Source organism: Melitaea cinxia, chromosome 9 (genome assembly GCF_905220565.1).
Source record: "Melitaea cinxia chromosome 9, ilMelCinx1.1, whole genome shotgun sequence".
In the NCBI taxonomy this organism is placed as follows: Eukaryota; Metazoa; Arthropoda; class Insecta; order Lepidoptera; family Nymphalidae; genus Melitaea; species Melitaea cinxia.
In genome coordinates, this window is record NC_059402.1 from 8343807 (window position 1) to 8415895 (window position 72089).

The 72089-nt window shown below is 35.3% G+C and overlaps 3 protein-coding genes and 1 non-coding gene across 4 annotated transcripts; 2 read left to right on the forward strand and 2 right to left on the reverse strand.

Moving 5' to 3' along the window:
- Window positions 1-18648: 18648 nt before the first annotated feature.
- LOC123656792 lies at window positions 18649-18751 on the forward strand. The gene has a single exon (XR_006743600.1). It is a non-coding gene; the product is annotated as a U6 spliceosomal RNA (small nuclear RNA).
- Window positions 18752-24341: 5590 nt separating this feature from the next.
- Window positions 24342-25557, reverse strand: LOC123656338. Its single transcript, XM_045592035.1, has one exon. The coding sequence runs from the start codon at window positions 25386-25388 to the stop codon at window positions 24636-24638; it is 753 nt and encodes a 250-aa protein (XP_045447991.1). The 5' UTR covers window positions 25389-25557; the 3' UTR covers window positions 24342-24635.
- Window positions 25558-43720: 18163 nt separating this feature from the next.
- On the reverse strand, window positions 43721-45556 carry LOC123656621. Its single transcript, XM_045592288.1, has one exon. The coding sequence runs from the start codon at window positions 45554-45556 to the stop codon at window positions 43721-43723; it is 1836 nt and encodes a 611-aa protein (XP_045448244.1).
- A 3089-nt stretch (window positions 45557-48645) lies between these two features.
- Window positions 48646-49590, forward strand: LOC123656622. The gene has a single exon (XM_045592289.1). The coding sequence runs from the start codon at window positions 48646-48648 to the stop codon at window positions 49588-49590; it is 945 nt and encodes a 314-aa protein (XP_045448245.1).
- The last annotated feature ends 22499 nt before the right edge of the window (window positions 49591-72089 follow it).

Here is a 72089-nt window from a genome sequence, read left to right on the forward strand (position 1 = left end):
TGTCTTTGTCGGTCTCCCCCCAGTGCTTCGGATCATATATGTATGTACCTGAGAGTGATCGTTACTGAGAGTAGAAAAAGTAAGTCAAGACGAGGTGATGAATTTAGCTTCAGTCCACCATATCTTGTAATTAAGATAGGGCCCGTCTGGGGAAGTACCTCACCCTTGTAGTAGATGACAACTAAATAATACTGCACTCAGTGTTGTGTTCCTGTGGTAATGTGATAAGAGCTCTTGAGGTGGATCGGGTGTAGAGTAGAAAGTAGTAGTAGTAAGTAGAGTCGAAAACGCGCTTGTGATACATCTGGTGTTCCTGACATCTATAGGCTATGGTAACCTTAAAAGCTTAGTTGTATAAAAAAAAAGCCAAGGATCGGAGCCCTTACCCAGTAGTAGGATGTTAACAGACCAATACAGATATTAACAAACTTTTTTATCTATTGGCAAATGTCGCTACACATTTAAAACTCTGGATAATATCTTTTCGAATGCCCGTGTAGTGTCGTAGGAACGATGCGGTCGCGTAGAATTGAATCGCTTAGTGACAATATCGCCTGAGTTCGCCTCAAATTACACCAATGGATTTTCGATATACTGCCCATTTGTGAGTCCTCTCAGTTAGGTGAAATCGACTGCCTAAATTATATCTTCTGCTCCTAACATCGTACTTTACCTAATAGCAACCCCTTTTTGTCCTACAAATAGTTTACATAACCTTCGATCGAGTAATTATTACGTCGCATTAAAGGATATACTGCAGTCTTATTTGATAATACATTTTTTCGTTATACTAATTTATTCGTTTTTTATGGTTCGCCTACTGTAAACATTAATATAATCTCAATAACGTTATGAACTATCTATACCAATATTAAAAAGCTGAAAAGTTTGTTTATTTGATTTGACTAGCCCGTTTGCGCAGTTTGTAGTGGCCCTGGTTTCTGTTCCGCGGGTTGCGGTTTCGATTCCCGCCTGAGTGTAGGTGTAATATTTATATTTATATATTTGTATATGCATTATTTCTACGCACTAAGGCTATAGGCTATTTTTTTTTTCTTCAAATTAACTCAAGTGAATCCACGGAGCACAGCAAATTATTGCATAAGATGATTAATCTTCTCGTAACGGCCTCCTATTCACCGTGTACTTTTTTAACCGACTTCCAAAAAAGGAGGAGGTTCTCAATTCGACTGTATTTTTTTTTTTTTTTTTTTTTTATGTATGTTACATCAGAACTTTTGACCGGGTAGACCGATTTCGACAAATTTTGTTTTAATCGAAAGGTGGTGTGTGCCAATTGGTCCCATTTAAATTTATTTGAGATCTAACAACTACTTTTCGAGTTATATCTAATAATGCGTTTTTACTTGACGCTTTTTTCGTCGACCTACGTTGTATTATACCGCATAACTTTCTACTGGATCTACCGATTTCGATAATTCTTTTTTTGTTGGAAAGGGGATATCCCTAGTTTGGTACCGTGATAAGGAAACCAGGATCTGATGATGGGATCCCAGAGAAATCGAGGGAAACTCTCTAAAATCCGTAATAACTTTTTAGTGGGTGTACCGATTTTAATAATTTTTAATTTAATCGAAAGCTGATGTGTGTCATGTGGTCACATATAAATCTTATTGAGATCTGATAACTGCTTTTTGAGTAATCTTTGATAACGCGTAGTTACTTGACTATTTTTTCGTCGATCTACGTTGTATTACTCGTCGATGTAATTGAAGTCGGTTTTTTTTTCGTTTGCGAGCAAATACAATTATTATTTGTACAAAACTCCGATTCAAGTGTTTGAAGTTTTGCGTTTTCTCACCTCGTCTTGAGGATCACATAAAGCTGTTATGTCACAGTTCAGATAACGATACCAATTCTTGGCAAGGAAATTCGTCTCTCCACCATAGCGCAGCGTGGCAGGTAGAGCTCTAACCTTTCTCCTATAAAAATTTACTTTTATGAAAGTTGTTACACATTAATTTTACGTAATCATATCCTACGCAACATTTTATTTAAATAAAATACTTTAGACAATGTAATAACGTAAGTTTAGTCATTGTATAAGGAAGCTAGTCATTAAGTTACACTAAGGCTTATTATACAACATTTAATGTTTAGCTATCCTAATCCTACCAACGAGGAGCCTAGATATTAAGCAGTTTACTGAATACCTTAGCTTTTAAATAAAGTTACTATTTTAACATTCTGTTACCTTTACATATACACGTGTTAGAAATATAATCAAGTTGAGTTTGGAAATAATAACTATACTTCTGTACTTGTATACTAATACTTATAGAGATCTATATAAAGGACAAAAGATAAACTTATTTGTTGTTTTTGTTTATTTGTAAGTAATAGACAAATTAAAAAGCTACAAAACCGATTTTAAATTTTTTTCACAAGTGATGCATGATTGCTACGTTATGAAGGAATGCTGCGTGCAAAACCGCGAGCTGGTAACTAGTTATTAATAAAGAGCAATTGTTAGCATAGAGGTTTCTATGCTAAAAACTATTAAAAATAGGGAAGGCCTATGTCCAGCTGTGGACTACAATAGGCTGAACTGACTGACTGACTGGAGATTTTTATTCTATTAAATAAAAGATGTTCCAAGGAGCTTTGGAACAGTACGCTATGTATGTTTTGCAAAAAATAAATTGTTATAAAAGACATAGAAAGACTAAAGAATTTTGTTCAACTTTTTGTTTGCTGATATTGATTGCTAAGTAAATGCATAATATAATTTATGAACGTAGATGTACGAGTAGCTCTCGTTTATTCGCCGGTCTATACCTTTTTATACAATGCCCTCCTAATTACCTTTTTATACAGACGTACACCTTTCCTAAATATAATTATTTATATACAGCATGTTCGACTCCTAACTACGATCCTTCAAATGGGTAGGTATAAATACATTACGTTTCGCGTAAAAAAAACCTACCATATTTAATTTAATGTAGTTCGCTAGTTTATTAATTCGACTAATATCAGATATATAAGATTGAACAACGATAAATTTTATTCAGATGTATTATTAATTTTTAAAAGAACAATTATTTAATCTATTGATTCTCCTCAAAATGTCGTAAAAGTCGTCGAGGTCCTCCTCAAAATGTCGTAAAATAATACTTAAAACGCCCTTTTTTAAAAACCTACTGGAATAAATTTGGAGAAAACGAGTCGTTTTCTTGCTTCTCTATATTTAATAAATCATAAACATATATATATATATATTACAATACAGTATTTTCAACAAATTATTTACACCTATAATTATACTCTTAAAGCTATGGTTTTTTTTTATATCAGTTTAAAGAATTAATAACAGGTTTCGATTTGATGAGAACATTAAAAAACTATATAACCGTCGGATTTTATAATTTGTCGGGTGTTGAATTTTCGAATAATTTATTTTATTAACACACAAGTCTGAAAAAGTTTTACTCTTTTTATCATAAGTTCATCTTTTCTGTCATTTGTCATTCTTATTTGTTTTATAGTTAGTTGCTTATAATTTTGCAAAATTTTATTTCAATAACAAACAATAAATAAGTAAATAAAAGTTTCATACTCGAAGGCCCGCAGTAGAATTTTCTCCTGTATCGGGTGTCCGGAAACACACGCAATACATAAACACAAACGCCTAGACTGTGAAAAACATCTATATGGCCCGTACAAATATCTGTTGTGATCGGGATCGAACCAGCGACCGCCAGTGCAACAACCAGTACTGTGAACGCTGCGCTAACGCGTCGTAACATCTGTATTTGAAATCTGTATTTTAAAACTTATTGAGTATTTTAGGTTTGCACGATTTGTTAAAAACATAATTTTGATTTATTTGTAAACTGCCAACAAATGCCACTACCATAAAAGTAACAATATATAATTCATCACAATCACTCTCTTATCTTCTCATTTTTCATCTTTATCTTTGATGCGAAATATTACTAATTTTGTACTAAAACATAGTTTATATAATATTTTCAAAAGAGTAACTGCGGAATTTCTTGCCTATTCTTATCTACAGAATTTACATTCCGAATCGGTGGTACCTTTACTTTTACAAAATAATAATAATCATTTTTAAAGTTTTAATTCGTAAAATAACGATTCGAAAGTGCTCATGGGGCTATTTAAATATAATTGTTTTTGATTTTGATTTTATTTTGTTTTTGTTTTATTTTGACTGTATTGTTATGATTTTATTTTATTTTGATTTAATATTTATTTAAGGTATCGAGGTTATCAGATGGAAAAATTGTTTACCCACATTTTCTATCACCTTCCTGCAAAAGAAACTGCCAAATATTTTCAAAAGTACTCTACTCTAAAAGATGAGCACAAGCGGTCCCCCAATAAATTCCGCTTGACCGCTCTTCATTAATTTGGCTCCTTCAAGCCTCTATCTCAAATAGTTTATGTTTTGCGCATGTATAATTTATTAAACCAATCATTCGTAGCTTATGATTCTCGCTTTCACGTACGACGTACTACTTGCGTACTTATGCGGTAGGAACAAAATAAAAACCATTCTAATGTACCTTTTTTTTTTAAATGTAAGCTCGGTAATAGTTTTGTACTATGTAGTCATTAATAGTTTTCATGTTGTAATATGAAGAGAAAATAATTTCACATCACTATTATATTTATTATAATAAAGACCTTTCTCAAAGTTACATCCACGTTGACAGTTATTTTAGAGCTTACGTTAGACTTTTATTAAAATAGGCCAATGTAATACATATATACACTATAATACGTGTAATTTTGTAGTGAGTAACCAAAAACGACTAATAAAAGTGTACAGTTCTTTTAGGATTTATTGATTAAAAAAAAATTCAGGGCCGCGTTCTACGACAGCAAACGGAGCGACCGCTCCAGGCGCTGGGACCCTGCGGGACCACTCAGTGATAAATAAAATTAAGAAAAAAATACGCCTCTCGATATTTTAACTGCCTTCCTATTGCTAGTACGTGAATTAACCAGCTTAACCAGACATTTTATTAGAGCCGATATCGAAAAGCGATGACCCAGTAAATGGAATACGTGACTTAATACTAAATCGCAATTTCAGGCCTTTTGAACTTACTTAACAAGATTAACTAACGTAAATACTTACTGCACTTTCTGCAATTATAAATTTCAAAAATCTCTACACTATTAGAGGATAGAAGGAGAAAAAATCTGAAGCATTAGCCGCAACACGGCTTTTAGAAGATATAGCTTACCCTTACAATTTTTTTTCTGAACACTGGTCAATAATATAAGACTTAAACTGAAAATTATACATCACATATTCTATCACTGCGCCTTATTATCAAGTACTTAAGTTTGAAAAACTTGTTACGATCCAAGACCGAAACCCAAACCGTCGACAAATAGTGAAGTTACCATGAAAATATTTAATGTTGTAACAACTATATTATACAACGAATAATATTTTTCCGAATTTTCCCGCAGCTGCTTCCTGAACAAGTTTTCTTAACTTCCTCGCGATCATTCAATTTGTTTGCCGTCCACTCTCTACAGCGATATAAGTTAGATAGAACTTATTCTTTGCGGTAACACTTTGCTAAAATATTTCGCGGACTCACTTGAATTTACTGCATCGAGTGCCAAACTGCAGACGTGTTAATCGGACTGGAAAAACCTAATACACGTTTATATGTAAAATAATTTCAAATATTTTAGCTAATAACATAAAATTGATGTTATATTTACGCCTACGCGCTTCAGTCTGTAATATCCAACTACTGGCCATAGACCTCTTTCCCCATGTAGGAGAAAAATCAGAGCTTATTTCTTATATCTTTAGATGTATCGTATCTCAAACAAAAATGTCAAAAATAGGTCCAGACGACTTGTTGGGGAAGCTGAATGTCTGTGTAAATATTCTCAAACATTTATTTCCCCCAACGCAGAGTGAACTAAATTTAATTTTCTTTTTCTAACTCCTCAATACCAATAGAAAATTTAAATTGTATACCAGTCTGTAAATCTCTAAATATTTTGTAATGAGAGAAATGAAAACAATGTACTAATGTTTTAAATTTAATTTTTTGTATAATTTATATTTTAGAACACGTTATATTATACGTTTATTATTAAACATTTTATATAGTTTACGCAAGAAGACAAAAATTTCGCAAGAGAATAAAAATGATAAACTAATTTGGCATCCACATGTTGTCGCAAATTAACATTATGTTACTGTGATTAAGTTGAGTGCCCATCTGAACTGAATATTGGATCGCAAGTCTAGACAGATCACATTGAAATAACTTTCGTAGAAACAAATAAATAGATATTTGTTGAAATCACACAAATTTATAACAACAAAATTATTAATACACTAAAGGACGACTTAGGTAAACTGCAATAATTGTTTGAACTGAAATAAATTAAAACAGTTGTAGATTTCACAGATAAATAATGGCCTTGTCCAGAAGCGGCTTATCTTAAAGAGTACTGGTATAGTGCACCCCCAGGAAAATTAGATAGATAAATTTAAATCTATATTTCTTTATAATATATACTATCCTTTTATTACATTCTTTCCATTCTACTATGCCAATACAATAGTCTATTATCACATACTTACGCGTATTTGGCGTCAAGTTGAAACGAGTGAAGCGCCAGAGATTACTCTCCTATGAAACGAATTTTAGTACGATTCCTAGCACTGTATCACAAGTGCGAACAAGTGCGACAAGTGCGAAAGAGAAACATCGACACATGTTGATGTGTGAAACAAAATATTTCATTCGAGAAATCAGCTTAATCTGGAACACCGCTCACGCGCGACGTTGCCAAACTGCGGTTTCCACCGTGCCACGCCGCAGGAATAACCTGCCAATGCGCTGTTGTCGTTCTTATGTACAAACAAACGTGTCGGCTTTTTCAGTTATTTCGCAGTCTTAAATTAATAAATAACACTGTAACAATCAAACTTACAATGCTAAAATGTAATAACAAAAAAATAAACTAGGAAATTCAGGATGCTATCAACTTAAACCTATAATCTGAAAGCTAAGGGGCCACCACATTCTGAAATCGCACTTAAAAGGACAAAAACTAAATCTTTTACGCCTGTTTTAAAATCTGAACGATATTTCAAAACATCTTGATTTTGTGGATGTGAAGAACGCATAAACTATTTTGTTTCCCGTGTCTGGTGTTTGAAGCTGGTGCCGGCAGTGGCAATGAATCTGCATGGACGGAATGGATTTTATCTACAAATATAATAAATGGTAAGCTCTATTTTTCGTTTAATTTTTCGTCCCCCGCCCCCCTCCCCCATCAAAAAATGCCACTAGCCTCCTCTGGCCTTGTCTTCATACGGGAAAAGTATCTGTGTCCTAAACTCAATCCGATAAACTGTTCCAATGAACCATGTTAAATAATTTTCTTGCCAGCATTAAAATGCTTAGTTTAGGAACGGTAATTTTTGTAATCGTATTACAAATCGTAATCGTATCATGTGTAAACCTGAATAGTATTGAAGGGAAAATTAAATGCATTATTACAGATAATTTAACTCTCTTTATATATTAAAATATACATCTCATTAGATATAGATGCTGGCGTGGAAGTTATAAATCTGTCCTGGTAAAAAACATAAAGAGGAGTAAGTTTATCTGCAAAATCGTTAAGCCATACAGCTAGGTCATTGGATGTAGGATTTTAACAGTGTAGAGTGAAGGACCGATTAGACCAGACTAAATGTGCAGGATAGTTAGAACTAAGGAATTACAGAAACTAGTCCAGCCAAATTTTTTTTTTCTTAATGAACAACCTTTTTATTATTGCTTCAATCTGTTCAAGTGTGTATATTTGATAAAAAAAAATCACTTTTCATAGATAGTGTGTACGTTTTTTCTGCTTTCATTCTCTCTTTCATAAGAGAACTGCATTTCACGTCCCACCAAGGATTGTAAATGAAAGTTTCTTTGTAATTTGATTTTTTCTAAATATTTTTTTATGGGAGTAATGATTGTGTTATAAAAAATATTCATAGCTTAATAATTACATATTGCCACAATGTTCCATAGCGATCCACATATAGCCTAGGTTTTCTACAAAGCGGGCTTACAGTCGCAAAAATTTTTAAACTGAGCTGATAAAACCTGAAAGTAATCGTTCAACTAACAGAAACTTTTAGGATGTTAATGCAATTTTTACTGAAAAAGCAATTTATTTATTACGACAATAAAAATTACTTCACTTATTGCAATATTATAAATTATTGATATTTTTACGAAATTAGACAAAGTTCAAAATCGATTGAGATTTTTGAAAATTGAAAAAAAATGGTTTTATATAAATATTTAAAGTAAGAATAAGATATTTCTAGAAAGAAATCATGAAATAAATTTATTTATTCATTGCTATTCAATCTATTTACGCTAGACTCGCTGCAGCGAAGCTTTGATTATTTATTGAAATCTTTCTTTATTTTTTACATCCACGTCGTATACTTTGACTAAGATATTTATTTAAATTACTCACAATAAATTAAAAATCTATCTGTATAAATAAAAATCACCAAAATGTATGTATGATAGCTTTCGAACGACTGCACCAATTAAATAGTTTTTATTTTATTTTCGTTATTTATCAGGACAAGGTTTATATAATATATATTCTTATCGCATCCAGTTTATACATTAGTGAGATCTCAAGTTCTGTAAAGACTTTGACTATAATTATATTTTTACAGTAACTTTAACTGAAGTTTCTAAAGACAGAAAAGAAATCTAATGTGTGTTATTAAAGAAAATGAAAGGGAAGAAAATGAAAATGAAACAAGAACAGATAAGTCTTTTGAGCTTGATACTTATATGATCATCTGAGTGATAAAAATTGATGCGTACAGATGATAAATTTTCACATTTTATTTTTATGAATGTATCAATCAACCTTTACATTGGATATTAAAATTTTTATACAAAAAAAGTTAAAATCTTGTTTTGTGATTTCGAAATTTTCGTTTATTTAAATAAATAAAATTTATTAGAATTAAAAAAATCTATATTAAGTGATACAATGAAAATTAAGACTATTACTGAGTGTTATGCCAGCGAGACGAGAGGCGATGGCGGATTAAGTCGTTAAACGTAACGTCATTCTATTCTCTTCAAAGTATAATCGACGTGTCACTCAATAGCCCACTCTCAGTAATGCGAAGTCGATCGATCGAAATACAATTCAGTCTTCTTACAGTAATTCTACCGCTGCACTGTTAAGACTGTATTTTTATTTTCAACTAGAGATAATATTATAAATTTTAGCACTTTTAAGCTGCTAAAAGTCTGAACGAAATATAAGAAATTTAGAATTATTTATTGCCTAGCTATGCTTCGCTGTTTCATCCGCATTAATTTGAGAAAAAAAACGTATATACAAATACTTTCTCGGTATATCCAGCAAAAAAAATATTTTTTCCATAGAACCAATAATTCCAAAGATTAGCGCGCTCCATCAAACAAATAAATACAAACAAACTTTTCAGCTTTATTAAATTATATCATAGTATAAATTGAAAACAAACGACAATTATTTTTAATTTAATTATGGGTAAATAACAATAATAATAAAACGTTAAGTCTCACTCTCAACAACATCCTCTAGGAGGGGAATTATGTGTTGAGGGTCTGGAAGTACAACTCACAAGCACAAACGTTCAGAAATCTATACTTCTATACTAATTTTATAAAGAGGTAAAGTTTCTAACTTTGTTTTTAGGGAATAATCTTCGCAAATACTGATCCGATCATGAAAATTCTTTCACTACGAGCTGAGATGAAAACTTTACTATATATTTGCATTAAAAAAATAATTAATGCCCAACGAAGAAGCACGGGTCGGCTAATAACATAATAATTTTATAACTAAATGATATCAAAATATTATCCTACTAATAATACCTACATCATGGTTGCACTAAACATCTGTGCATCCTACTTCTCTTGTAAAGTTGATAAATTTTCTAGTAGATTTCTTTATTCAAACATTCACATCTCGTAGAAATTATTCACTTAGTACGAACGTCGAGTTCTCTGTTACGTAACTTAGATTCGCAATAATACTAAGATACCTAGTAAATCGCCTGAATAGAACTCCTGCAGCGACTGAAGGCGTTTATTTAGTATTCAAAGTTAGTCTAGACCCTATTCAAATGGATATACGCAGCTCGAAAAAGTTTTACACTAATTAAGTTGTACTAAGTACTGTTCGTTAAATATTACGTAAGAGAAATTAAAGTTATCCAAAAAAGACATGAAAATTCTTAAACACTATGTATTTATTTCCTAGAGAGTTCAATTTGTCCTAGTGTCGAAAAAACGTCAAGCATTAAATTAACAACACCACTGTGGAAAGGGTACCTACCACGTGTTAACTTCTCTTTTTTCTTCTTCTTTAGGTTAATGGATTTCAATTCCCTTTTTTTACTAAGCCATCTCCAAGGGACTAACCTTAATATTGACTACTGAACAATAAATACTTATTTATGTTATAGAAGCTAAATGTATGATTATTATTAAATCAATTTAAATTTCATTACAATATGTCAAAATTATTTTGCATTAAAATAATGAATCCAGAGTTTCTCTTATTTTGCTCGAAGCATTAAGCGTCCATCGATCGATTTACCTCTCGAGCACAAATCACGCCGCGCTGGGATTTTCAACTATCCATTGTAGTGCTATGAATCATAAAATGACCTTTGACAGTTATATTTTCTCGTAAGGCAGTGGAATTATCCTGTCTTTTTAATTTAATATTGACGCCGTTGTCAAAAATTTTCCCAAAGCTGAACACGAAACGAGTTTTCGTGACTTCCACGGTCATTCAATTTGTTGGCCACTTCACCGTCCACTCTCACGGCTCGGCTATAGAAGTTTCTAGAAAATTTATATTTTGTGAGCCACTCGCCCTTGTGACTTCGAATATTTTGAAGGCGCACTAGAGTTTTTGACGTGAATAGCAAGAAAATACCGTAACCATATTTTAAGTTATGAGTTTTGCGAAAATACTTGTAAAGCACGAAAATTTAGTCAATTTAAAAACTGACTAAACTACTAAACCTTTTACTCATCGTTAATAAAGATTTAGTAACTATCGCTTACATTACTTATGTAATCTTTCAACCAGGTATCTGGGTAGGTCTATGAATCGACTCGTAAAAGCTTTCGACGGACCGCCGTAAAAATGACAAAAGGACTCTATACAAAGATTCGTCTTTTATTTAGGTCGGCAGTCCGCTCGTAAAATGTGGACCCCACTAGGAAAGCGTGCGGAGAGTGTGGATTTCCAAGTAGTTGTTTTTTTAATGACAATTTTATTCGGACGCAATGAAACGTTACAATATTCTATTCTCGTCGTATATTTTCGTTGACTGAAAGCGAACTGACAACGGATACAAATCAAACATTGACTTCACCGTTATTCAATACTCTAATCATTCACATTCAACGCAATATATTTGCCCATCTCATAATGTTAAATAGTTTATCATAATAATGTATACGTCACACTTTTAAAACGTTATATAAGTTATTAAAAACAAGTCAAATTATAACGGTACGTATTACTAGAACGCTTTACAAGAACGTATTACTATTAAATAGTTTGGAATTTGTATATAAATGAGAAAACAATTCAAGCAGTACAGATACATTTTATTAATGCAATGAAATATACACAACGCTACATAAATTCTTTTGATAAGGCACTTGTTTTGCACATGTTTAAAGTTATAATACTCTCATTTATTTCTAACAAAAGTGAGGTACAACAAACTTAACAAATTAATCTATCCAAATGCGTAAATATACCCAACAACTCTCGCTTGCAAGTTGTAACATACACAAAATATCAGATCTCACCCCGTGGGATGACCGCTACAAATTCAGTAAAGTAACATCGTCATGTGGAGTAACTCGGTCAAATAAATAATTTAAATGGACTTAACCTTACGCGTAATTAGTTATTTAGATCATGTTGTATGTGTACAAACGATAAACTGCAGTAATGCTCGAATTACTCCTAGACTCGAGTGTCGACGAGATGAAACGATAAATCCTCGAGAGAGAATTATCACTATAAATAAAAAATAAATACTATTACATTTGTTGTACAAAATTTTTATTAAATATTTTTAAATATAAAAATCGAGTCGAACGTTTTATTGCGTTTACTTGAATGGTATGTTATTTTCGTAGCTATATTTAGTTACAGAATAGTTTGTAAAGATCCCATGGTTTTGTTGAAACATGCTACGCTACGCTGCTCCAAACTGACTTAGTGGTTGTACGTATATATCGAAGGATTTCTACCAGACCTTATTTATCACTATTTTTTCTTTCGTCTTTAAGTATAAAAATAATTCTAAATTAGTTATGCGCTCAAAAAATCGAATCGTGAACCGATTTTCAGACCGTTGTTAGTTTCGATATAAGTGTTGCAAGCTGGCCCATACCGACTTTACAGTTTTAATATTTTTTTGGCCATTTTATATTAACTCTATGTAGAGGATAGTGAAAACTATAATGTAAGATAACCGTTCCGTTGAATTAGCGGAAAAATTTCACGGTGTTCGAACAATGGCGTAGCGAGGGGGCATCATTACCCGGGCGCTACTCACAAAGGGGCCCAGTGGGCAAACGGTCAAAAACAAAAAATTGCTGGTCATATCATATGGTTTTCGAAGGGGGGGCACTAAAAAGGTATTGTGCCCCGGGCGCGAGTTAAGCTCGCTACGTCACTGTGTCAAAACAATAATAAGTAGGTAATGATTAAATAAACAAAGTCGTTACTTGTTTCCCAGTCCATACTAGAGTTAGTCTTGTAATTAAATTTTTGAGTAATCGTTTTTTTTTTTTTCGCTCTTAAACCAAAGAAAAAATCAAGATAAATTCCTAAAAGTACTTTAAGATTTTGGCCCGAAAAGGTTATTATATTGTACTATTTTATATAGCATCAATAAATTAAAATTATTTTTAAAATAAAACTTTTTAATGTACCTTACATTTACAATAAATAAATTATTTGATTAACGACCAATTAGAGAAAAAATTCAAAATTCACTAAACTCTTGACTACATCGAAGGCTACGGATTTAAGTATTTATAAGTACAGATTTTACAATATACGCATATGGTTTTGTACGCTTCACTTTGCTCATGTGAAGGACGCACTAACCTAAATTTATTAAAACGAAATATTAAAAAAAATCGGTATTTTGTAAGTTTAAAAAAATATTTGGGATTGGGATCCTTTTTAGTGCCAAAACAATTGTTCATATAAGCAGAAGATCCTATTCTTCCATTACATAAGTGTTTGTACTAATCAAAATATAAAGAGTAGTAAAAAATTGTACAATAAGCTAAGTAGGTACATTTTTTACTCTATACAACTATAAATATAAAAAAGGGTATTCTTAACCATTCGCGTAGCTTACAAAAAGTCATTTTTCGCCTTTTCTTTTTGAATCTAAAATTAGAGGTTGAATAAAACCGTAAACGTATTTTATAGTTATCATACGAATGCCGAAATATAACGCTCGGTAAGCGTCTGGTACAAACTAAATTTAATATTTGAGTGTCATAGCCAAGAAAGACGGAGTCATTTATTTATTTAATGTTGTCCAAGGACAATAACTAAAATAATATTTTTACCTGCAAAGGACAAATGATAATTCAATAAGAAAATGTCGATTATTTTTCTTTTGCGACATCTTTGAAGAATTCAACAAAATAAAATGTTAGTTACCTTGTGTTGACGAGTAATTTAATTAAGTGCGACAAACGCTTCATAAAAATTCTCAGGTTTGACTCCTGCTTCTAGTCTTTATATTTGTAATCTAACTTTAGTGTAGTAACGTTTTTAATCTATATATGGTAACTAGCTGTCCCCGCGACTTGGAAAGCGCGCGTGGAATTTAAATAAAATAGTTATTGTTCAGTTCGCAGAGTTATAAAATAAAAATTTCTGAAATAAAAGTAGGATAAGTTACTCCTTATTACATCAGCTATCTGCCAGTAAAAGTCCCGTCAAAATCGGTCCAGCCGCTTCAGAGATTAGCCGAAACAAACAGACAGACAGACATAAATTATAAAAAATGTTATTTTGGTATATGTACCTTGAACATATGAATTTAGTAAAAAGGTACATATGAATTTATTAAAAAGCGGTTATTTTAATATTACAATCAGACACTCCAGTTTTATTTTATTTGTATAGATTTAAATAAAAAATTATAACACAGTTTTAGCGTATTTGTTTGTAGCTACATACAGTACCTATAATATTGTTAAAGAATTTCACAGTTGTAAAGGCGGGATCATCACGTGACTGTTGTGACTATGAGAGCTGAGACGCATCTCTGAGCAATCTCACAAAAATGCGCTTAGATCTTCATACACTTCTCCGCAGTACTCAGAATACCAAGACCTGCACAAATATTATTAGAGATCGCATTAACACACGTAGGTAAAATAATTATATTATAAAATATAATAATGTCTGTGGAATGTGGTACAAAATTCCCGTGATATATGAAATAGAAGTGAATTTACTTCATACAAAATTAAATTAATCATGAATCGTATGAAATAAAATCGTTTTTAACCGACCTTCAAAGAAGGAGAAGGTTCTCAATTCGATTATATTTTTATTTTTATGTACCTGTGTTACCTCACATTTGACTTGGTGGATCGATTTTGATTATTTATTTATTTTTAATCAAAAGGTGTTGCGTGTCATGTGGTTTCATTTAAATTTAATTGAGATCTGACAAGTACTTTTATTATTATTATTTTTATTATTTCTTTTCGTATTACATCTAATAATGCGTATTTACCTGACTATTTTTCCGTCGACCTACGTTGTATTATACCGCATAACATTTTACAAAGTTTACCGATTTTGATGATTTTTACTTTATTCAAAAGCTAATTCTTGTCATGTCTCACTTAAATTTGATCGAGTTCTGATTTCTACTTTTTAAGTAATCTTTGATAACGTGTATTTGACTATTTTTTCGTCACCCTACGTTATACCTCACATCTTGTTACTGAGTGCACAGATTGCAAAAGCTAATAATTGTGATGTCGTCCCATGTAAATATCGTCGAGATATAATAAGTACTTTTTGAGTAATATTTGATGACGCGTATTCATGAGTATATAAGTGATAATCTATGGTGCGTACTTTCTCATAACCCCATCTATCGAAACCCAGTTAAACTACTTCGATGAATATCGATCAAATGATGTTACATGGCCACATCTACCATAACGTAGTGAGCTGTATTATTCACTAGGCTAACAGTTTATTCTTTATAAATAATTTTGATGATTCTTGTTTTCATCGTTTTCATTTAAATTTAATCAAGATCTGACTACTTTTTTACTAATATTTGATAAGTAGTCAGATATTGTACTTGTCAATGTAATTGAAGTCGGTTTTTTTTCGTTTTTGAACAAACACAATTTTAATAACTTTTCCAAAATTTGTTATATTGCCAAAATGAGTTGCAGAAAATCAATAAATATCTATAAACAAAATTTCTAGAAAATAATAATTATTATTATTATTAACAAATAATAATACTGCATTTAATATATGCATTATAGCACATTATGAAATTTTAAGAAGCCTACTTGAGCCATATTTACTGATGTAAGAGAGCATGGAGTTGTTATCCATTCTCTCTTACATCATTACATCCATTACCTGAAAGTACACAATTGTTTTTCAGATCCTCATGACTCTCTTAATTACGTCGACGACAGCTCAAGCATACTTAGCGTTGCATGATCCAGTAAACTGCAAAGTTTATTATTTATTTACAATTTCATTGAGTGAGCTGGAACATTGACAGTGCAAACTTGAAGTAGTGAAACGTTTTCTCTCCATTTAAGCTCTGTTTCCATCTCTTAGACAGAAGAAGTAGCCTTTTTATAACAGACATATTTTCACAGTAAAGTAAGTACTGAACTAGTTTGGAACTGGAATTTAAATCCTCACAATTAGGTTTCTTCGTGGTGCAATATCTTGAATATAGTGTCAATCTTTTCAACGAATTGATTTTATTTTAGGAATGTGAAAAACATACATGTTTTACTTTTCTAAATTAATGTAGTTATCGCTATATTTTAAACTTATTAACATTTGTATGAGGGTCAAAGGCTTCTAATACTTTGAAATAATATCGTCACAGTACATATTACAAAACTAACACTCCCAGAGAGCACTTGGTACTTGAGCATTTTTTGCAATATTTTTTATATGTTAAAATAAAATAACAATTCAATATTGCATCCTATATTTATAAACCCCATACAATTCGGCTAGCAAGAAAATTCAAGTGACAACCCAACCAATTTTGTAGGCACCAAAAGTTCTTTCACTTACTTTCTCATAACTTTGTTTGAACGTTCTTTTGTATATTTGTATTGTTTTATTCTATTGAAAACATGTTATAGTTATTTATATAGATATAAATTAACACACTAAAAATTTAACCAAATTTTGGATGTAATTCTTATTGTAGACTGTTTAATCAGTTCGGACTAGCTCTAATAAGTTTGTCTAGGACTGAGTTTAGCTGTTAATATATACTCTCTTCCCGTGGGTGTTGTAAGAGGCGACTAAGGGATAGTACAGTTTCACTACCATCTTGGAACTTAAAAAGCCGATCGATGGCGGGATAGCCATCCAACTGCTGGCTTTCAAAAGCACAGGCCGAAGACGGGCAGCAGCGTCTTCGGTGCGACAAATTCAGACCTACGGTCACCTACCAGCTTGCCCAGCGTGGTGACTATGGGCAAAACACATGAGTTCGCGCCATTTTTTGGCAGCTATTCTAATCTGCGGTTAAGTCTGGATAGGAATTTGTATTTCATTCTAAAAATGTTGTCCTTACAAATTAATGAATATCAGTTTTGATAATACACTATGACAGTCTGTGATTTTTTTCACTACAATTACTTCTTTATGCTACTACTAGCTTCTGCACGTGACTTCGTCCACGTAGAATTGTTACTTTGGGCTTGTGCTAACTTTAATCCGCACTTAAACTATTTACGCAGCGTACGCAGCGTAAGCTCTCAAAAGGAAAAAAAATACCCGATTTTGAACCTTTCTTCATTAGTGCTCCGCTCCTATTGATCTTAGCGTGATAATATATAGCCTGTAGCCTTCTTCGATAAATGGGCTATGTACCACTGCAAGAAGTTTTCAAATTGGACCGGTAGTTCCTGAGATTAGCGCGTTCAAACAAACAAACAAACAAACTCTTCAGCTTTTTAATGTTAGTATAGATAAAAGTTTGAGTATGTCATATGTCGCTTCACTGCCTATTTTGGCTGATGTACATATTTATAGTACACAAACCCCTATTTTTTCTTAAACATCCAAATAGTTTTCTTGATATATAAACTAGCATGTCGGATGTATTCTTGTGTGACCAATGAAAGGGTGTACCACTAGTTAACGCTTAGGTTATATTTAGAAGAAAAATAACAAACAGCTAATAGTCAATTGAATGTAAATTTTTATTACTTAATTCACAAATCTCAATCGTATAGATATTGCTTGGTATCGTTAGGTGATAAGTCAATCAAATAATCTTGCAACAACCTAGACTATTTGTGAATCTCGTGATACTAAACAAATAGAGCCTGGAGCTTGTTGGCCGACAGCGGGCTACAAACGACCCGAGTCTACGTTTACGCCTTGAATCAATTGCATACTCTATATAAAACATAGCTTAAACAAAAAACAACTAAAACTACGAATTAAAATTACAATATTGCAACAAACATTAGCAAAATCTGCCACATTTTTTTATATTTAAAAACAGAGGCTGTTCACGCCGCAGCAAAGAAATCAATCAAATCATTGATTTTTAAAATAGTTTATTGAGTGTTAAATTTTGAATATATGATTTATGTTGTAAATATATCAGTTTCTCTCAAATTTATTTCGTAGAATCAATAATTACTGTTTTGATCATGTCAGCAGTGCGGAAATAGCTACTTGACAATACAAACGAAATGAATGTTTCGACCGGATATATGGCTTGAATGGTAAAACACTTGACATATCGATAGAGAATATTCAATGCTCAATTCTATTCAAGCGTTAGCTTATTTGGATATATTTTAAGAAAATATAAGTGTTAAATTTCATTAAAAATATTGCCCTGAATAAATATGTTTTATAATGTGTTATAATTTGGCGGTCACTAACACCTTGATTAAAAAACATCACTCATCATCACTTCAGCTTAATATAGTCCACTGCTGGACATAGGCATCCACAAGTTCGCGCCAAAAATGGAGTGAACTCATGTGTTTTGGCCATAGTCACCACGCTGGGCAGGCAGATTAAAAAACGATGTGCTCGAATTACTATATCCGTTTGCGTGAATGGTGAAACGCTGCATTTTCTTACGTGCTTTTTAACTTTTCTTCAATGAATCCGAAAAAGGGTTTTTAGCAGTTTATTTCATATTTCAGTACGTTACAATTATTTTACTAACCATACTATATGTTGAAAATCAATTATAAAAGGTAAGAAATCGCATGCGAAGGACGATCAGAAAAGATATGGGTTTTATTTTGGTGTGTAGTCGCTTCAGTAATACATATATTCAATTCCGAATAAAACAGAGAAGATTAGCATTGCCCCTGCACAAGGATGACACGCAAAATCGTGGAGGGTTTATTTTGGTGTAAAATCCAAAAAAATGTATAAAATCCGTTCGTATGTACCCTTTTTTGTTTTAAAAATAAATTGGAAAAGTAATATAGTGTCGCATATACGTAATTGAGTGATTAAGTAAATTTACTAGACTCCCCTTCTCGTTAAAAATATTCAGTTTTCATATCCTTAAGGGAAATCAACCCAAATTTATTACGATAACTTAAAATGTTGGAAAAAATATTATCAATTAATTTCAAGATTTAATGAATTAATTTGGAATGCAGTACAAACGTAAGAGCCCCTTCACAAGTATTTCAACTATTCGAATAAACTAAAATTAGAGCAATGTAGAGCGTTCATTGTACTGTTATACATTTTGACCGCAGTATATTTTACAGTGAAATGTTTGACTGAACTATCATCATATTTTAACCGTAATTTACGGTTTATTATGAAAATTTCGGTAAACGGTCGTAACTTTAAATTGCATGAATAATTTTTAATGTAATGAATATTAATTTAGAGCTCAAAAATAAAATACTACAAAAAAGAGGCTTAAAAGCGTTTTGGTTTTAATATCTAACTATAATTTAAAATTAGTAGTTATGTAACTTAATTTTTTTTGTTCTGCTTAAAAAAATAACAAGTTAGGGTTGGTAGGTACATACTAGCTAGATACATTTTATGTAATTATGTGTACATACTTTCTCGTTTTATTCATTTGAAATTATTAGCCGAACTATTCTTAAGCTTTTGTGAAATTTCTATACCTAATGACGTTTTTGAAGTTTTGTCACAGATTGAACTAAATTAAAACATTTAGTATTATAAAAGGTCTTTAACAACACAGGGAATCCATATATTCATTTACTTGGTCGATTTTCATGCAATAAATTACAGAGTACAAATTAATTACGAACTCAATCCCACCCTCAGAGGACACGCGGATCAGTCGTGATGTTTGGATGGTAAATTACCGTTTATTAGTTGCGGCCCGAATATGCTTTGCCCGGTTAATATCAAATTCCATTCCTGTGTTATGTTATGAAATTCTGAAAATATTTTATCAAATACTTTAACTACACTTTTTCTGTGTTTATTTATTTTAAGTAAAAAATATTTTTAAATTTACACAAATTCAAAATTACAAATTATTTTATAATAAGTAGGATTAAAAACACTTTTGAATCGCTAAATAAAATTACATTCAATAATTTATTATAAGCAATGTAAAGTTGCAACCAATTTGGAAATAAATCTATATAAATAATAATTGTATTTGCAGGCAAACGAAGAAAAACCGACTTCAATTATATTGACAAGTAATACAACGTAGGTAGACGAAAAAATTGTCAAATAAATACGCATTATCAAAGATTACTCTAAAAGTTGTAATCAGATCTCGATGAAATTAAAATGTGACCACATGATAAACATCGGCTTTCGATTAAATTAAAAATCATTAAAATCGGTACATACAGTAAAAAGTTATGCGGATTTTCGAGTTTCCCTCGATTTCTCTGGGATCCCATCATCAGATCAATTATCAAAATCGATTCATAAATGACGGAGTTATCCCCAATGTATATATATATATATATATATATATATATGTATGTATATATATATATATATATATATATATATATGTATGTATATATATATATTTATTTATTTATATACGTTCGAATTGAGTAACCTCCTCCTTTTTTGAAGTTGGTTAAAAATGGACGTTGCTAAGCCCATAAGTCGAGAATGGCTCGACCGATTCGTCTAATTTATTTTTTTGTGTGTTCTTTGAGGTCCACGAAAGGTTTTAATACTAAAAAAAAAATATTTTTTTCTATTAACATTTGACAGAACGAGGTCTGTCTGGGCAGCTAGTAATAAATAAATCCCACCAAAAACATTTTCATGTAAAATGTTGCCAAGACGAGATCATATGGCTCGCACTGTCAAAAAGTTATTAGATCTCATGTAGAGCCAAGCTTCTAACTCTACACGCCCTAACTCCACAAGCCCTAACTTCACAAACTCTACACCTTAGTCAAAATATGGCTTGGCCGTTTCGCTACCGTCACGTGGGCGTAAGGTGAAATTTTTTTTTCACTGTTTTTTACTTTTCTGTCATACAATAGTTCTATTAAAGAAAAAATAAAAAGAAGAAGAAGAATTGATATACATATAATACAAATAAAAATAAAAAGAGAAAATATATTTATATAAATGAGACAGGAAAGTCGTCATCTACAACATCGGCAGCCGGTAGTAACGAAACGGCCAAGCCACATATTTTGACTAAGGTGTAGAGTTTGTGAAGTTAGGGCTTGTGGAGTTAGGGCGTGTAGAGTTAGAAGCTTGGCTCTACATGAGATCTAATAACTTTTTGACAGTGCGAGCCATATGATCTCGTCTTGGCAACATTTTACATGAAAATGTTTTTGGTGGGATTTCACTTCTTTTTGTAAGTTGCTTATGACAATATTAGAGTTGCATTTTACCTCCGACACATTTTATACCATAAATATCATCCAATCTTCAACATATTCGGTTTAAGCATGCTGTTTTTGATTTTATGTTGAACTGATATGCAAACGGTGATCTCCGCCAAAACTTAAATACCAAAATTACAAAATGTAAATTTTCGACATAAACTAATAACCGATTTTTATTTTTTTATGTATTTTATTATTATTATTAATAACAAGGAGTCCCTATATCAATTTTCAGACCTCTAGCATCAAAATTTGCGGAAGTCTCATACAAACTTCCATCCCCTAGTTTAAGGGGTTGGGGGGTAAAAGTTCCAAGTTTTAGAATTTTTTTGTTGTTTGTATACTAATACTAGCTTACATACCAAATTTCAGCTTTCTGGGACTTCAGGAAGTACTCTAAGAATTTTGATGATCATCAGTGAGTGACGAAATCGGGGTTTTTTAGATATCAATAAAATCTAAAGTATAAGAGCTATGCAATTGAAACTTTATATGTTTAATAAGTCCACTATTGACACCATATCCCCAGAATTTTGTTTATCTAGTATAATCCAAACCCAAGTTATGAGGGTTCAAAAAAACGACGAAGCACTTCGAGAAAAGATAGGTAGTGCTTTTCGTTTTTTTTTTTTTTTTTTTTGTTTCGTCTTGGCGGGGGCACTACCGTGCCCCCAGATACGTATGCATACTATACATATCTACGTATGCATAATGTATACGTCATGCATATTTCTACTTTTTAGCGGGATTTAGCAAAGAACTAATAAATATTATGGCATTCTTTTAATTGCAATCGCTTTAGTCTCACACGTCATATGACAACCGATAATAGGTCTATGTTTAAGTAAATTGTTATTAATGATACCCTTCTCTTAGATAAAAAAAGGCCAATAAAATCAAAAACAAAAATAGCGTTTAATATTTATTATTTTTTTCTTTTAGTATCAATAACTCATCATGGATTAAGCTCAATCCTTCTCCTATGCCCAACAGTGAGATGTTACAGGCTGAATGTCAGTAACTCATCAAATATTAATTATGTGTAATGATAAGATATTACTTATAACATATTAATTAATAAGACTGAATTAATATGTTATATATTATATGTAGTTTAATCATATGTGTTCCAAATAGTATTTTATTTTTATTAATTACCATTTGCAATAACGTACCCTACGTTAGAATTTATAAATTTTATATACTAAAAATAATATTCATGAAAAATCCAATACCTACCTACTAACTTGTAGACTTCATAACAGTTAATTTTCCAGGAAATATATTATATTATCCGGCTTCTAATGTGTCAGCTTATGTATATCTTTATTCAACCGTAATTTCTAAACCACTTACTGCTTGATGATATAATATAGCTGGAATCCTTACAATATCCCCGTAGTCAAAGGCTAGGTGAAATCCTAAAAAGTATTTCATACTCGTTTCTTGTCAAAATGATGATTATGTTTTCATTATTATGTATAGCGATCACTACAAGTTTATTCAAGTATTAGTAAGCTTATTAGCTAAATCATTCGTAATCTTACTTATAAGTGAAATTACTACTGCGTATTGGAAGGAATTTTTTTTGTTGTTGTACATTGTCATGACAACGTAATATTTTAAAAAGGCTAGGATTTTTTTTTCTTCTGGAACCTGATATATTTCACCTACTACCACTACGTGATGAATTATTTACTAAAATAACCTAATTATAGTCCGACTTTGTTTACATAAATCTGTAAACTAACACAATTTTTTTATGAAAATATTTATATTTAGCAGCTCAACACAACTCAGCTCAGCGCAGCTTATTTTCAAGACTACTCAGTGCAATATCTCAACAGCACTGCTTATCGACAGCCGCTCCGCAACTACGGTGTATCGCCCTTTATATTACCTACCCTCCACTGCACCAGATGCCAGTCGCACAACTATATTATTTAATCTTCCATTATTAATAATATCTTAGGTTTTTTGTGACATTTATGTTCTCAATTATTATGTCTTTACGATTATGAATTACGGTTTTCGAAACGCAAATGCATGAGTAAATAGCTGTATAAATTTGAATTTGGAATTCTTAACCAAAGAGGAAATATTTGAGATCAAAGTGGCCAGTACGACAAACGCCAATTTCATGTGTAAGAACCTAATTTATACTAACTCACCCGGCGTACTACGTACCGCCATATCTTTTTTCCATGAATATATAGTTTTTTTTTTTGATCGACTTCCAAAAAAGGAGCAGTTTCTCTTTTCAACTGTATTTTTTTTTTGTATGTTGCCAACAAATTATTACTGGGTACCGATTTCGATCGAAAGTTGGTACTTGTCACGTGGTTCCTTTAAATTTAATCTATATCTGACAATTACTTTTCGAGTTATATCTAATAATACGTTGACAATTTTTTCGTTGACCTACGTTGTACCTCATAACTTTTCACTGGGTGTATAGACTTTGATGATTTTAGTTTTAATCAACCAAGCTGATGCTTGTTTCTTGGTCTCATGACTACCTTTTGTTTTGTAAAAAATAGGGTTTGTGGTAGAAGGGTGAAAATTTAGCGTTGTATGTATTTTTAGATGCCAAATCACACTAAAATAAAAGTCAAAAAATTGCCAAAAAATGAAAAAAAAATTTGAGGTGGGCCACCGTTATAACTTAGGAGTTTAAAATATAGTTTACAACCGATTCTCAGACCTACCAAATATGCAAACAAAAACATAAGAATCAGTAAAGCCGTTTCGGAGGAGCTTGGCCGCTAACACTGTGACACGAAAATTTTGTATTGCAGATAGAAAACGATAAATGCAATTTGAAAGTTAACGTAGAAGAAAATAATAGTCGTTAGCGTGTGAGTCAACGGAATGCTTCTATAATTAAATAATACAAAGTCTTGAGCAGGCTTGCTCACGGGATTGATACGATTAGCTTCTTAGTAATTTGATACCTACTTACCAATACCGCGAAGGTGCTAACATGAAGGGAAAGTAAAGGGAAGAGGATATTAAGTAACAAAGTTAAAACATGTGCATAAAGTTTCTGTCGTATACAAATTCAAATGTAACTGTATTTGATACATAATGGAGCCTTAATTTGATAATTAAAACTCAATATACTTTTAAATTTTAATTTTTGCTTTTAATGCGATGTGACAGCGTGAGAAGTTAAATTAGGAAGGGCCGGAAAAAGTTATAGATAATACAAGATTATGCAAAAGACAATGAAATTCCACAAAGGAACTACAGATAATAATTTTACAAGAAATAATGCAAACTACAGATAACAACTAATTAATTAATATTAGATATACTACAATTATTCTACAATTAGGTACTACTATAAAAAAATATATGAACTAAATTGCCTTGCGCGGCAACATCCTCCCGCCTCGTTGAAAGGAAGCTCTTTCAACCTTGAAGATCTTCAGCAGTTGGTAGAGGACAGAGGCGCACAAGTGGCCGCCGTACGCAGCCTCTAGTGGTGGACAAGTCCGCGACCCTGGATACGCCGTCTGGACCCGGGAACAAACGCGTCACTCGCCCAAGCCTCCAGCACAGCGGAGGGACGTGGTCTTCATGGATGAGAACCAAATCACCGACGTTCAGCTTGGCCTTGTTGGTTCTCCATTTGGTTCGCTGTTGTATTTCTGAAATGTATTCCCTCTGCCATCTTTGCCAAAAATGCTGATACATTTTTTCTATGCGTTCATATCGTTGCAGGGTGTTCTCGTTGTGGTTGTCACACGCCTGTGTCGGCGGCGCAGTCAAAGGTCTTCCGATTAGGAAGTGTCCTGGGGAGAGGGAGAGGAGATCGTCAGGGGATGATGACATGGGACATAAAGGGCGACTGTTAAGTATCGCCTCCACTTGCGTAAACAAAGTTAAAAGTTCTTCGAATGTGACATGACTGTTGCCCATGACACGTTTTAAATGGTATTTAGCGGACTTAATGCCACTTTCCCAGATCCCGCCGAAATGTGGCGCTCGACTTGGTGAGAATACAAATTTAATGCTTTCTTGAGTGGCAAAGTCAAACAGAGACTCCTGGTTGGTTTTTAAAAATTGCCCTAACTCTTTGGCAGCGGCGACAAAATTTCTACCATTATCGCAAAATATTTCCGCTGGCTTACCTCTTCGTGCAATAAACCTTCTAAGCGTCATTATAAATGCATTTTTGGACAAATCACTTACGGCCTCTAAGTGGACGCATTTGAAACGTAAGCAGACAAATAAGCAAAGGTAACATTTTATGAGTTTACTGCCACGACCTTTACGGTTTAATATTTGAAAAGGACCGGCGAAGTCCAGACCGACGGAGATAAAAGGGAAATCTGGGTTAATTCTCTGAGCTGGGAGATTACCCATCAGAGGGCATAAAGTTTTGCCGCTAACGCGTCGGCAGCGAGTGCAGTTGTCTACCGTGCGCCGAGCGAGCCGCCTTCCATTTATAGGCCACACTCGTTCCTTGACTAGGGACAACAACAATTGAGGTGGCGCGTGCATATTTTTGTTGTGCTCGTGAACAAATATAAGTTTAGTGAGTCGATGGGATGCATGGAGTAAAATGGGGTGTTTCTTTTCGTACGAGTAATTAGAGGCATCGATTCTGCCACCGACTCGGATCAACTTCTCGCTCATAAAAGGTGACAACGATAAAATTTTAGCTTTGGGACTTAACAATTTATTTTTACTAAGAGCTTCGTACTCTGTGGGAAAAGAATCGACCTGAGCTATTACACATAGTCCGTTGAATGACTGGCTCAGCTCATCTACGGTTAAGTTTCCCAGCCGTTTATTTTTAGCGTTTCTCGAATTATAAATGAATCTGTGAACATAAGCAAAGGAACGTTGAAGTCGATTAAATGAAGAATAATTTTCAAAATTAATAAATGGTTCCGCAACAGTAGCAGTATTTGATTTTATTTCAGGAATTACAATGTTTTTATTGCATTTTAACACGGGCCAATGATTTTCATGTTTAACTAAAAATTTAGGTCCGCACCACCACAGATCCAGGGATTGCAGGCTAGAAGCATCTACACCACGGGAGATCAAATCAGCCGGATTTTCAGCAGTGGGTACGTACCGCCAAGTTGATGGGTAAGTTATTTCTAATATTTCTGTAACACGATTTGCCACAAATGATTTTAACTGTTTTATATTATTTTTCAGCCAAGCCAGAACTATGCTCGAGTCAGACCAGTAAAGCACGCGATCAGGTTTGTAACGCAGCGAGTCCAGTACAGCTTTGCTGAGCCTCGCAGCCAGCAGTGCGGCACAGAGCTCGAGACGTACTATCGTCGTGGGCTTCACAGGTGAGATTTTAGACTTACTGCATAAAAGTTTTACAGTGACGTCACCGTTTGCAGCAACAGACCTCATATAAACGCAACTGCCGTAGGCGACTTGTGAGGCGTCGCTGAAAACATGCATTTCAATTGATTTAGGCGAGTCACATATAACTGGCCTGGTTATATTTAAACCTCGAATAAAAGGTAAGTTGTCAGCAAAACTATTCCACTCTTCTTTAATGATATCTGGGACTGGTTCGTCCCAGTCAAGTTTTTCTTTCCACAATTTTTGTAAAAGAATTTTAGCTTTTACTATGCAAGGGCTAATCAAACCTAAAGGGTCAAAAATTTTAAACGAATTTGACATTATGTATCTTTTAGTAATTTTTTCAACAGAAGGAGGAGTTTTTGTTGGAAAATTGAACGTGTCATGCGTAGGACTCCACCCCAGTCCGAGAGTGCTCGAGGACTCACTTATAGTTAAATTTTCATGGATGTTTATACTTGAGTCCACGAACAAAGTAGGTAAGTTACTCTTATATTTTCGTAAATTAAAACATCCCAATCTCAAAGCCTCCGCGACTGACCTTTGTATGTACCGCAGTTCGTTTTCGTCATTAGATCCTGTAATAAGGTCGTCTACATAAAAATCCCTTTGTATTATAGTTTTTATGAGCGGATCGTGCTGCTCCTCCCCGAGCTGCGACAGGCATCGAGTGCTTAAATAACTCGCGCTTGCGGTGCCGTAAGTAAGAGTATTTAGTCGTAGCGTTCTAAGGGGCTCGGACTCATCTCCTCTCCAAATAACAAGTTGCAAGTCCCGGTCATCAGTATTCACTTGAACCTGGCGATACATCTTCTCGATGTCGCCAGACAAGATAAACCGGTACTGCCTTGCTCTCACGAGTATGGAGAAGAGAGAATCCTGAACATTTGGCCCGGTCATTAAAATGTCGTTTAAGGACACTCCGGTGGAGGAGGCAGCGGAACCGTCAAATACAACGCGGAGTGCAGTGGATTCGCTATTTTTAAACACGGCGTGGTGACATAAAAAATAACCTGGGGTAGGTTTTAAAATTGCTGACTCACTGAGATGACCTAACTCGGCATATTCACGAATAAATTCCGAATATTTAGACTTTAACGCCGGATTACGCTTGAATTTGCGTTCTAAATTTAAGAAACGTTTTTTCGCTAAATTATACGAATCCCCGAGACAACCAGGAGATTCGGTTAAAGGCAATTTGACTTCAAACCTGCCGTTACTCAAGCGTACAGTGTGAGTCATGAAATGTTTCTCGCATTCTTGCTCCTTTGGGGTAAGAAATGGTTTATTGGGAACCTGTTCAACCTCCCAAAATTTAACTAACAAATTCTCAATATTGTTTTCTTTATTACTATTTTTAGATATTGCATTAAAATTACAATGAATTCTCCTTTTGTTATTTATTACATTAATTGGACCTGATACTAACCAGCCTAACCGTGAATTTCGCAAATGAGGATTTTTAGGCCCCAAGGAGTGGTGTTCACTACCCAAGAGGTCCCAGAAAATGTCTGCTCCAATTAAAACTTCAATTGAAGCCGGGTGATTAAATTCAGGATCTGCCAATGGTAAATGTTTAGGAATATTAAGATTTTTAATATCTATCGCGCATTTAGGTATATTACTTGTAAGCTCCTTTAGAACAAAGCATGATAACTTAACTTTAAATGAATCATTTAATGAATTTATTTGAGCGATACAGCTTTCAGTTATGTTATTGTTGTGATTATTACCGATACCTATGACCTTTAGACAGTCACTGGGGTATGATTTTAATGACAATCTTTCTTTTAAAGATTTCGTGATAAAGGAGGACTCGCTACCACAATCTAATAGGGCACGGACCTTTTCCTTTTCATTAGTGCTAGGGTTCACTACTTCGATAACCGCTGTGGAGAGAAGTACTTGATTGGATCCTAAATTGGAAACATTAGCCGCAGACGAGACTGAGCTTACAACAACTGAATTATTGACAACACTCTGTTTAGATTCATGCAACAAACTATTGTGTTTTTGCTTACACTCTCGGCACGGACCGAAGCGGCACTCGCTTACTGGGTGGCCTTGCCTGAGACAATTGGCACACAATTTGTATTTGGTCACGTCTGCTAACCTATCTTGGATGCCCTTTTTAATAAAGATAGGACATTCAAAAACCTTATGATTTTCGCTGCATATAATACACACAGAAGTGAAGGACTTGACTTGATTTGAATTTAAAGAGCCTTTTGTTTTTTGATTAATACCTACAAATGATTTTGTATGATTATTTCGTTTATGATTATTGTTACTATTATTACTAGAGGTAGGTGCAGAGGGCGCTGGCCGTGAGATCACTGGTAAGTATTTAACATTATTATCATATTTATTACGATTGAGTGCCTCTAAGACATCAGCACGATCAATTAAAAATTTATGAAATTGATCCAAAGTCGGGACATCATCGAGAGTGTTACGGTACTCCTCCCACTTCATCAGAGTCCGGCTGTCAAGCTTAGAAGACAACATAAAAATTATCAAGATATCCCATCTATCAGTCGGCTGGCCTAAGCTAGCCAAGGCACGTAAGTTCTTAGTCACATGATCAACCAAGAAGCGCAAAGACCTTTCAGACTCTCGGGTGTGAGCTTGTATATTAAACAAAGAACTTAAGTGATGATTAATTAATAATCTTTTGTTATTATAACGATCTCCGAGAAGCTGCCAGGCCTTCGCATAGTTAACCGAAGACACTTCCAGGTTGGATATAATCCGGGCTGCATCCCCTTCCAGATAGGATATAAGATAATGAAATTTGTGTATAGGTTTTATACGATCATTGTTGTGAATTAGATTTTCAAAGGTATCACGAAATTCAAGCCAGCGGAAATATGCACCATCAAATTTAGATATTTGAATTTGAGGTAATTTAAACCCTAGATCCCGATGGTCGTGAGAACACTGAGCCTCAACAGCAATTGAGTTTCGTCGCTCGGTCTCGAGATTATTTTGCCTATCAAGTATGGACTTAGCCATAGCTATGTTTGAAATCATATTATTTTCAGAGGTCTCACGCTCATCAAGCTCCGCAGACAAATTTTCAGAATTAAGAATCTCAATCTCACTTTGTATTTCATCAAACTTCAACGATAAACTCTCAAATTTATTTAACTTTAAACTTAACTCGGCAAGGGATATATTTGAAATTTCCTCTTGCGCATTAATTGTAATTAAATAATTTTTAAATTTAGTAATCTGTCCCCTAATTGAACTTCTCATTGTAATTAAATTGGTTAATTTTTCTTGATGAGTGAGACTTGAATGCTTATCGGGCTTAGACATGTTTGAGCAAAATAAGTTTTAAAAAATAGTCGAGAAAATATAATTTAAAAAAGTAGGTATTCTCACGCTCCTCAATAGGTCACTGGAAAAGTGGCAGGACAGCTGATCGAGATCGTTAACTCGTAAACAACTTGTCTATCCTGGAATAATTCAAATATTTTATGTAGATATTTAATAACAATCTAAATATTTTAATATGATGCAATAAATTATTGTTAATCACAAACAAAAGGCTAATTTCATCTAACTATTCATTAAAAAATCTTGTATTATTACTTATTATTGTTTAACAAGAAATTTATATTATTAATTAACAAAGAAATGTAACTTTATAACTTTAATTTTATTTAAAAGAAAATGTATTATAATTTATAACTATTTAATTACTGTTATAAACATGGGCCACCATTTATTTAAACAATTAGAAATAAGACTGTAGATTTAAGAGAAAAATAAGTTAGATGCTTGGTACTTGTTGGTTAAAGTACTTTATTGAAGCATCTTTTAATGTATTTAACGCTGATTTTGTAAATTAATTTTAATAATTTACGCAAGCGGAGTGATATTAACACTAAATATGTAGTTTTAAACCTTCCAAAAGAAAATTGTTTGCAATTTTGACAAAAGGATAGGTAGGTGAATTGATTAGGAAGAACAAAGGATGGACACTTATCTTTGCAGACTGCGCCGCACGAGTTGGTACTTTAGATATACCATGCCTCTAGCTTCATCGAAGTCCAGATCAGTTTTGCTCCAGCCTTAATATTTGTTCTATTGTTCCATTTGTTCAATCTTCTTGCCTTTGTTGCATGCGCACCACGTGGCGGTGCCGGTGCGATTTGCGTTATTTTTGTTAAATTTATGCAATTAATGACGGATTCCCCTCATGGGCCACCAATTTATGTATTTGATACATAATGGAGCCTTAATTTGATAATTAAAACTCAATATACTTTTAAATTTTAATTTTTGCTTTTAATGCGATGTGACAGCGTGAGAAGTTAAATTAGGAAGGGCCGGAAAAAGTTATAGATAATACAAGATTATGCAAAAGACAATGAAATTCCACAAAGGAACTACAGATAATAATTTTACAAGAAATAATGCAAACTACAGATAACAACTAATTAATTAATATTAGATATACTACAATTATTCTACAATTAGGTACTACTATAAAAAAATATATGAACTAAATTGCCTTGCGCGGCAACAGTAACCAATCTATTTACGCTACTGTAAGTAAAATTTGCTAAATAATATTTAATGAAAAGTAAAATGTAATTATTTTTATCGTTTATTAACTAAAATATAAACAACGTTATAATATTAAGAGTACAAACATTTTTTTTGCATCGTCTAACACTAGGTATAGTGGAAATTGATAAAACATCGATGAAATTGTAAAAAATTTAACAATAAAAAAAATAAAACATTTATTTTTGTGTAAATTATCTTAATTAAAATGTATGATGAAAATCTTCAATTATTTTACTTCATTTCCCGTGCCAATTCTCCGTTAAAACTATAACTCACTGAACTTTTCTTATCACAAATAATTTAACATTTCGTTCGAAGCCACAGCCCCTATTTAGATTGATATCAACTTATTTGCCGTGGCTCCGTCTCCCTAACAATCCCCCGAGGAGCATCGCTGACGTAGGGGGATGAATAACGGAATAAAAAATTGCCTCACGACTGCCGAGAACATCTGAGCCATGCGGCATGTGCATTCCTTGCTGCAATTTGATAAATTATTTCGACTCGAAACTGATGAAATCGCATCTAAAAGAAAATTACAGGGCGATGCATATTACACAAAATTGCAGACGAGATATTTGCTTTATTGATTTTTTTTTTAATTCCATTTGTGCATACACGTGTCGTCTCCTACATCCGAAATTAGTTTTACACATAACTCCTATATTTTCGTTGTTTCAGATTTCAACCTATACATAATTCAATTATATTTGTCTCTTCATTTCATAATTTAAGAGATAACTAAAATCATTTAATGTTCGAAGTTCATGAAAACGAAATATTTAAAGACTAGCTGTACCCGCGACTTCGTCCGCGTGGAATTTGAATAAAAAAGTTATTTTTTTATTTATAAAATAAATAAATTTCTGAAACCAAAGTAGCTTAAGTTACTCATTATTACACCAGCTATCTGCCAGCGAAATTCCCGTGAAAATCGGTCCAACCGTTTCAGAGATTAGCCAGAACAAACAGACAGACAGTTAAAAATTGTACAAAATGTCATTTTGGTATATGTACCGTATACACATCCATACGCATTTAATAAAAAGCAGTTATTTTATTATTACAAACAGACACTCTAGATTTATTTATTTGTATAGATAATATACATTATTAAAATAGACGCGTTTAATATCAGATAGGTACATATTAAATATTCCTTCTATAAATTTCGCCTAACACTGATAAATTGTTATTGCTTCATAGCTTATTGCACTTGCTATAAAAATTAATTTATTTGTACAATGGATTCATTTTGTTTATTTAGTTACAAGCTTAAACTTATAATATAACGTATTTAATATCTCGTGCTGTCTCCGAGATATTCTATCATTTAGCATTTTAATTCATTAATAATTTATTAATATAACATATAATATACTATTCTTGTAACAAATTACTTACTAATAATTACTACTTAGTTTTTAAGTGTGTCATTCAATAATAAATATAATAACACAAAGCAATCAAATAACTTCCATGCACTTAAATATTTGAATGTACTTAAATGTTTTAATTATATTACGCATCGCTTCAGCCTGTAATTTACCACTACTGGGCATAGGCCTCTTTCCCCATGTAGGAGAAGGATCAGAGCTTAATCCACCACGCTGCTCCAATGCGAGTTGGCGTATATATTCCCTACTATGAGTAACGATCGCTATCAGGTGTACATGATAGCAACCGGGACCGACGGCTTAACGTGCTCTCCGAGGCACGGTGGGTCCACAATTACTGCACAAACACCCAGACAGGCCCAATTATATTACACAACACGAGTATACATTTCAATATAAAAACTGACTAAGTACCTCTAACATACATACGCTAAATAACTAAATCTATTGAAATCCAACAAAACAGCTTCCCGTTATGTTCAATAAATACCGTAAATATTTCAATGTTTAATTCAGCATCATAATCGCAGCTGATAAAAACAGAATCAAATTTAAAAAGTTCTGGGAACTTTTATATAGTCTCAGGGTCTATTCTTAAGTTTGCTTTGCATTTTGTAGGGATTGGAGAGCGAAAAGTGAAAGTAGTGAAAAATTCAAAAGGCAAAAGTGTTGTCGTGAAAGGCTGAACTCTAAAAGAACGTAATAATACACACGGATTCATTTCTAAAGGAAAAGAATTTCTTCACAGCAATAATACCTTTAAGTTTGCAAGAAAACGAAGAAGATGTAGAAACTGGAGAAGTATGCCTGCGAGCTTTACGAGGCGAGCAGTACTAAGAAAATTACACTAAACGGAAATGTCATCACATCAGCGTTAGAAAGTTTTTTTAAAACATCACATAAATATTTATCATCCGTAAGAATGTTGAGTTTTAGATTTCTTTATATGTACATATGTGTGTTGTCTTATATGTTTGTATACATTTTTGTAACATTTTTATTTCTTCTGTATTCTAAGGTACCTACTATCAATTGATTTGAATCACGTCAAAGCACAGCGGGAACTCGATGAGGAATCCTGCGCAATTCATTCTTTTACTACGTCTAGGAATTAGAAGTCAAGTGAATGAAATCTCATTTTAATAGAACTTTTTTTAACAAAATCCAAGAAACGTTTCGAACTGATTTGTAAATTGAATTACATTTTTTATTTTGATACATGAATAAAAATCTTTAGGAAACTAAATGTTTATAATAATAATATTTTATTAGAAAAATTAATATGATGAAAAATTAAATGAGAAACTTTAATATTTATAAATTATTATTATAATCATAATAGTTTTCTTGTGGAAAATTAAACTACCTAAACTATGCTATAATAACTACATGAAACTATACCTAATTACTTTCCAACCATCACTAAAATACGCTAAAAATTTATACTTTTCATCTCTACCAGGATCATATAAAATCACAATATATTTGATCGTTTAAAAAAGATATAAAAATCTTCAATATTTTTAATTAAAAGAGGAAAGTAATGTAAGTAAAATACGAAAATATCTAATTGAATTTTTCACCGCCTTAGAGCTTCGGGCTTTATTAAAGTCTTGAATAGGAGCAGCGAGAGGCAATCGTCCCCCCCATTTGCATTGCCGGGATAGGCACCACAAAGCGCTTCTTGGAATCCACGAGGAAGGAATTCAATGCAAGAAAGCCCTGAAAGGACTCACAGACATACTTAGCTTCTTAGAATTTTGATATCAAGGGTAAAATAATGTTATCGGACCTCGTATTCTATGAAGTCGTAAACTACTAACGTTTTATTAAAATACCTAAGCCAAGTTTAAGGTTATGTTGGGATCTTATTTATGTCATCGTTTCGTACGGTGCTATTCGGAAGTAATAATTTCAACGCCGACATTTAACGACACGAGTCGCCTTTTAATGGAATTCCAAACATTTGATCTTATGTGAAGGCTTTGTACTCCCGTGTAACGTGTGTTATATAGTTGTACCGTATATAAGTAACTACTATCTTGACACAAATAATTACTAACAAATACAATGAAGTATACAAAACTATGATAACTAATTCCGAGTAACATTCAATATGCCGTGATATATAAACGTAAACTTTAATATTGATAATTAATATATTATTACTTATAATAGTTATGTATATTCTTAAAAAAACATCAAAATCGGTACGTTAAAAAAATATAATTGAAACGAGAACCTCGTTCTTTTTTTTTTTTTTTTTTGAAGTACGTTAAAAATATATTAAATGCTTCTTGTAATGTGGCTTGCGCTGTATGTTTGTTTGTAACGCGACTCGCGGGCGTGGCACGACATTGTAATGTTGTGTTCAAAGGATTGGCCTGACGCGCGGTAGTGTGTGGCACTTAATAAATAAATTGTTTACAGCAGTGGTTATAGGCTGTGACACTTGCGATTGCGAGTTCGATTCCAAAATTAAATTATTGGGAGCCGTCGATTATAAGGCGTCAGGCCGACTTCCAAAAAGAAGTCGTTCTAATTTCGGAAGCTGGTGGTTGTTATGTTGTCCAATTTAAATTGAAGCGACATCTATTCAAATTATGAATAATAGTACGTATTTAATTGATTATTTATTTTTAGATTACCTACGGTGAATTACATGTTGAATATACGAAGTTGATAACGATAGAAAAATTATTCAGTCGATAAGATGTTTCTAATAAAATAATAGTATGTTATGTTTATTATAGACGCCGAGTTGGCGCAGCGGTCACAGCCATGGATTGTACCTGTTGCGCTGGCGGTTACGGGTTCGATCCCCGCACATGACAAACATTTGTATTGGCCATACAGGTGTTTGCCGTGGTCTGGGTGTTTGTGCAGTCCTGGTGGGTCTTCCCACCGTGCCTCGGAGATCACGTTAAGCCGTCGGTCCCGGTTGTTATCATGTACACCTGATAGCGATTGTTACTCACAGTAGGGATTATATCCGCCAACCCGCCTTGGAGCAGCGTAGTGGATTAAGCTCTGATCCTTCTCCTACATGGGGAACGAGGCCTATGCCCAGTAGTGGGATATTACAGACTGAAGCGATGTTTATTGCACTTAAAGAACGCACATAAAATAATATTACAATGGCAGTTTGCAAGGGCGAATTTATCTCTAAAAGAATCCTTACCGTCTATATTGCACTAACTACTTTAAATACACCATGAGTCGATAATGTAAAGCGGTCTAAAGTCGTTATTATATACAATTCCGCTCAAAGCAAATTGCTTACCTTACCTTAACACGTTGAACGCCATGACGGACACCGTATGTCCGACAGCATACTTTCGCCTGGGGCCACACCAATAAATCGAGAATCGTCAAAAAATTGTTAAGGTGTTTTTCTGCAAATATTGTCAGCGAAAACCTCAAAAATAATGGGCGACTGACGGAAACAGTTATTTACCCATTATTTTCCAAGATCTCAAGTGGCAGACACCAGCTATAACATTTTTGGAAACAATTTGTTAAAAAGCCTATAAATTCGAAGTGTTTTCGATTTTTTTTTTGTGCTATGTGGCCTTATTGCACTGTGAGGCCGCGCGGGTCACTTGCCTTAGTAAAAACAGTCGAAACACTGTCTGTCGGCTCCCTAGAGACTTCTGAAGTGATCGAGGGCATGCGGACACATGGTGTCCGACACGGCCTCTTGGACCCAATATAATGGCAGTCACATGGTGTCCGTCGCGGCCCACTGGACTAAACATGGTTTTTGGTCTGGCGTTCAACGTGTTAACAAGATTTATATCAGATTTATACGTTTTATTGACAATGATAAAGGTCTACAATGGAACTGACATTTCGTTATGTTAAAGTGAAAAATGGCATGTCAATACATACCGTTCTCATGTTGGATTAGTCTTCTTTTGTCAGCAAAATCCGTAACTCTCGCATTTCGATTTTCAACCTTTCCAACTTGCCTACGCTACATTAAAAAATAATATTTAATTCTTATTTTTGTTACATTTGAAATATTAGAAAATAATACTTTTACTTCCTAGACGAACATTCTATATTCATTGGCAATTAAATTACATATAAATTAAATTAATATAAAAGTTCACGATTTATCTAATATATAAAATTCTCGTGTCGCGGTGTTTGTAGTTAAACTCCTCCAAAACAGCTTGACCCATTCTCACGAAATTTTGTGTGCATATTGGGTAGGTCTGAGAATCGAACATCTATTTTTCATCCCCCTAAATGTTAAGGGTAGTCCAACCCTATTTTTTTTTAACTTTTAGATATATTATTTATTTTTTATTTTATTATGATTTGGCGTTGAAAAATACATACAACCCTAAATTTTCACCCTTCTAACACCAACCCCTATTTTTAAATAGCGTTTAGCGGCAAGACAACGTTTGCCGAGCCAGCTAGTGTTTCTATAAAAAACTAGCCATATTTAATATAAAATTGAAATTTTCTATCTCTGTAACTTAAACCCTTTAAATTGAAGGTAAATAACTTGTAAGTAAAAAGTCAATATTTGTATTTTTACACGCTTTTTATTAGCTTCACCTGTATGTTTGTATGTTTGTAACCGACTCCTTTGGACTTCATTTTGACCTACTTCAAAAGTTCAGATTTTATTTAAACTTAGTAGACTTATAGATAACCGATGACAATAAACTAATTTGATAAGATAATTCCATTATCCTAATTAGGGTCGTCGGGATTAAATGATTATTCCTTTTAGGTTGTTTTATTTATAAAAACGTGTCATTTAGGTTTTAGTCTGATAGTCTGATTTGTTTAGTCTACTTTTTGATTCTATACATTTTTAATAATAATAAAATACATTTAGTTGTCTGCGTTAGTCATTGTAAATTACTGAAAATCGTTAATTTTCATATGCTAATGACGAAATCAATTGCTTATCTGCTTATCACGAAGATCAGGTAAATTATTTAGTGAAAAAAAGTACAGTTTATATGTCAATTGCTAAAATTTAGTCGGGGTGTGTAGGAAAAGCGCAGACAAAGGAAATTTCATTTCATTTTCGATTGTGACAGTAACTTTATAAAGATAAACTTGATGAAGGATGACTTTCCTATGCGCTGTTGCCGTTCTTATGTATACAAACAAACGTGTAAGCTTCGTCAGCTATTTCTCAGTTTTTCTTTTAAATAAGTAGAAAAAAGTAATTTTTCTGTGACATTTTATGTTAAAAATGGAACTATACCGTGTATCTTTTAATATACAGCGTGAAAAGACTCAAATGCGCCTCGAACTGAAATTGTATATATCCTGCAAAAGAGATCTATCCTTGGCAATTACGATCTTGGAACTCGAGTCCTCAATATAGATATTTCTTTTTTCATATAGATATACTTATATATAGTATGCATAGTGCGTTTATCATAAAATCAAAAAAATCAAAATCAAAAATAGCTTTATTCAAATAGGCTCCAAGAGCACTTTCGAATCGTCATTTTACAAATTAACACTTTAAAAATAAATTATTATTTTTGTAAAAGTGAAGCTACCACCGATTCGGAATGTAGATTCTGCAGAGAAGAATCAGCGAGAAACTCCGCAGTTACTCTTTAGAAAATAATATGATATAGCACAAAAATATGGATTACTTTGTCAAAAATAGTAACTCGCTTGGTATGAACATGAGAAGCAATGATAAAATATAACTCTTGGTTTCCTACTACGTAAAGTCAAATGTTTATTTTGTAGGCCATGGTATTGCACATATGACAAAACCCTACGATTTTACAACTACTAATAAATTAATTTATTGCTTATTTTAAAAATTATTTAAATGGCACTTAAAATATGAAAAGAAAAAATAATCGATATTTTTTTATTGATTCGGTACAAAATAATATACAGGACAAAAATTTGTGTTAGGTATGTATGGCTTTTATGTAAGACGTGACGGAATTTGAATCGGTAATGCGTTGATGGATTTTAAAAGAGTAAATTTGAATTTCATGTAAACCATTCTGAGTCAGTGGCACCTTCATATTAACTATGGTAAGCACACTGGTAAATAATATCTTTAAGCTTATTTGAATAAAGAAGTTCTATGATCGAATCGTTCGATCGAATTGTTCGATCGATCGATAATTTTAAAGTATAAATTTAAAAGTGTATTTAACAAAATAATAACTGTAGAAAAAATATTAGTGGACTATGCAATGCAATTATAAATAAATTATTACAGTTGAGTAAATAATCTATCAAGTTATTTAATCAAAGTTAAAATATTGATGAGACAGTACTTAACCTATTATGAAATTGTGTAGATCAGAAGCCGCTTTAGTATATTACACATCGCATTATTACGCTGTTAAGGCTAATTTTGTTTAGATAACTAAGTGAAGTCTATTTTGATCGAGAAATTGTTTGTATTACCAAAATGGCGATTGATTTTATTTATACTACTGCATTAACAATAAATCAACAAAAAGTTTAGTCTTTAGTTTAACATTTTCACATATGAAAACGTTTTATCAAACTAATTTTGATATATTTATTTTTTTAAAGTATAAAAAGATATATATAAAAAAACGAAATTACAAAAGCAGGTTTTTTAAATATTTTATTTTATAACAAACTAGCGACCCGCCTCGGCTTCGCACGGTTCCAAAAAGTATCAGTCTTCCTATACTATATGGTATTATGCATGTATTATATATATAAACCTTCCTCTAGAATAACTCTATTTGCTGATGAAAACCGCATGAAAATCCGTTGCCTAATTTTAAAGATCTAAGCATACAGACAACGGGAAGCGACTTTGTTTTATACTACGTAACGATAAGTACAGAATTTGGATATATTTCGACGAATTTTGTTGTATTTGTAATAAAAATAAACGTTGCGAAATGTTCGTTTATCATAACAAAATTTTCATTAAGTTTACAATGTATCAAATCATAAATCATTTAATTCACGTATACAGTTTCGGCATAATTGTTCATGTTCTGATAGAGGTTGTTTGCGCGTATGGCGCTACTTAACGAAAATAATACGAATTTCATACATAAGTTTGCGGCACTAATTTGTACTTCATTGTGTGAGCCAGCTTTACAAAATAATCTGCTTTCGGTACAACGGCGTAATATGTAATCCTTTAAAGTTAAATTGCCACGTAGGTTGCCGCAAATGTTGCGTCTCTCTTTAACGCTTGAGAGGCAGCAAATGATTTTCTACGATACTGTAGCTACGAGAAGAAGATCACATTAAGAAAGCTCTTATGCGTTTTAGAAATAATTATATTTAGTTATTTTTTATAATTGTAATTGTATCTTCTATATATGAATTATTAGTGGGGAGGTAGGTTATAAAGATAAATTTTAAGTTTTTAATTTAAAAAATTAATAGATATTATTCCGTGCAGGATTACATAGTTGATAAAGATGTGTGGACTTAATGACGCTGTATTTCATGCAAGATATTATTAATTTTGCACTAAAACGCAGTTATATCTTATTTTCAAAAGAGTAACTGCGGAGTTTCTTGCCGATTCTTCTCTGCAGATTAATCTATATTGCGAATCGGTGGTAGCTTTACTTTTACAAAAATAATAACTAATAACTTTTAAAATTTGAATTTGTAACAAACTGAAAGTACTCTTGGGGCCTTTTTTTTTTTTTTTTTTTTTTTTTTTTTTTTTTTTTTTTTTTTTTTTTTTTGATATCGCAGGGTAACCCATTTACGGGTGATATCCAGGATGCCCGGGTAGGCATTACTAGACCGTATGTCGGCTTAGCACTTGGGGGTGCACTACCGACCAAAACCCCTGCGGGAGCCTTCAGCCGCTTTAATTGGAGGGTCCCGGAACTGCAGGCAACAGGATCCCTCCAGCGACAGGCTGGCCTCGGCGAAAAGACCAGACTTCTCCTCCATGGGACTGTCCGGCTCACCTCTGAACAATCCCGACGACGCCATGTCTAGCAGGACCGGGTTCCCATCCCGGCCCGACATGGGCACAGGGGCGTTACTGGAGGTGCATTAAGTAGCGCCTCCTACGCACCCCCGTTCGTCGCCTGCGGACGGAGGCCTCGTCGGCGGCCCCCTCTCTCATCCGCTCGTCGTTCTCCTTCTGGGACATTACTGTCTCGCAGAAGGAGACCATCGCCTTCCAGGACTCGTCGTCACCGAGCATCGCGGTGATAACGCTCGGTAGTGACAAGTCCCCTCCGAGGACTGTCGTCAGATCGCGACGTAGCGCCGCCCATCTCGGGCACACCTCGAGGGTGTGCTGGGCAGAGTCCACCGCCGCGCCACAATCGTGACATTCAGTCGTCGGCTCCCTTTGGGCCGTCCGACACAAGTATTCACCAAAGCAGCCGTGCCCGGTGAGAACCTGCGTCAGACGGAAGGTGAGGGGTTTGCGCTTACGGCGCATCCACCGCTCAAGGACCGGGCGCAAGGCAGCCGTTACGCGAGTGCCATACGGCTGCTCCAACAGGTCCTCCCCCCACCTCCGCATTAATGCTTCTTGCCCCATTCGGCGCACCCGTAGGATCCCGTCCAACGTGAGGTTCTCACCGAGAGCCCTCCTACCCGAGACGTATGAGTAGGTCTCGGCAAGGACCTCCGCCACGAGCTCCCACGGGGGGTCGCCAGCTAGGGCAGTAGCTGCAGCCCACGATACCGTACGATACCCCCGAATCACCCTCACCGCGATGATCTTCTGCGCCGACCGCAGTGCGGCCTTATTCTTCGCAGTGAGGCGATCCGCCCAAACCGGGGCACCGTACGTCGCCATACTCCGGCAGACTCCGGAATATAGCTGCCTGCAGGCAGCGCTGGGTCCTCCGAGGTTCGGGAGGAGTCTGCCCAGTGCACTCGCCACCTTCACGACCTTCGGTCCCACCATAGCGAAGTGTGGACCGAAGGTCCACCCTCCGTCAAGGATAAGCCCCAAATATTTCATTTGGGAGCTCATCCGGACCCTCCCCTCTCCGATCTGCAGGGTAGCCCCCGGTGGGGGTCCCTTGCGTCCGGTCCCGCGAAAGAGGAGGGCTTCGGTCTTTTCAATTCTGACACGAAGCCCCAAACTCTTTATGCGGCTGATCACGAGGTCGAGTCCGACCTCAGCCAGCCGCGCCGCCTCCTTATAGTCTCGTCCCCGGGAGTAAACGAGAGTGTCATCCGCGTAGCAAATGACACCCATCCCGGGGAGGAGACGGCCTCGCAGGACCCAGTCGTATCCGATGTCCCACAGGATCGGGCCCAGCACCGATCCCTGTGGGACACCACAGCCGACCCGCCGCCACTCCACGGACCCCGACCGATTTTCGAGGCCTACTTTGCGATCGGAGAGGTACGCCTCCAGCAGCCTCCCTAGATACGGGGGTACTCCGAAGAATTTGAGTGCCTCCCGAATCACTGCATGCGGGAGGCTGTTGAAGGCGTTCGCGATGTCCAACGACACCGCGAGCACCACCTCCCTCTTGTGTTCCGCTTCACCCGTCACCGCCCGTAGGTGTTTGAGGGCGTCGATGGTCGACCGGCGCGCTCGAAACCCGAATTGGGATTCCGAGAGTCCGGGTCCCGAGCCCTCCTCCAGGTGCTGAACGAGCCGGGAAGCCACTATTCTCTCCAAGAGTTTCCCAGCTTCGTTCAGCAACACCACCGGTCGCACCGACGAAGCCGAGTCCGGGGTCCGCCCTGCCTTAGGAAGTAGGCAAAGCCGACCCTCCTTCCAGGCCCCCGGGAACTGGCCAGACCGCAGGCAGCGGTCAAACAGTTCCCGGAGGCTATCGCCGAGGTGCCCGAGAGCGATCCCAAGTACTCTCCCGTGCACCCCGTCTGGACCCGGCGCCCTCTTCTTACTCTGAAGGCGGGACAGAGCTGCCTCCATTTCAGCCTCTGTGACGGGTGGCGGAACACTCTCCTCCTCGTCCGGCGTCTGCCGAGCCATCCTGGGGGGCATGAAACCCTCGGGTTCGTCGGGAAAGAGTTCCCCGACGATCCTTCCCAGTTGCTCCGGCTGGAGCGTTTCGCTGATGGGGGCCGACTGGGCGCGGAGCTTGTTCCGCGCCCAATTATACGGTCGGCCCCAGGGGTCTCTCTCTAGACCCCCAATTAACTCCAGCCAGGCCTCCTCCTTGGCTCGGCATATGGCCTGCTGCAGGATCTTCCTTTTCTCCACGTAGATCCTGCGCAGCCTGTCGTCCCTGTCCACGTCCTGGGGGCGTCTCCGCCTGCTCCGAGTATATTGCCTCCTGGCCCCGTTGCAGGCGGCCCGGAGACCGGCTATCTCAGCCGACCACCAGTAGAGCGCCCGCCGTTGGGGTAGACGCTTCGCGCGCGGCATGGCCGCTCTGCAGACAGCGGTAAATGTGTCGCAGAGCCGGTTAGCCGCCTCATCCACCCCAAACTCCAGCAATGGCGGGAGACTCCAGCGGCCGACGATTGCGGCCTCCTCTGCCAGTTCCCGGTTGAGCTTGGAGAGTGCCCAGCGTGGAAACTGGCTACACCCCCTGAACAACGTTGACGACGACGATGACGCCGGACGGACGGGAGCTGGAGACACCTCGAACCTTATGTATCGATGGTCCGAGAGAGTCTCCACCTCCGTTTCCACCCTCCACCCCTCCACTCTGCGTGCGATAGCTGGCGTGGCAAACGTGACGTCTACCACGGAACCTCCCGACCAACGCACGCACGTCTGGACTGTCCCCACATTGAGCAGGGATAGTCCGGCAGCAAGCGCCCACTCCTCCACCTCCCTCCCTTTTGGGTTCGTAACCGGATTTCCCCAAGCCGTGGACTTGGCATTGAGGTCACCGGCTACGAAAACCTGAAGGGGAGCTAGCTGCCCCACCAGCGGCCCCAGAACATCGAGAAACCGTTCCAGGGCCGCCAGGTCACGATTCGGGGAGAAGTAGACTCCGACGAAAGCCACCTCCCCCCGAACCGCAGCCACATACCCATGTCCCCTCGCCTTGATGACAAGGGGGGGTCCAGCTCCAGGCCTCACCACGATCGCCACCAAGCCCTCGGTGTCTCCCGCCCAGTGTGGGTAAGAAGGCACGGCATATGGTTCAGCGACGATGGCGACGTCAACACACCACTCCGCCATGGACTGCAAGACAAGGTCCTGGGCTCCAGCGCAGTGGTTGACGTTCGCCTGGAGGACGTTGAGATGCCCGGACATTATTCGGCCATCTCAGCGTCTGCTGTCACCACTTGGTTCCCCCCTTGGGATGTCTGCGAAGGGAACTTCCCGCGAGTTATTGGGGGTTTGCACGCCATGCCCCCCATCACGTGGCCCGCCGGCCTGCCAGCGTCCGCGCACACCGCGCAACGAGCGGCGGCCGAGCACCCGGCGGCTTTGTGGCCAGCCTGTCCGCAGCGATAGCACAGTGCGCTGCGGTCAGTGCCTGCTGGGCACGTGGCACCGACGTGCCCTAGTCCCAAACAACGGAAGCAGTGCCTGGGACGCGCCTGCAGGAGGTGGACGACCCCCCTGCTCCACCCCACCGCTATTTTCCCGGCTTGCAGCAGTTTTTTCCCTGCTGCTGCCGGAACTTCAATGTGGGCTGTTCCCGAGCCCATTTGCCCTACGCGAATGTTTCTCACGTGGACTTGTCCCGGAGAACAGCCCCCCTCCTTCGCCACCGCAGTAGCCAAGCGCTCCGCTGTGACCGCGTCGCTCAGGCCTGAGATTCGCATCTCTGCCCGCTTCTCAGGCCGGAGCACCTCCACCTCCTCAGCCAAGGCCTCCTTTAGACGAGCGGCGAGGGCATCGGCCTTATCCCCACACGTGGAGCCGGTCACCTCGATAAGTCGCGCCCCGGTCGCCGACTGGCGAATTCGAAGCGGGCCTATTCCCAGCTCGTTGAGGTCGATATTGCTCTCGGCCTTAAGCAATGTCGACCCGTACGTGGCCCCCCTGGCTACTGCCTCCGGCCGTAACTTAATAATTACGGCCGCAGAGCGAGGGAGCGCCAGCCTAGGCTTCGGGGTCTCCTTCTTGGCCGGCGGCGTTGAGGCTGCCGTTTTTTTTGTCACCGGATTCTTCGCCGGCGGCGCTGAAGCTGTCCGTTTGTTCGCCGCCGATTTTCGGCGGACGACTTCCGTCCAGCTTGCCCTCGGCTCCTCATGGGGTATGGCCACCTCTCCCTCCTTCCGTTGAGTGGCCGCTTGCTTTGAGGTGGAGGGACCGAACGCAGTCCACTCCACCTCCTTAACCTTTCCCTTTCCTTTGTCTTTTCCCTTCCCCTTTCCCTTGCTCGATGCTAGGGGAAGGGTGGGGGGCTCCTCCGAGTCTAATTGGGCACCCACGCTAGCGCTAGAGGCCGCCGTCATTCGGTTCTTATTCGCACTGGTGGCTCTTGTAGCTCGCGCCAGTGGTCTGCTGTCCCTAGCCATTGGGGTGCCGCAAGGAGGGGCAGCAGGGAGCTGAAGAGCCGCCATGCGGTCGTCCACGATGTTGCCGACCATAACAGCTATGTCCTGCATTAAGTCGGCAGGCTCCTTTGCACTCGTGGATTCAGCCACCTTTTTGCGGCTGTCCTCGAACTCCCGTCTGTAAGCCCGCACCTCCTCACGGCTCAGTTCCAGCTCCCGAGTGAGCCGACAGATGTCCGCCTTCAGTCTTCGGACTTCGTCCGTCACGTTGCGGCCCACAAGGGACTCCAGCATGTCCCTAATGGCGCCGGCGGCCCTTCTAATTTTGGCGGCATAACCCCCCTTCAGGTTGACCGACTTCCCAGTCAGGCCGAGGATTAAATTGAGGTTGGCCTCAGAAGCCACCCTCAGCTCCTCGGCCCCCCGGTTCTCGATATCGTCCAACTCGATAGGGGTCTCCTCCATGTGACCCCCCACCACCTTCTCCTTCCTGTATACTCTCTTGAGGAGGGACGCCTCGAACTCGTTCTCCCGGTCTTTCTCCACACGCTCTCTCAGAGCTGCTCTGGCGCCCGTAAGTGTGGGTGCCTTGCCCCTCTTGGCCGCTGGCCGGGACCTAGCCCCCACGCTCGCTCCCATCTCTATCTCCGTGCCGGAGTTTTCTGAGCCTCCCGAGTAAAGGCGCTTTCGCCCCAGCTCCGACTCAGACAACGAGGTGATGGAGATGTCCTCCAAGACCTCGATATCTCCTTGCGACTGGCCCTGAGAAGGGCCTTTGGGTTGGCCCTGAGAAGGGCCGTTGGGTTGGCCCTGAGAAGGGCCGTTGGGTTGGCCCTGAGAAGGGCCGTTGGGTTGGCCCTGAGAAGGGCCGTTGGGTTGGCCCTGAGAAGGGCCCTTGGCAACTCCACCTCTACTCTCGCGTAGAGGAAGCATCGTTTAACAATCGCAGTCACAAAGACAAAATAATCCACAACCAAGTATAGCCTATAGCATTCAGTCACCTGCCTGCCACCTGCGTTACCGGGGTCAGGACAGGGTCCAGGGGAGACGACGAGGACGTAGCTAGAAACACTTGGGGACTCCCCCTACTCTTGGGGCCTATTTGAATAAAGTTGATTTTGATTTTATAGAAAGTAGACGTCCACTAAGAAAGAATTTTTCGATAGAGTCAGCAGATTAAAGGGGTCTAAGGTCCCTCACGAGTTTTCACAAAAGCCCTTTATTTTTTGTGTTATATACTTATAATTCGACACAAATGTAAATAGTTAGTAGACGTCTACCAAGAACGAATTTTGCTACAGGTCTGGATAAAGCTTGTTTAAGAACTCGAGCAAATTTGTATGAAACTTCTTTATTTTTTGTTCTACAAGCTTAAAAAATTGGAAGAGTTAATGACTGCGACACAATTTTGTACTAATGCAGTTATTATCGTTACAGATTGTTTTTGCTATGTACCAAATATTTGAAATAAATAAATATTATTATTATAATTGGCAGAGTGATAGTTAATTGTGAGTGGAAGTCCAACAAGAACGAATTTTTCGATAGGACTACAATAAAAATGTCTAAGGGCTGACGAAAGATTTTATAAAATTATTTAATTTTTATGATTATTTTTGGACTAGATACTGATTAAAAATGAATAAATACTTATTTACACATACAGTACACACATACACATACAGTGTGTAAATTCTAACCTTAAATGTGTCAAATAGGACCTTAAAGTGTGTAGTATGGAAAATGGAAATCCGTATTTTTGGATTTAAAAGCATGAAACTTTTATCTTAGGCTTTTGATCACAACTATAAAAACATGTATTTTAGTATGAGGGAAAATCACTTACATCAAATTCATTGATATTTTGTATGTAAAAGTCTTAGTCTATGAAAGTGTCGCAATTCTGATTTTGCATGAAATTTTAATTCTGGACTGCTTTTGAAATTAAAAAAGTATTATTCTAACATTTATTATGTTCTTATTCTTAATCTTCTTGCGTATTTTTATACACCACTATCCGAAACAAAAACCAGCTCTATAACATAAGAAAGACAATAATAATAAATGACCTTATTACAGAACGAAAAAACGCTTGTCCTACTCATTTATCCTACTTCTCCAACCTTACATTTAACAAGAAGTCATGTTAGCGTAACATTTATTGCCAAATCATAATCACGCTTGTATAACGAACTGTTAATCGAGTAACAACAGTTACCTTCAAATTAAGTTAATTGGGGTTGTAATTGGCCGCTCCGTGCGACAATAAAAAGAAAATATCGTCCCCGCCCAAGGTTTGTCCAGCTCTCTTATTAGAACCCTTTTCCGTCATTATGACTGCTCATGACTTATGTTCGGAACTAGGAATAAAAATACCGGCAGTTTTTGTAAATGTGTTTTACGAGTAGGTCAAAATAGAGAGAAATATATTATATCTATCTATGTAAATGAAATAAATTGCTGAAATGTATACGCTCATAATTTCCGACCGACTGCATAAAATTGGATAAATCTTTTTTGTGTTCGTTAGTGTCAGGGTAAGAATTGCGTGAAAGAAAACAATAAAAGATATATTTACAAAAATATGTGTATACGTACGTAGTCAGTACGTGAGCCGAGTCAGATAGTCTAACTGTATAGCTATTATATATGTAAAGACGAATTGCACGGTTTGATCAACCTATTGAGTCGAAGCGTGCCCTAAAAATATACATAAATCAAAATATATTCACATTTTTTTTTTGGAAGAACAGAATGACAAACCGAAACACATAATTATTTGAATAGATAATAGATATGATATTAATTTTTTTTTTAATAAATTTACCTAAAATGACTTAATATGTTTGCTATCAATAAAGAAAAAAAATACCTAGGTTAATCATTCAGTCAGAGTTAGTTTAAAATAAGTGCCAGTGGACGGCGTATTTGGTGACAAAACTAACGTTAGTTTTTTAGGTGTATTATTTAAGTAAAAAATAAACTCTGTTAATATTGTCAGTAAAAAGTACATTCGATTTTAAATAATAGGGTCGTGATAAATGTATTTTCGTATTTTCTAGTAAAAAGTTGCAACAAAATCTTTTTGGTTTGTATGGTTTGTAACTGGCTGGTTCTGATACCATAAAAAGGTAACATTTTATAATTGTGTTTGCTGGCAAGCGAAAAAAAACCGACTGCAATTACATCGACAAGTAATACAACGTAGGTAGACGAAAAAATAGTCAAGCAAATACGCATTATCAAGGACTACTCCAAAAGTTGTAATCAGATTTCGATGAAATTTTAATGTGATCTGATATGATAAATATCGGCTTTCGATTAAATTAAAAATGATCAAAATCGTAAAAAGTTATGCGGATTTTCGAGGGTTTCCCTCGATGTCTCTGGGATCCCATCATCATAATTATCCTGGTTTCCTTATCATGGTACCACACTTAGGATATCTGCTTTCCACCAAAAAATTTTATCAAAAGCGGTTCATAGACATATACGTGACATTATACGTGAGTCTCCATGACAAAATATTGTGTATAATCTTGTACGTATAAAAAATTGTTAAATAAATAAATAAAATAAATAAATAAATAAAATAGACGACGAAGTTATCCCCGGACATACATTAAAAAATATATATAGGTCCAGTCATCGCCTAGCATCGCTTGGCACCGCTTGTGTTTTCTGAGTGCACCTAGTCGTTGACCACGTAAATTCCAGTTGTTCTCAAAATGTTTCACTGTAGTATCTGTGACGAGTCTCATACCGACGGACCTATTTGCCATATTTGCAAAAAACAATATGGTTTTGGCTGCGTTGGAGTTACGGAGGCTGGATTCAGGCGTTTGGGCGAAAGAAAAAATACTTGGCGTTGTCCAAAATGTAAAGCAAGTCCCTCAGTCTCGCCAGCTCTCTCTATTGCATACCCAGATCTCCAAATACCTAACCAATTGGATAGTATGCAGGAGAAGTTGAATGACATTTTGGTGCAACTTGCGTCACTTCCTATCCTGAGTCAAGATTTAAAAATTATAAAAGATGACCTTTCGGACTTGAAACAATCGGTTGAAATGGCTCATCAGCGTACGGATAAGCTTTTTGATAAAGTCCAATCACTCGAAGCCAAAGTTAAAGATGTTGAGAAGATTGCCTCCGATATACCCATTATTCAAAAGGAAATAGCCCGATTGAACTCCGAACTGGAAGAGAGAGATCAATGGGCAAGAGCCAATAATGTCGAGATTAAGGGTATCCCACAAAAAAAGGATGAAAATCTATATAGCTTGGTACAAAACATTGGGAATTGTGTCAACTTTCCTATTAAGAAAGAGGATATAAACTACATCGCCCGCGTACCAACGCGGTCACCTAATATGGCCAAGCCAATCATAATCTGTTTTAATAATCGCTATATGAAAGAAGACCTGGTGGCTGTTGCGCGGAAACGTAATCTAAATATATCCGATATCGGTTACTCCTCATCCTCTACGTTCTATATAAATGACCATCTAACTCAACATTATAAAAGTTTGCTCGGCAAAGCCAAATCCCGTGCGAAGGAGGTCGGATTTAAATATATATGGGTGAAACATTCAAAAATAATGGCAAGAAAGACTGATTCATCGCCTGTATTTTTTATAAAAAACGAAAAAGATCTTGCAAGGATAACTCAATAAATGAAAAAATGTATCTTAAATTATTGCTAACTTTATGTTATCATAATCACGTAATTATTTTAATTCTCTATATTTCTATTTTATTATTTGGTTTGAGAACTGCTGGCGTTGAATTTGTATCTTATTGTTTACACAGCGTTATGAATAGATGGATCGCTGCTAATCTATTGACATCCGTAAGTAATTTCTTTTGTACACGGTTTTCGCCCCTCAGTCATTACACTCGTGTGTTATTGCTGTCTAATATCCCATGCGCTACGTCACTCCGACGGGCCAACATTGACGGACTCACAACTATTGAGTTCTGCACCTACCCGCCACTCGAGACGATATCGTTGCCGCAATATATTAGACGATACTATGCGCTGTTTTTATTTAATTTTGTTATGTTCTATAGTTTTTACTCACAGTACAAATTACGTATTGGCACAAATTTAATTTTATTTTATACTCTCTTTAGAGGGCGATGTTTATGTTATTATTACATGTTACTGTTAGTAAAGAAAATACCCACAATGATATTTCTTAAGAGGTATTTTAGTGTTATGGCTGGGTCCTATGTAATGCGAATTGATATAGTTATATTGTTAATCTTTTATATCTACTTGATAAATGTGATGAATTCGAGATTGGGTGATGTGATGATGTCTTGTACAGAATATTGCACTATTTTAGGTGTATGTATTAGATATTTATTAACGGTTTATATTACTTATTCACATAAATGCATGTGTGTTTGTGGTTATTCATTAGTAATAACTTTACATCCATACATTCGTAAAATATATCATGTCGATTGCAATTTGTGCGAACATTTTAATATTATACTAGCAGTAAAAAGTCCGCATCACTGTTTTTTGATGAGATGCTGCATTTTATCATTGTTCAATCATTATAACATTATTACAGAATACTATTTGAATATTATATCTATATTAAGCTTATTGTCTGGTGGCTACTACATATTATATATGGAATTACTAATATATAATATGATTAATTCACGCCTGCATAGTTCAATTGGTATAATACACGTCTTGTTTATTTATTTCATTCTAATCATAACATTTTATTTTAAAATTGTTTTTTTATAATAATAATTTTTTTCATGCCCTCTTGCGTTAGTATTTTTTTATGTTGGAATAAGATATTATTTCAAAATAAACTTAACCGTTACTATTTCCATTATTAATGTATATTTTTCATAAATGGATTCTAAAATAAGCATTTTTTATCAAAATGCAAGAGGATTACGTACTAAAACCTCATGTTTTAAAAGGAATGTATTACTTAATAATTATGACGTGATATCGATCACTGAGACGTGGCTATTGGGAAGTGTACGTGACGAGGAATTATTTGATGACCGTTATACAGTATGGCGTCGAGACCGGGACTATTCTCTAACTAATCAGTCACTGGGAGGGGGTGTCTTGTTGGGTATTCGTCGTGATTTTGCGATGATCGGTCGTCCAGAGTGGCATTCTACGTCTGAGGATCTATGGGTAACTATTATCCCCTACACAAATGGTAAATCTTCTGCTAAAATACATATATGTACTCTTTATTTGTGTAAACAGAACATGGGCAACTCCTCCTCTGTGCAATTAGAAAATTTCTCAAATAACTTATCTGACATAATCAACTCCTGCCCAAATGATGAATTCATTATTATGGGGGATTTTAATTTGCCACATATAGACTGGGACCCACAAGGAAGCTACCTCACAGTGAGTGGAATATCCCTCAGTGGAGCTCAAATAAATTTTATCGACACCCTAGCTCAATGTGACCTCATTCAGCGTAGTCAGGTTCGTAACAATAATAATCGATTCTTAGACTTAGTTTTTTCAAACTGTGAACTTGATATCAGCCCCTGCGACGACCCCCTGGTACCTGACGATATACCTCATCACAGATCACTATGTATATGCCTATCACACTCCCTTGAAAGTTCCTTAAAATCGAAGAAGAGACTTAAGTATTTTTACAAAGCTGGCGACTTTAATTCTATTAGTACTTCTTTGAATGTTATTAATTGGACTGAAAGCTTGTACAACAAGTCGTTAGATGACGCTGTGAAATACTTTTATGACACAATATACGATCTTCGTAATACCTATGTACCTCATAAATTTTTCCAGCCGAATTCTTACCCTCCATGGTACAGTTTGGCTCTTATTAAAATACTAAAAGAAAAACACAAATTTTTCCGAAAATTTAAACTTTATGGGAACCAAAGCGACTATATGACTTTTTCACTACTTAGAAAAAGGGCTAAGTCTCTTGAACATTCATGTTATGAATCTTACATAAATAAAACTGAAGATGCTATAACAACTAATCCTAGAGCTTTTTGGTCCTTTATAAAGTACAATAGCAAAACATCTTCCACTTTTCCTTCCTCCATGTCTTATAATAGTGAAACTGCTTCCACCGGTGACAAAATTTGTGATTTGTTTTCAAATTATTTCCAAGCTAACTTTCTTAAGTCTAGTCCGAACTCCAACTTCACCTACCCCGTGACGCAGAAAATAAATAACTACAACATTGGAGACATACATATTGATAATGACGAGCTCCTCAAGCTTTTGGAATCCGTTAACTTAAATAAAGGTGCCGGCCCCGATGACATTCCTCCTTTGATGATTTTAAAATGTGCTAAAAGCTTTGTTACCCCTTTGAGTATGCTTTTTAGACGATCATTGGATGAAGGCTATGTACCAAACATGTGGAAGTCAGCGTTTATAACCCCTATATATAAAACCGGCGATAAAACTAACATAAAAAATTATAGACCAATCTCGAAACTTTGCATTTTTGCCAAAATCTTTGAGAATATCGTTTATCGACAGGTTTATGCTACAATTCAGGCTTGGTTCATTCCAGAGCAGCATGGTTTTTTGAAGGGTCGCTCGACCACATCTAATCTTCTTCTTACATATGACTATGTTAGCTCATCAATGGATTCGGGTGCACAGGTTGACATAATATATACCGACTTTAGTAAGGCTTTTGATCGTATTGACCACTGTATTCTGCTTCAAAAGATCTATATGGCGGGAATACACGGAAATCTATTCCGTTGGTTCTCTTCATATATAAATAATCGCTCCCAGGCAGTAGCCTTAAACGGCTACGTCTCTGCCTGGGTGTCTGTTCCCTCTGGAGTGCCGCAAGGCTCATTATTGGGGCCACTTCTCTTTGCCATATTTCTGAACGATGTATCATCATGTTTTCATCATTCTCTTTGCTTATTGTATGCTGATGATGCTAAAATAATAAAACGTATTTCTTCAATGGATGACTGTCGATTGCTGCAGGATGACCTAAACAGATTCAACAATTATTGCCAAATTAATAAATTAGACCTTAATGTCTCGAAATGCCACATCATGAATTTTACTCGCAAATTAAACACTCTTAGATACAATTACACCCTAAAAGATCAAACAATGGTACATATAAATAAAATTAAAGACCTAGGTGTAGTTGTAGACTGCAAGTTGTTATTCAACGAGCATGTCGAATATATCGTAAAAAAGGCCTCAAGGGCTTTGGGGTTTGTTATTAGATCTTGCAAAAACTTTAGAACACTTAAGCCTGTAAAAATTCTATACTGCTCATACGTACGTAGTATACTTGAGTATTGTTCTGAAATCTGGAACCCAACATATAGTACGTATGTAAATAGAATCGAATGTATCCAGAAACGGTTTTTAAGATACTTGCAGTATAAATGTGGTGATAATTTAGTTGACTATGAAAGCAGATGTAAAAAATACCACTTTCTTCCCTTGAGATTACGTCGAAATGTTTCTGATTTAGTATATCTAAATAAAATTATCAACAATATTATAGATAACACAGACTTGCACAACATAATTAAATTTAATGTACCCAGTAGGTTCCTTCGTAATTTTGCCCCATTTTATGTCCCACCTTGTCATACAAATTATCGTCGAAATTCCTTTATTTGCAGATCTACTACGCGATTTAATGACTTTTTGCGCGACCATCGTGACGTTGATGTTTTTCTCATTAAACCTTACTCTATTAGACGATTGGTGACCACAGAATACTTCTCTTCCGATAGTTAATAATGTCTATGCAGTTTAATGATCCAGCTAAGTTCTCAAACCATCCTAAGTTTAAGTTTTGTTTTACTCAAGCTCTTAATTTAGTACAGCACTCTTTAGTTGTTAATTGTAAAAACTTATAAATGGCTTTTAGTTTTTTAATTGTATTTTTAATTTGTTATGTATAGCTGTAAGTTTTTCTGAATAAATAAAATAAAATAAAATAAAATAAAATAATAGGTACACGGTCGGATTGAGTAACTTCCTCCTTTTTTGAAATCGGTTAAAAAATTAAAATTAAAATATAAAAAACACAGTTTCACGCCACTTTTCATTAGTTTATTTTTTTCATCGCCAAAATGAGTGAATCCAACGAAAAATTCAGTACATTTTAGTTTTTCTTTAAAAAAGGAAAAAATGCGCCTCACGCCGCAAAAAAAATTGTGACGTTTATGGACGTAATGCAATGTTGTGACTAGCACAAAATCGGTTTAAACGTTCTCATTCTGGAAATTTTGATGTTAAAGGTGTATTTTGCTCTGGTCGCCTAGTTACGGAAAAACGTGACGACATTTTTCAAAAAGCGGAGCTAGATTGATATTTGAGTAATTACGATATAGATAAAAGATCTTAGAATTAACCATAAAATAGTTTTTGTCCATTTGAATAAGGCTGGCTATAGAACAAACTCGATATATGGGTGTCTCATGAACTCACTGAAAGAAACCTAATGGACCGTTTACTCATTGCGATTCTCACTTAAGACGTAATGATATCGAACCATTTTTGAAAAGATTGATCACTGGTCGAACGATTAAATCACGGATCCAAAAAAATGCTACATATATATTATAATTTAGTCAGTCAGTCAGTCAGTTCACCCTATTGCAGACCACTGCTGGACATAGGCCTCCCCAAGTTCACGCGAAACATCCCGATTTTCCGCAATACTCATCCAGCCTACACCGGCATCTTACGTAGATCATCGGTATTATAATTAATATACATAAATATTGTAAAATCTTAATTTGTATTTCTATATAAAATACGAAGAAACTTTTTCACTAACCTAATATTATAAGTATTAAAAAAAAAGATTGAAATATGAGCTTGTGATTATTTTGTGACATGCAGCGGACTGTTTTTGACCATTATAAAACGTCGGTGATGTAATAAACTTTATTCTAATGGATATTGTACAATGAAGAGCAGTAAGTTTGGTGACCATCTTTTTATGTTGAGTGCAACTTATAAAATGAACTATATTTTTTAATCGTACCTACATATATCTATATTACATCGCACCTAGTTATTTGTTATTCACAGGTATATTGCTTCGCTCTCACACTCACAGCTCAATGTTTGTCTGGACAGGGGTTACAACTATAGAAACTGTCTGGCTACTGAGGAAATATCTTGTAATAACTACCTTAGTAACATATATGAAATTAAGTTTTTTATACTATGGCGTAAGTTACAAAATTTTGGAAGTGTCTGGCTATAGGTTTTCACTATGCAGTGTCTAACAAGAAGGCTTGTAGTGATTTCTATAAAGGGAAAATAATAATCCGGTGTCATTTTCAATCGATCATCGATAATAATCTAATTCTTTTTTCATTCCAACATAAGTAGATCATTAATAAAACGAAAAAAAACAGCAAATATTAATGAAATATTTTTTGTACTAATTTTTTCAAAACAAATTCAAAACTATTATTTAAGCAACTACTATTTTTTAAGCAACTACTATTAGAGCTACAAACGTAGCTGTGGGAATGATTTTTCAGCTTCTTCATTTTTTCATCAATCAAACCGAGGTCTTTCAGTCCAAAACGATTCGTTTTACTCACTAACAGTTAAATTTCGAACAAGACGTCCTGAGTGAGATGCTAGATTGTTCATTTTCGTTTTCCATGTAATGCTCCATTCATTTAATAATCGTAGAACTTTGCGTCTACTTTTTTCACGAGTTTCACTCTATCTGTCGACTTATTATTTGGTTAAATATTTGTAACATTTTTTTAAAGTTCTAGTCGTATGTTTTTTTTTTCGACATAGTATTGTATTAGCATCGTGGCTCAGAAACATTACGGATGTGAAGTTTCGGATAGAGACAGTGAGTTAAATTGTGTGAATATGATAATATAGTATGATATATTAAATTATTTCCAATTATCCTTTAGTTTCAGTAATAGATATGAAATTTTAAAGTAAATGCCAGACTCCTTACTACTTACTTACTTTGCTCACTATTATAAGTTAATAATTAACAATTATTGTACAAGGTAGGTACTGTTACAAATTTTGAATACTCTATGTAAAATAGCGATGAATCACACAATGATTTAGTTCACCGGATCCGCACGGCTACAGTGTTATTTGAAAGGGAAAATTTAGAAAAAATCACAAATACATTATTTAAATTCCCTCTGCGTTAAATTTTTTTGATCATAATGAATATTTGTTTGAATACATTTTTAACAAAATAAGTATCATAACTAACATTTTTATAAAAAATGAAGAACTTAATTCACTTATTTTTCACTGACGTTGAAATCACTGGAGGTAAATTCATTATTAATCAACGGATTTTTGTGACATGAACGATTTTTCAATATTTATATTTTAAAGTGATGCTTAAGAAAGCCAAAAATGGATAGCTACCTTCACCTATTGGCTTGATATTACACTCATACATGTACGTACACACGCACCTAGAGCGCACAATCGCACAGTCGCACACACAAGTATTGCGTATACGTATGCATACGCACTCACGTGTACGTATGCATACGTATACGCAAACGCACACACCTTTGCTCATGGACTCGTTTACTATAATTCATCATATAATTGTAAAAAAACCTAGTCGTAGTTATATTACACCTCTGTATCTCACGTCTGCTTATCTCGTCTTTTATGTAAATTTATCTCATTAAAATTTACAGGCTTAGTACAAATTAAGACTTAAATTACGAGTTTAAAATATAATTTAAAACAAAAGTAAATAGTGATGTAAAAGGACGTTAATAAAATCGTATTTTATTTGAATTGAATAGGGCTACCACTTCCACAACTCACCGTTCATACATTTTTCATAAGGCAAGTTAAAAAATAATAACCGTCTGCACAATTGAGTGGCATAATCTAATTAGTGAGAAGCGTAGACCGTTGGAAATAAAAGAAAAATATTATCATTCAGACGGGGAACCGTACAAGATTGTCACCCTGTTAATAGCCCCTGAGCCTTTTCCACGGTTTATTTAAAGGGTGGGTTTCATTCGCTTCATTAACAAGAAAACGCAAACTTACCATTTCAATTGTATCTTATGATTTTCTTTGTTATTAAGTTTAATATTATGAAACGGCAACACTACCATGTCATATATGGACTGAAAAAGGATATGTAAAGAGCTTTCTCTAGTATCTAGTATTCCTCATCTATTTTATATTATTTTTTGTTGTTTTAATTGTTTTTTTGCGATACTGGTGACCAACAAGCGCCTTGCTTACCTAATCATAAACAGTAACCGTGGCCTACGGATGCCTGGAACACTTGACGTAACGCAATGTGACCCTATATTCTAACCCACCCCAGGAGCTATGGCTACCTTACACATCATAGAACAAAACACTACTTATTAGCAGTGCTGTTTAGCTATGATCTTCTTTAAGGTTGAGGTACTTCCCAGTTGTGCTGCTTCAGATTTTAAGCGGGATATTTCTTGCTGGGTACCTCAATGAAATATATAATTTAATTACGATTGCTGAACAATGACCTCGACTGTTACATAGGAAAAAGGTTGGAGTGTATTCGGTCCCACTGATCCACTTCAAGTTGACAAATCATATGAATAAACGATTCACGTTCAACGGCCCCCCGTAGGATGTGAAACCTCTGTCATAACAAACGTGTGTATGGCCTATATAAATATTTGTAGGGATCGAAGTTGCGACTATTAACACAAAGAAAATATACATACTACTAACTACAGTAACGATTTCTATCATGATTTTAGGACAATTAAACTACAATAATAAAAGGTTACGCTTCAGCCTATAATATCCCACTGTTGGGCATACTCCGACCTCTTTCTCCATGTAGGAGAAGGATCAGAGCTTAATCCACCACGCTGCTCCAATGCGGGTTAGCGAATATATTCCCTACTATGAGTAATGATTGCTATCAGGTATACATGATAACAACCGGAATCGACGGCTTAACGTGCTCTCCGAGGAGCGGTGGGGAGACCCACAAGGACTGCACAAACACCCAGACCACGGCAAACATCTGTATGGCCAATACAAACGTTTGTTATATGCGGGGATCGCACCCGCAACCGCCAGCGCAACAGCCACAAACCAATGCTGTGACCGTTGCGCCAACGCGGCGTCAATAAAAATACATAAAAGGTTATACAGATAAAATATATTCATGTTACATGGCTAAGTCAACTAATAGGGCACACATCCAGTGGTTTGCGGCTTCATAAATCAGCAAAATGAGGTCTCCGAGGAAGTGATGTCAAATATCGTTATCAGTCGTTCTTCAACTTCATATATTCTCAAAATTTATTTTTCCATCAACTGTTTATGATATGAATGACGCTTGAGGCAAACACATCATATAGACTGGCGCGTTTGATATAAATTTGTTTTTAATACATGAGATTTCTTGACATAATTTAATTCACATACATACATATTTATTTGTGTTCAATATTTGGCTATAAAATGTCAGAGTACGAATACAACTTTTTCTTTACCAACATTTCAAGTTTCATCCTTAAAAAAACCAATTTCAAAGAAATCTTACATATGCTTGGAAATTGTTTCGTGGATGTATTCGTAATACAACGACAAAAAAATTATAAACCATTTTACGCATAATATGATTATTATAAACGTAATCAAAAATCTCAGAATAAATCAGGCATTGTTAGATGTTCAATATTCAAATTTTTCACCTCTAATCTTAAATCTGTAATATAATTTTCGAATTACTGATTAAGCGACATTTAAATATAGCCGCATCATAGATTAATGTCACGTATATTACATAAACCATATATGCTATGTACGAATGTTAATATCCGGAGCCACATCTCAATATCCGCTCCATCTGTCAATACTACAGATATATGTACAATTGTACATATATAATATGTTATGTAATTCACGTTACACGTGACGATTTGACGACTCGGGGCTTATGGTTGGAATGAGATTGATTTGAAGAAACCGCTTTCAGTACGAGCCGAGCGTATGATGTAACAAAATAAATATATATTTGATCATAAAAAAGGTGTACTTATAATATGTATTGTTAATGTTCTAATCATGTGAGAATTAATTTTTTAAGCAAAGAAAATATCAAAAACAGTTAGAAATAGTTCTACAATATGTACACTGTATAAAGTAATCCATACATAATACACCTATAAATTGTTTACAAATTTTAATGAAGATAATTAACTATCAATGTATCCTCCATTCTATCCATACAAATATTATAAATGTGAAAGTGAGTTTATTCGTTTGTTTGTTTGTTTCACTTTTACGGCTTAACGGCTTAACCAATCGCCATGAAATTTGGTATGCACATAGCTTGAGGATACCAAATGGACATAGGCTACTTTTCATCCCGGAAAAACGCGTAGTTACTGAGAGATAGAGAAAAAACGTTACGGGCGCAACTTTCGCCTTGGCTACTTATTTACGAACGTATAGGCAAAGATCTAACGATTTCAGTTTTTGTAATTTATTTATTTAAGAAAAAAAAATGGCGGTCTATAAAAATACAGTATATTTATTTAAGTAAATTGGTAGTAGTAATATTTTGTAATGTCAGTGTCACTGGTTTTACAAAAATTAAGATTTTAATAATTGAATACCCATTGAAATATTTATTTTAAACGTATCGAAGTATCTAAAAGTATGTTTGTTAATTCCTATCTTTTATTGCCCATCGCAGGCGAAGCCGCGATAAAAGCTAGTATTACATATGAACTTATCAGAAAAAGCAAAAACGGTAAAAAGTAGTTTTAGGGTGTGTAGATTGTTGGTGAATCAATCTCGAACGCCGAAGGTTCCGACAATATTATTTATATATAATAAAGTATAATAATTTGTTTCGTTTACGAAACAAATTTTCGCCAACTACTAACATATATTCTTATTATTTATTATATTGGTTTTCAGGCAGGAGTACAATATTTCTGTTCATTGATTGATGATCAGTTTTCCTCAGTTCTTTAACCAAATACCAACACTATATAATATTTATTTCAAAAAATGGTCACAACGTTCCATTATTTAAAATGTATTTTTTTAAACTTTTTTAAAGTTATGCAATAGAAATGCTAAATTTGATCACACAAATAACAAAAGTAGTAGTATGTACGAGTGATTTTCCTAATTTTCAATTTTTTTAATTAGAAATAACCTAAGAATATACCTACCTAACCATGTTTATCGTTTTATCTCATCACTCGCTCGACGATCGCCGAAAGCTTATCGTCATCGTCATACGTCATACGTCATCTTCACTTCTCATTCGTTTTTTTTTTTCTAATATTGCGTTTTTCCAACATCCAATAACAAACTTTGAAACTAAAACTAATTTTATTACTTACTTTACTGTATTTTGTAAGAACTGGTTAAAATATTATATACATTTGACAACAAAACAACATTATTGAAACAGATCATAAGTACCTAATTGATTCTTATGAAGCTGCACAAAATTGTTGTATAATATATATTTATAGCAACGTTATGGTAAATAAAAAAGTTGGATACCAATTCCCCTCCTTTTAGAATCCTTGTAGAGCCTCTAATTCCACTTAATCCTTTGATTCATTATTCATATTCGGCGACGGTCAACTAATGTTTAGAGGTATTAAATCATAATTAATGCCGAATTCCAATAAGAAGGTTTTTTCTAGATGTATATATTTATATATATAGGTTTCTAAAAGATTAAAGGCATATTTTTGTCATTAATCCACTATTTTTTCCATAATTACATACATACTTTTAAAATTTATGTTTTGAAAATATTTACTGACACCAAAAAATTAAATTCGATATTGATTACGAAAATAATATCGTTTATGTGAATCCTTTTCCACCGAATGCATGCAATGCTTTCACACATCGCCCAACCGATAATAACCAGTGATATACTCATAAGAAAATAAATAAATTCTCATGAAACTCAGGGACAGTGAGAAAAGTGAACGGAGTACGAATAAAAAATAGAAAATACCAAAGAAAACCATGTAGGTACATTAGAAGTCTCGTCGTACGTGACGCTACTGCCAAACCGTAGGAAAGCACACGACGACAAGCACACGTATCACAAAAACTTGCACAAACAGACAAAAGGATTTAGGTTAACACTATTGATATTTTAGTGTAAATCAAAGACTACTGTAACCAAGAATTGAATTTTTTGTGTAATATTTGTTTGTGTAGTATTTTGTTATTAATCAACTTTTTTTTATATCACTAGTTCGGCAAACAAGCGTACGGCTCTCCTGATGGTAAGAGATTACCGTAGCTTATAGACGCCTGCAACACCAGAAGCATCGCAAGCGCGTTGCCGACCCTATACCCAATTACCCCCCAGGAGCTCTGGTCACCATACCATCTGATCAACTTCAAAAAGAGGTTTTCAATTCTACTGTTTTTTTTGTTGTAAACATCTTCTTCATACTGCAACACGTTCTAGGTGATCTTGCATCACATCGATGCTTGAAGTCCCCAGACACAACACAAACTTACTACTAAACTACGTTGGTGGAGTTCTTATTCTCAGCCGTCGATGAAAATTGAAGTCGTTTTTTTTTTTGTTTGAGGACAGACGCAATTATGCTTGAATAAGCACCTAACTCATAAATACATGCCTACAAAATAAATGCACTTTACATAACTATGAAATAGCAAATCATTTCTATATATCTCTGTATTTGATAAAACTACATTTTCCGCTGCGTATTTCTGTTAGTTCTCGATAAATTAGAAACCATTGATCGGATGTCCTTTTACCGATAGACAGAGTCGTTCATGAAAAGGTTTAGGTGTATGTTTTTGATAAGGTTTTATATAAATCTGATATTTTTATGTGACACGAGACATTATTCTTCCATAATTTTTTTGTAATAACTGTAACCGTTGGGTAATGAATTTTTTATCGTAAGTCGTATTTTTCTACAGTAACGCTCACTACTATGCGTTTATGATAACAACCGAATCTGACAGTTTTACTTGTACCACCAATTAATGAACGTACAACCAAAAATAATTTTACCAAAAATATCTGCTCTGTAGTCTCGAAAGTTTCTAGAACCATTTCACTTTTAGATATCGATTTTAACTAAAAATACTAATATAATGTAATTAAATTATTTTAGAATATGAAGATAAAGCATTTAATGAAATACGAAACAGTCTGTGTTTAAGTCGTCAAATCATTTCTATTCATTAAATTGGTACAGTCATTTCACAACACGGTCAACAAGCAGCACAATGTTTCATGAAATGAAGCCACTTCACAAAATGGTTATATTCGTGGAATTTTATAATCTAGTTCAAATTAAAACCTACTTCAATATAGAAGATGAAGAACATGCCAAATTATAATAAAAAAATTTTGTTGTCAACAAAATTTCAGAAAAAAGAAAGATCTAAATCATACCACCTTTAAACATCTAAAAAGAAATCTATACTGATATATTAAAGCTGAAGAGTTTGTTTGTTTGTTTGTTTCTGAACGCGCTAATCTCAGCAACTACTTATCCAATTTGAAAAATTATTTCAGCGTTAGATAGCCCATTTGTCGAGGAAAGCTATAGGCTATACATATAATAACGCTAAGACCAAAAGGAACGGAGCACCAATGAAGAATATTTTAAAATCGGGTTTTTTTTCTTTTGAGAGCTTCCGCTGCGTGCTCTGCTTAAACAGTAAAACTTTTGGAAAAATCATGTATAATAAGAATTTTTCCTATTCCACGCGGACGAAGTCGCAGGCAGAAGCTAGTATCAATATATTTGTTATTTATATATTCGAATTTTCGAAATAACTTCAATTCGATTTTATAACATTATTTTAAGAATGCGGGATCCCGCGCGGGATTTGTCAATCCCGCTTTTCATACCCGCGGGATTGATTGAGCTGCGTAATTGTAATCCATGGATGTGTATCAGCTCCAATACTCTACTGGAGTTTAGTCCTTGAAAACGATTTCCACGATATTTTAAAATATGTTTATCTCAATTTTATCGAATCTTCACTTCGACGCTTCCACAATACTTGAATGCTTGAAGACTAAAGTCTTCGAGCAATGCGTCCTGCCTGTATAAACATACGGAACCGAAACGTGGACACTAACGAAGGGACTGGTCTATAAGTTTAAAGTCGCTCAACGTGCAATGGAACGTGCTATGCTTGGGGTTTCTCTCAAAGGTAGGACTAGAAATGAGACTATCCGCGAGAGAACGAAAGTAAACGACATAGCCCACAGAATTAGCAAGTTGAAGAAGGCAGTGGGCTGGTCATCTGTGATACAGGACCAACGGCTGTTGGAGCAGACGGGTTCTGGAGCGGAGACCGCATCTTGGCAAACGCAGTGTGGGACGTCCTCCGGCCCGTTGGACCGACGATCTACGTAAGATTGCCGGTGTAGGCTGGATGAGGATTGCGGAAAACCGGGATGTCTGGCGCGAACTTGGGAAGACCTAGTCCAGCAGTGGACTGCAACAGGCTTATAATGATGATGACTGATGTTTATCTCTTTCTACCAAGAGACGCTGCACGGTTCGATCACTCCCCATTTATTACTTCATACCAGGGGCCTCATATCCTTTATAAAAAGTAGAGTCCGATTATACAATTTCTATATGAACCATAAAATTCTTTTATATTTTTACTCAGACGGGTTGGGAAAGGTATTTGACAGTGACGGATGTTCTCGGGTTGGTAAGTTACAACTTGCTTGAGGTCGGCTTGTTCTTAATTTTATCCTTAATTGACATTACAACGTTTACATCTGTCGTATTATTTAAAGTTATTATTTTGTAATCAGGGCTGTTATATGTGAGAATTTTCCTTTACTTTAGATGATTAACCTATCCGAGAAAGGTATTTCCTAGAGGAAACGCAATCAAACGAAAAATAAACGAAAAATATAGTCCTGTTTATAACCTTCTCCTTTTTTTAATGTGTTAAAAAATTACATGAAATAGATCGTAGTAATAAATTATATAAGATTTATTTTACACAAACTACGGTACTAAAGAATATAGCCACCCCCTCTCTTTCCGTGGGTGTCGTAAGAGGCGACTAAGGGATAACACAGTTCCGCTACCACCTTGGAACTTAAAAAGCCGACCGGTGGCGGGATAACCATCCAGCAACGTCTTCGTTGCGACAAAGCCAGCCCTGCGGTCACCAACCCGTCTGCCCAGCGTGGTGACTATGGGCAAAACACATGATTTCACGTTATTTTTGGCGTAAACTTGTGGAGGCCTATGTCCAGCAGTGGACTGTATAGGATGTAATGATTATTTACACAAATTTGACGTTGAAAGAATCTCTGTTAATCTTACTCGCCACAGGAACGTAACACTGCTTGAAAGCAGTATTATCTAGCTATGATCTTCTGTAAGGTCAAGGTACTTCCCCGGTGGAGCTGCTCCAGATTTTAAGCAGGATATTTCCTCCTGTGCCCTTAGTTAGTTAACTTCTTTTAATGTTAAATAAAATTCGTGTACTGACATCGCTTGGTTGGGTGTCGCCTCTTTTAGTGTACTAATTGTATATAATTATGATGTGGTAATAAATCATTATTTAAAGAACCTGTTCTTAAAAAAAATAGTCAATAAATCATGTTTTTTTATATTAAATTTTAAGCAAAATAAAATAAAAGTCAATTAAAGCAATCGCATAAACATATTATAAGACCCAATGTAATAACGCACACAATTCAAAGAATAGAAAATGCAAAAGCGTTTCCAATAAAACCCTTATAACATCTTCCATTCCCATACATTCGGATTTAACAGTATAATATCTTACGTATATCAACGTCCCAGAAACTAAGAGGGTACGACGGCCGGACCTTCATAACCGAGATGCCGAATATTACGGAAGGGGGTGTAAATTAGGATCCCGAAATACCTCTTTATAGAGATTGCCTGTCCGCTTAGAAGCAGAGTCACGTAATAATATTGTGGTCGACTAATCGCTTTAAATCGCTGTATCGGTATAGTATTTACTTAATGCTTTCAAACTAAATTTTCTATTGCTCATATAAATAATGGGTCAGGTTTGGGCGTTATTTTTGGAGTAGTTATAAATTTTACCGTCTAATTTAGTCTAAATTATTAAACAGAAAATTATAATTTAACTAGCTGACCCCGCAAACGTTGTTTTGCCATATATTTTATTAACCTTCTCAATCCCCCCTCCCCCCCTTATAACTTAGGGGAATGAAAAATAGATGTTTTTCGACTCTCAAACCTACCCGATATGCACACAAAATTTCAACAACACAAACACCGCGACACGAGAATTTTATATATTAGATAAATAAATAAATAAATAGATGAATTGTGACAGTATTATAGCAAAGATAGGTATACAATACAATATGTGTAAAGACTGCCTAAATTGTACAAAAAAGGGACGTGCTTAAATTTTTAATACTATTAATTTTAATATATCATGTATAATGTATATTGTATCTCTTAAACGTAAATTATTCTATTATACCTACCTGTATTTCTAAACATAATTTAAAAAGTAAAAATGTTTTGTATTTCGTATAAAGAATACGTTGTAGTTATGAAACCTTTTCAACGAGAAAGTTCAACAAAATGAAAATACTTTATAACAAAGATTCGCAGGATTAATAGTTAACTAGACGAGGAACATCTGTTTCTTTTCACACATTCATTAGATCCACTATAAACTCCGAAAAATACGTACAATAGGAAAAATACATCACACTATATACAAGTATTACTATAATAAATACTGAAGTCGAATAAAACATTTTCGTATTCTTTTGTAATTATTTTTCTTGTATAGAAGCATCCTAACATTCTTTGAACGTCAGTAAAGGATTACAGTAAACAAATATGATTATTATAGATCTTCAGCACAATTACAATAACAATTATTTAACGACTTTTAAAATTCCATCCTTTAACAACATTAACAGAGCTACTCCCCCTTGTTCACAGTTCCTTTGGAATAGCATAAGATATGGAAAACATCATAATTTTCTTGTGAAATAAGTCGCTGGTAGCAGTAGCCAGTATAAAATATATAAAAAAATACTAAACGAAGAAAACTTACTGTGCAATTTCAATTAAATGTAATATTGCTATTATTTTTCATCAGACGTAACGAAAAAGTAATACAGTTATAAAAAAAATAATAAACATATTACGTAATTAAGTAACGCTACGGTGTGATAATAATTCTAGTCGCGTGTCGGTTGACGGATGGTCTGAGCAATGTGAATGCAGGATTAATGGTGGCGTGGACGCGCGCTGAGTCCGGAACGGGATTTCTGTCAAAGCTGTCAACAACACGTGTATGTAGATCCTTACTCTTCGCTACTAATGTTATCTGTTACCGCCGTGTGGCTATAAGAAAAACCATTTAAAGATAATCATATAAACTAATGTAAGTATACCTAATGTACAAAGATGTATCTAGTCAATTGAATTTGGAAACTGTCGAAGAAAACAGAAACATTAATATTGTACTTATTTTCTTTTGAATTCGTTTTTTACTAATTGATTTATTACATTGCTGTACTCATAAAACTAAATTGTGGAAATATGTACTCGTATAATTTCTTTAACAAAAACCGAGGCTACAAACTTTTTCAGAAGCAATTTAAATTATCTCTCTATTTCATTCATACAGCAGATTGTAAGGCTCAGTTTTCAAGCTCCATTTTATCTTATTTTAAGCTCGACTGGTGGTTAGACGGTCGTTTATATCCCGGCTATTTAGAGCGAAGATCAATCTATCCAGTCATCCATCTATCCGTCAACCACAAGTTCTACATTTGACTAGGAATTTGATGGTACTAAAGTGATTTATGAAACTTAAACCTGAAAGGTAATTTGCCACCACTAATACCGTTGCTTAATATTAAATAAATAACACGTTCTTAATCTATTCAAATAAATAAAATTGAAGTGTCTGTTTGTAATATTTAAAAAAAAAACCGCTTTTTACTATTTAGTAAAAATTAATTTTCATAATGGATGTATACGTACTGTACATATTTATTATTATTACAGCCTATACAGTCCACTGCTGGACATAGGCCTCCACAAGTTTACGTCAAAAATAACGTGAACTTATGTGTTTTGCCCATAGTCACCACGCTGGGCAGGCGGGTTGGTGACCGGAGGGCTGGCTTTGTCGCACCGCAGACGCTGCTGCCCGTCTTCGGCCTGTGTATTTTAAAGCCAGCAGTTGGATGGTTATCCCACCATCGGTCGGCTTTTTAAGTTCCAAGGTAGTAGTGGAACTGTGTTATCCCTTAGTCGCCTCTTACGACACCCACGGGAAGAGAGGGGGTGGCTATATTCTTTAGTACCGTAGCCACACAGTGCATATACCAAAAAAAAAAAAAAAACATTTTTTTACAATTTTTGTCTGTCTGTCTGTCTGTTTGTTCCGGTTAATCTCTGAAACGGCTGGACCGATTTTGACGGGACTTTCACTGGCAGATAGCTGATCTAATAAGGAGTAACTTATTTTACTTTTATTTCAGAAATTTTTATTTTATAACTCTGCGAACTAAACAAAAATTATTTTGTTAAATTCCACGCGGACGAAGTCGCGAGCACAGCTAGTATAAAGTAGGTTTATTTATATATTTGTTCGCATAGCTAATGTAAATAATAAATATATATTAGTTGAAAGTTAAAACAGATTCAGTAAAGTAAATTATTAGTGTATAAGTTAGTATAGTGTAGTGTATGTGGTAAATGTGTCTAGCTAAGCGAATAACAGTTTGCTAATGCTGAGAAGCTGTGTGGTTACGGCGATGAAGAATATAGCCACCCCCTCTCTCCCCGTGGGTGTCGTAAGAGGCGACTAAGGAAAAACACAGTTTCCCTACCACCTTGGAACTTAAAAAGCCGACCGATGGCGGGATAACCATCCACCTTGGCTTTGAAATACACAGAACGAAGACGGACAGCAGCGTCTTCGGTGCGACGAAACCAGCCACAACATGGGGCAACACACATGAGTTCACGCCATTTTTGGCGCGAACTTGTGGAGGCCTATGTCTAGCAGTGAACTGCGATAGGCTGAAGTGATGAATACTGAGGAGGAGGTGTAAAGAGATACACGTCCGCCAGTATGTACCGGAACTTACTTGTAATTAAATACTTGTATTTTTTTATGCTTACCAGTCGAATACACTAGAGAAAACGAAGAAAAAAGTTTGAAAATGTGTCATAGACTGAGATACTGAGATACTGAGATACTGAGATACTGAGATACTGTGATACTGTGATACATGTATACATGTATACTTAGAGCTGTATTGATGTATTTGCTTTAATTTTTCGATAGTGTAGTAAAAAATGTACTACTTCTGTATCTTTAGAGTCATTCATTCATCATTGAATTATGTCTCGCTTGCATACCTCAAAAAGTTTTTTTTAATGAATTTGTATGACTTCCCTAAAGTAAAATAGATTTTACATTTTTACCCAAACCGATTTATCAAAGCATTCAGGACGATTTAACCCAGCCAGCCAGCCCAGATACTAAGTTACAAAATACTAAGTTTTTTTTGTGTGTGAACTCATACATATATATGTACTGCAAACTTCGGGGCATTGGTCGTATTGGTGCAACTTCGTAACAAATTTTTTTGCATGTCGATTTTCTTTTTAACTTTATTTCATACTAATCCTGTCCTGATAATAACGAACACAAAAACATTAATTATGGTAGTAGGTTGACTCTTTTCGCTTATTATAAAAACTGTTTTGGTGTATAGCGCCATCTAGCCTATAGTTGTAAAATTAAGAAGCCAACTCAACATAACCTAGGTTAAATTTACTAGTAACTTAGTAAATAGACTACTAGATGGCGTTACACGAAAAATTAAAATTTACGCATTATAAAGTGCCTTGTCCATTTCGCTGGTCATCAAACTTACTTGAATAATTTGAAACTATTTTCTCGATGACTAAATCATTCATTCCTAAATAGACTAATGTGTTATGAATGAGAATATAATTTATTTCAACACATTCTTTTTTATTAAGTATCAGATTTCATTTTTATGCATTGGTTTCAATCGATGTAAACGTATTAGTACAGAAATAAAGTTTGGCTTGTGTAAGTTTAGGATAATATTACCAATTTCTGAAATCAGTTTTGTTAGTACCGAATTAATTGATTAATTTAGTTTCTGCCCAGCGGCGGCGCTAACGAACTAACGCCGACGGTATAAAAAATTTCAAAACAAAAACCCTAAAACAAACTCACAGCTTTATCTATTTATATTAGTTACATATTTAATAAGCTTCCCAAACTCACGGCTATCGACTAATAATATTTAGACCTTGCCCACGAAATTACTATCATCCATTATATTAAACCTATAAATAATAAAACATGTTTTTATTTCACAATTTTAAAAGCAGAACAATAAATTTGCTTCTAAAGTAATATTTCATAAAATTTACAAAAATCTCACGATATCACGTAGGTCACAAGAACATAGTAAATAATAATAAGTACCTACATAAATAGAACTTGCTGACCTGACGAACTTCGTACCGCCTAATTTTATTTTATTTTATTTTTATATTTTTTATTTTTTTGATGAATATAATCATTTTAAGTACCGAAATAAGATATAGCCTATATTTTAAATTTGACAAAGTTTATACCTAATAACTTCTGTGCAAAATTTCATTAAAGTGGTCTAATAGTTTTGGCGATTAGTCCGGACAAACATCGTGACACGAGATTTTTTATTAATTAGATATACAAATAAATAAAATTGGAGTGCCTGTTTGTAATATTAAAATAACCGCTTTTTACTAATGCATATGGATGTATACACGGCACATGTACAAAAATAACATATTTTGTCTATCTGTCTGTCTCTTTGTTCCTTCTAACCTCTGAAACTTTCTCTGTCAGATAGCTGATGTAGTTAGGAGTAACTTAGGCTACTTTTATTTTAGAAATTTATTTATTTTATAGCTCTGGGAACTAAACAATAACTTTTTTACTCAATTTCACGCAGACGAAGTCGCGGGCACAGCCAGTATTATAAAGATGTATGGCACGATTTAATTTAAAATGTCAAGGTTAGCTAATAAATATACATACATGGTCGGCTGGATAATAAAATCGAAACAGTTTTCCAAATAATAATAATAAATATAATAGTTATTTAATTAAGGCCTACCTTACATTACATTTATTTCACCTTAGGCCTATATTACCTAAGGCCTAAGGTGAAATAAAAGTAGAGAATGCATTGGCGCAGCGTTCATGATAACTGGCTGTCGTGCAACAATCGCCGGTTCTATTACCGCTTATAACAAATGTTTATTTATATAGAGTATATGGATATTTGTTGTGATTTGGGTGTTTTCGGTATATGTCCCCAGACAGAGTTCTAATCCTATAGGTACCAAGAAAGCATTATCAATGAAATAAGTAAGTACCGAGAGAGTTAGATATGTATTTACTTATTTCAATAATTTCATATAATATATTAAATATACTATTTGCTTTTAATAACACATAACATAAACGAACATTTAATCAAACGATAGGCAAGTCAAACATCTTTATTAAGATGTTGCGTACACGACCATTAGTAATAAAATTTACATATAGCTCTACCTTTCTACCAGCTAAATTACTCTCACTCGATCGCCAGTAGCAGAACGTAATTGAAATAGAAAGTGCACCCAATTTCATTAAAAACTTATTACAGGCTCACAGAGCCGTTATATCATTAAGTTGATACGAAAAGTTCGCCTCGGGGCATCGTTCATAGTAAGTTGGGTTCAGTGCTGAATGACATATGGGAGAAAACGTGGAAGGTGGAACACTGACACCGATCGTGCGAACTCAGATCTGACCTGTATCTAAGTGTTATACTTATGAAATACTTGTTTTACATCATTTTTAGATATTTTTTTTTTGAAAAGTAACAATGCCAGATTATTTGTTTCCTACACTGTTAAAAGATTAAGAATTAGCTTTTATTCTTACGTCTAGATTTATTTACAATTTTATATCTTCAAGAGTTTCTAATGCTGTGCTGTTTCCTCAGTTTTATTACTGCTATACTTTTTGTCACAGGGCTGCAACCATCTTTTAAATTTTAATAAGTAGAGGCTTAGCTTATAAGCAATTCAAAATAAAGTTAATACTATAGTTGTGTATTAGAACAATAGCTTGTGTCCTAACCTTAACTGTAGGTAATAATTAAAAACATTGATCACATATGTCAGCCCTACATCTGGAATATTTAAATGGCGTTTCCAAAGGTTTGATCAGACAAGTCAGATCTCCAAGATATCTAAACTACTAGGCGTGTATGTAATTCTGGAGACAACTTCAATTTTTTACTACCTATATCTAGAGAACGGCTTATGGTAGTGACATATCAATTCTATGTCATTTAATTGTACTATTGAACAGTTTTTATAGAGCTCGTTCCAACGCACTACTGCACGTTACATTACTATTAATAGAATGAATTTGAATAAAAAATATGTAAACTTTGCTTAATATTATTATTATTTATGATTTAGCCTGAAACATCCCACTGCTGGAGGAAGAGGCGTGTGCTGCTCAGCACACGCCTCTTCCTCCGTATGAGATTCACAGGTTTATCCACCACGCGACTCCACTGCTGGTTGGTAAATATTATCCCTATTATGAGTTACGATTACTATCAGGTGTTTATGATAACAACCGGAACCGACACCTTAACGTGCTCTCCGAGGCACGGTGGGGGACCCACAAGGATAGACAAACAGACCGGAATTAAATATTTGTACAAATACAAATATCCATCACGAGCGGCATACACGGTACAGATACTTCTATGTATACCAGAGCAACCTAATTTACTATTTAACCTATATAAGTATAATTGTTATTTAATTTTGTTTTATCCATATTTAAATCTATGACGAATCTACTTTTATAAGATAATATTTTAGTGAATACTAAAAGAATATCGTGACAAAAATGATCTCTAATTTATAAAAAGTAAATCTTAAATAATTTTAATATACTCACAGACACAACTCATCAAGACTGAAATTATTAATCTGCAACATTTAGGCATTTAAGCAGAAAAACATTTTTTTTTTTCATAAATCA

Excerpts from the sequence above, each read along its gene's own strand:
- LOC123656338 (XM_045592035.1), bottom strand. The coding sequence starts at position 25,388 with ATGACGCTTAGAAGGTTTATTGCACGAAGAGGTAAGCCAGCGGAAATA.
- LOC123656621 (XM_045592288.1), bottom strand. The coding sequence starts at position 45,556 with ATGGGAGCGAGCGTGGGGGCTAGGTCCCGGCCAGCGGCCAAGAGGGGC.
- LOC123656622 (XM_045592289.1), top strand. The coding sequence starts at position 48,646 with ATGTTTCACTGTAGTATCTGTGACGAGTCTCATACCGACGGACCTATT.